The 72,089-nt window shown below is 37.0% G+C and overlaps 1 protein-coding gene across 3 annotated transcripts; it reads right to left on the bottom strand.

Annotated features, from left to right (window-relative positions):
- Positions 1 to 14,082: 14,082 nt before the first annotated feature.
- Positions 14,083 to 54,047, bottom strand: LOC105476964 (dermatan sulfate epimerase like). 3 transcript variants are annotated; one of them, XM_071085213.1, is made up of 3 exons: positions 53,630 to 54,047; positions 48,248 to 52,780; positions 14,083 to 15,438 (listed from the first exon to the last, which is right to left on the bottom strand). In XM_071085213.1, the coding sequence occupies exon 2, from the start codon at positions 51,923 to 51,925 to the stop codon at positions 48,257 to 48,259; it is 3,669 nt and encodes a 1,222-aa protein (XP_070941314.1). In that variant the 5' UTR covers positions 51,926 to 52,780; positions 53,630 to 54,047; the 3' UTR covers positions 14,083 to 15,438; positions 48,248 to 48,256. The 3 variants fall into 3 exon arrangements, with proteins under 3 accessions (XP_070941314.1, XP_070941313.1, XP_011731564.2); XM_071085212.1 differs by lacking the exon at positions 14,083 to 15,438 and adding an exon at positions 43,033 to 44,040; XM_011733262.3 differs by lacking the exon at positions 14,083 to 15,438 and having other exon boundaries at positions 43,033 to 52,780.
- Between the last annotated feature and the right edge of the window lie 18,042 nt (positions 54,048 to 72,089).

Here is a 72,089-nt window from a genome sequence, read left to right as displayed (position 1 = left end):
TGCTTTTTCTTCTTCTTTTTTTTTGGATGGAGTCTCACTCTGTCACCAAGGCTAAAGTGCAGTGGCATGATCTCGGCTCTCTGCAACCTCCGCCTCCCAGGCTCAAGTGATTCTCCTACCTCAGCCTCCTGAGTAGCTGGGGCTACAGGTGCCTGCCACCATGCCCAGCTAATTTTTATATTTTTAGTAGAGATAAGGTTTCACCATGTTGACCAGGCTGGTCTCGAACTCTTCAATTCAAGAGATCCACTCACCTTGGCCTCCGAAAGTGCTGGAATTACAGGCAGGAATCACCATGACTGAACTCTACATTTCTTTCTTCTGCTTAGTGAAGTCCGTTGATAGAGGTTTCACTTGTATTTTGAAAATCTTTGAGTTTTTCAACTTCAGAAGCTCTGATTGAGTTATTTTTAACGTGTTTATATCTTCCTTCATTTCTTGGACTGATTAAGAAGTTTCTACGTAATGATTTTCAACCTTGTCTTGGCTTTCAGTGAGCTTCCTGGCTATCTATTCTTTGAATTCTTTGTCTGTCATTTTTGAGTTTCCATTTGGTTAAGGACGTTTGCTGGAGAGGGAGTGCAATCCTTTGGTGGTGTCACTACATTCAGATTTTTTATGGTGCCAGATTTCATGCACTGGTTTCTTCTCATCTACCGACATTGGAACTTCTAATTTTTGTAATCATTTTTTTGTAGGTAGAACTTTTGTTTTTCTTTCTTTCCATGTAATATTATATATTTTTTCTTTTCTTTTGCCTTCTTTTCCTTTCTTAGGGAGTGTGACTGAAGAAAATATTGGGTAGGGTCTTTTGGCTTTGCTTCTCCATAGTCCTATGCACTTCTTTTCGTTATTTTTTATCAGGCTGTGCGGTTTGACCTACAAGCCAGTAGACGGCGCTTGTAGTAAAGGTGTTTGTGGCCAGTGTGGTGGGTATATACTTGATCTTTGCTTACTGGAAAGAGCTCTCTGTTGCCTCAGGCAGTGGGCTTATCTTTGAGGTGCACAGTGGTCTGAGCTCCCTGCTTAGTCCTAGGGGTGTGGTGGAAAGATGGACAGGGCTGGACTGGGTAGGCCTACCTACAGGCACTGTGATGGCAGGCACAAACATTACTGCCAAGGGAGCTCAGGCTGCTGATCCAGGGGTGTGGTGGAAAGATGGACAGGGCTGGACTGGTAGGCCTACTTACAGGTACTGTGATAGCAGGCACAAACACTACTGCCAAGGGAGCTCAGGTTGCTGATCCAGGCAAGTGGGTGCTCCAAATGGCTGAAGACCTGTTTAGGTGGGAAGTGGAGAGGGCCTCCTGTACCACAGTCTCTGCACAGGAAGGGTGGGACAGTTCGGGCTGCTGGGCCAGGCAAGCAGGCACTCTGAATGCCTGGATTTCTGACTGGAGGCTCAGCAGAGAGGATTCCACTGCACCACAATCTCAGGGAGCTGGCTGGAGCATCTAGCAAGGACACACACATGCTGGTTCCACATAGCCACATTGGCCCTGGCTGCAAGTCTCATCAACCAGGATAAACCACAGCTGTTGCATCTCTCTTCCCACCCCACGCCTGTGATGGGGGAGAGCACAATTCTGCTGGGGCGTTGTCCACAATTTTTGTTGTGGAAGCCTCTATCCTGCTTCTGAGAAGGCATTCCAATCTTCAACCTGAGACTAAATGTCTGAGGAACCATGCTGCAAGGTCACCAAATAATGACTTTGTATGCACCCTTATCAAAAATAGCATCCTACTTACTCATGGGTCTGGGAAAATGCCCGTAGCTTTTCCTGACGTCTTTCCCTCTGGGTGCCTCCAATCTTCTCCCCAAATTAGCTCCAGGGTTTGGGGGAAACAAAGGGTTCTCCCCTGGCTTAGGCTGCTCAGATCCCCAGTGAAAAAGTGAGTCACAGAGGGAGGCTGTCTGTCTCTCTCACGCTGGGGCTTCACTCACTTTTGTCAGCCAAATACCATCACAAGGGCTGTTTGCCTGCATTCTCCTCCTCAGGATCTGGTGTGTCCCTCATGATTTAGGTGGGTTCCTGTTTTCCTTCTGGAATTAAAGCTCGCAGAGTTAATCTTTATGCACTATCTTGCTGTTTCCAAGTGGCTGAGGTACACTGAAAGCCTCTAAACCACCATCTTTGGGGACGGCGGGTGGTGGTGGGGACACAAAGAAACAACAACAAAAACAAACAAAAACCCTCTAGTTTATATTTTGTGTTGTGTTTCATGGATCCAAGTGCAGACTAGACTTTGGCTGCTACAACAAGTTACGTGAATATGGTAGACAGCCCTAAAAACCTGGTGTAAAATAGGACGAAGTGGGAAAGGAGGTAAAAGTCTAATATTCTACCAATTTGGAAAACAAAAAGGCCCAGAAAAGCAAGATAGAAATAAATAATAATAAGAGTTAACAAATATTGAGTACTTACATTAGGCTAAGAAATCCTCTAAGAATATTGATATATTAACTTGTTTAATCCTCAGAACCATCCCATGAAGTGGGGGGTACGAAACTGAATTCTCATCTTACGCCACACACAAGAGTCAGTCAGTTGTAAAGGCCTACATCTAAAGATAAAACTCTAAAACTTTTGAAAACCTATACGGAAGAATAGCTTACTGAACAACTTTTTACACAAAACCCAAAATGTACAACAAAGACTGAGAAATTCAGCTGAACTGAAATTAAGAATTTAATATTTGTGAAATGTTAGCATAAAAAGTATGAAAAGTCTAACTACGGTTATTTTCAATCCTTAAACTGACAAAAGATTCATATATAAAATTATTATTCATACATCAATAATAATCAGACAAACAAGGGAATGTAAGAACTGGCCAAAGTCTTAAAAGGAACTTTTGACAAAATAGTAAACCCAAACAACCTAAATATATGAAAAGACACTTAAACATCACCATCGAGAGAAACAAAATTAAATACACAGCAAAATGCTTTTTAAACCCTTTCTAATACCAGTCTAATAAAATATCTGATAATAGCAAGCATTATAAAGAAATGGAACATGGCATTTTCTCATGTATTCCTTGTAAAACTATAAATTGCAGCACGCAATTTGGGAAAACAGTTTGGTATTCGTTGGTACAGTTGAATATGTTTGCATATTCTAAAGTCCAACCTATTACACACCTATGTATAAGTGCTAGAGAAACTCTATCAAGTATACAGTAGACACGTTAAATAACAGTAATAAAGCATCAATTTCAACAAAACCATAAATAACACTTGTGCTTCTGCATGTAGAAGTTAATTTTAAGTGTATCATAAAATTCAATTAGTCTTCAAAATAATCTTATGAAATAGGAAATGATATATTTACCATTATTAATAAGCACATATGCATAGCTGAAAAAATGCAAAAATAAAATAAAAGTAAAATTTGGGCCGGACATAGCGGCTCACGCCTGTAATCCCAACACTTTGGGAGGCTAAGGCAGGAGGATAGCTTGAGGCTAGGAGTTTGAGACCAGCCTGGGTCACTTAGGGAGATATCATCACTATAAGCAATTAAAAAAATTATCCGACCATGGTGACTCATACCTGTAGCCACAGCTACTCAGGGGGCTGAGGTGGGAGGATCACTTGAGCCTGGAAGGTTAAGGCTGCAGTGAGCCATGATCACACTGCTGCACTCCAGCCTAGGTGACAGAGAGAGACCCTGTCTCAAAAAAATAAAAATAAAAATAAAAAATAGAAGGAAAGTTTAACACAAGTCAAGATAAGGGTTCCATCTTCATGGCTGGTATGAGGGCGCAGGGGAGTCGTGGTGTAATGGGGTTTCTAACGTGCTGCATTGCTCTATTCTATTCCTTATTCTGGGCAGCAAATACTTGTATTCACATTGAAAAATGTGTAATATATTCATTTTATACATGTTGAACCAATAAATTTACTTCTTTGTATATTCTCAGGGACACATGGAGACACCTTCGGCTGAAAGGCAGGCATAAGTTACATAAGTAAGTATCACATGCTGAGAAGGCATGTGCAATTTGTTTTCACAGCACAATGGAGAGGGCGAACAGCACTGCCAAGAGAAAATCAGGAATCAGAAATGCTTCATGCAGAAGATTGCAGTTACTCTGTGACTCCAGGGATAATTAGGAAATCTCCAGGTGGTAAAAGAGGGGAAAAAGCACTCGGGCATCTTTAAAAATAAATAAATAAGTAAATAAAAATTCAAGAAGAAAATGCAGGCAAGCAAGCAACCTGAAAATAGTTGGTACAACTTAAAGGTAGAATGGGATAAATTTAAGTAAATTAGGACATTAGAAATATGACTATATGTTTAACTTTGGCTACAGTCTAAAGTCAATCAACTTCTCTCTCTTTCTCTCTGTCTCTCTCTTTCTGTCTCTCTCCCTTTCACACACACACACAGCAACAGAGTGATTTTGACAGCGAAGGAAATGGAATAGGAACATTTATGGTTCAATAATTCATATGGAAGGGCTTAAAATATGCAAGACGAATGAAAAGAGATGCCAAAAGTTTCACGTTCACACTGTGTTTATTCAACAAACATACTTTCAAAAACAATTTTAGTGTGTCTTGAAGTAGGGGTGGGTACTAGGGCAAACATCTTTGGCTTGCTAATCAGATATCTTTTCCTAATCCTTTTCCTCTTGCCTACCTCCCGAAAGAAACAGAAATGTTAAATTCGCATATTTATGTACACTCTCAAAGCTAAAGGTGGTCACGTATTACAGTTTCACCTAATGAGACATAATGATTTTTCTACTAGAATTATCTGGGGAAGATTCTCTTTTCCTGGTAAAGAGATTTAAGCATCTGTTGCCATCACCTATTCCTTCAATCTTGACAGAGGATGTAATGTGTTAATACTGACAGTTATTTTGTTACCATGAGAATGTCAGAGCATCCACCTCTGATATCAGCAAACCACTGAACCAATACTAGCAGCTTCCTTCCTCGAGACTTTTTATGGTCTCAGGGAGAAAAAAAACAAAAAAAAACAAACAAAAACAAAAACAAAAACAAAAATTGTATTTGTTAAAATTATTGCTTGAGATTTCTATTACCTGAGGCTAGAAGTATTTCTGGCTGCTAGAAAGTTTATTTCTCGCTGAGAAAGCAAAGCTGAAATATTCCAAGTTATTCCTTTGGTTCTGCCATTGGTTATGGGAATAAGAATTGGCATGGGCTAAGAAAATTTATGAAATAATCAGTATGAATTTAAAAGAAACATTTTACATAAAATGAAGAGAAATGTCCTTTTGATTTTCCTATGTATGCATATAACAATGGTGATTCTGAATATCAGAATCATCTAAATTCTGGAGCATTGAACATTTAGGTCACAATAAGTGAAATTATTAAAATTTAATTCGTTTATGATGAAGATATTTCTAAAACATAGCAAATATTTTGCAAGTTCTATTTAATGTCGAAACCTTAAAATGTTAGAAACATGAAAACAAAAACCCCTAAGTGCTCATCAGCTTGGATCCTAAGCAAACTAATTGCAAGTTTATCTTAAATTTGTTTTTATTGATGATTGCCTAAAACAACTGTGAGGGCCTGTGCTATTCTTCCATTCTTAGGTGTCACTGGGAGTCCCAAACAGGGGGGATTTACAGAGAGATGCTTTCCAATGCATCCTAAACCTCCAGCGTTTTCTGAACTCAAGAGCTGCTCTCCCTGTTTACCTTGGCAATTCTCCATTGCCATTCTCATCAGTTTATTACCCCATGAGCCTCATAGGCCAAAAGCCCTCTGCTGAAGTCCAACATGTTGTTATTTTGTCCTTCTTTAATTTTTAAAGCCCATTGGTGAACGTGCTTGTTTTTCCACCATTGTCTCTAATTGTCATTGATGTTTTGCTCAAACTCCCAGCCTGCATATTTCAGGTATTTCGTTCCTTTTCAAGTTAATAGGAAACGTTTTCCCTTTCTCATACTCAACTATTCTATGGAGAAAAACCCATACTAGAAATGTTGGGCCTTAAAGATGCAGTTGTTAATAGCCCTTTTAAATCTTAAAACTGGGAAGGTAACCATAGACAGCTTGGAAAAAGTAAGTTTTATTATAGTTTTAGTTTTATAAATTATTCTTATAACCACCGTTTCTTCCTTCCTGTATCAGACACACCATAACCATGATGATTCTCCTTTTGGGGCCCCATTATCTTCTTGTAATGTACCTTCCATCAGCAACTTTGTCTCTTCACTAACCCCACCCCATGCTTAGGTGTTGAAACATGCCTGCCATGTTGCTGCCCTAGTTGTGAAGAGTGTTAAACCTGTATTTCATGACCTACTGGGAGTCCATTCCTCATTTTCGTTAGATATTAGAGAAATATCACTAACCTCTGCCTAGAAGTATATCCAGTTCTTAGATCTGACCCAGTATTTAGAGCCATTTTACATATTTATCTTTTTACAGTTTCAAAGGTAAATATAATTGTTATTTCCATTTTAGGATAATGAAATGAGATTCATGAAAGTTAGGTGGCTAGACCAATATCACATAACTAAACTAATAGCAAGTCTCATGCCTAGCTTTCTGGCTAGAATCCTTGCTACATGGTCCTATTCTCTCTCTCTCTTTCTATGTTTCCCTCTCCATATAAATAAACTGGCATCAAGCTATTACCAATAAGAACTCAACATCTCTAGAACATATGCAGATGCACAGCTATGCAACCCTTCAACTCGAGAAATTCCATTGCCTTAGAGTCTCAAGAATATACTTTAACTAAAAGTCTAATCTTTCATTCATAATAAATTTTTAGGGCTGGGCATGGTGGCTCACGCATGCAATCCCAGCACTTGGGAGGCCAAGGTGAGCGGATCAGGAGGTCAGGAATTCAAGACCAGCCTGACCAACGTGGTGAAACCCCATCTCCACTAAAAGTACAAAAATTAGCCAGGAGTGGTGGCATGCACCTGTAATCCCAGCTACTCAAGAGGCTGAGGCAGGAGAATCGCTTGAACCCAGGAGGCAGAGGTTGCAGTGAGCCGAGATCGCACTATTGTACTCCGGCCTGGGTGACAGAGCGAGACTCCGTATCAAAGAAAAAAATAAAATAAAATTAATAAATAGTTACTAATACATTTGAATTTATCTCAGTTGCTCAACCAAAAATGTGCAAAAACTAAGAATTAACCTGGACAAATGATAGCTAAAAGTTCAAGAGAAATATTATAACCATTTTGGCGGTTACTTGATATAAGTTAAATAAAGAGAATTGAAATATATTTATTTCATTGTTACGAAGGCTATCACATTAAAATATAGTTACATACTGGATAATTATGTATGTGACTGACTGTGCCAAAGAGCATTTTAATTACACTAAAAAATTCCATTAGCTGAGACTTAGCTTCTTCAGAATGTGATACAATACAATCCCTAATAAGCCAAAATTTAACTTACTGCCACCAATAAATAAGAGGCACTTACTGAGTTAGTAAAACCTATTAAGAATTTTTAAGAACTATTCAAATTCAACATTTAGGACATACAATTTTAACATAAGCAAACACTGATTATACTGGTGATGTAAAATCCTCATTACAGAACTTCATCAGACATCAAAATTGCTTAACCTAGTTCAAATTACTGCTAAGATTATCACTTTTCCCTTCACAATATTCCTTCAGACATCAGAGGAAAGCAGGTGTGAATATGTGGGGATGAGGGGCATGCATCCTTGCATGTGCTCTGTGTACTTCGATCTCACTGTTGTGTGGTACCACATGGTGCTACTCTATTGAGAAAAGAAACTTTTGGAGGACATGCACAACTACTGAGTGGATTAAGCTGGAAAAAATGAACTGTAGATTCCTCTAAAGCACATTTGCATAAAGACAATTGGCCTGAGAGAAGTGATTTTCTGTGTTTCTGTCAGAACCACCCTGCTCTTGATAAAAGGAGATTTTGGAGGACCCAAGAAAACCACAAGGTTTTCATCCAGGATCATAGTTATCCTTGATGAAAATTTCATGCTTTTGAAGACCTGCCTTGGACAAAGAAAACACATAAAAAAAACCCACCAGTACCTTATAGTACCTTGATGTGTAACATGCATTTGATTGAGAACTAGAATACTAGCTACACTAAAGTTTTAAAAGTTCAGAAAAGGAAAGGACTAATGAAAGTATCAGAGAAATATTTACAGAAGAGAGAGACAGAATAGGTTTATTGGGTGTGAGAAAGTGACTTGGTCATAGAATAGACACTGAATTTTTCAAAGTTTTAAGTATTTGAGAGTAATATCATTAAGCTTAATTTACATATTTCTATTTTTAACTTTCTAAGTAATTTAGATTGGCATTGTTCAATAATTTCTCCAAATACATGTATAGGAATCCTGTCATTTTAAGAAAATCTGTCATTGTAAGAAAACCTGTCATTGTAAAAAAAGTAGTATTGATGAAATTATTTTCAATGTGTATATTAATAGCTATTGCTTTATTAAACTATACATTAAAGTGCATATAGAAAAAGAAATAATTTATTAGTGAACTTCATTGAAATAAATTGTAAATAATTTTTCCAACACATTGAAAAGCACTATTTAATGTATTCTTTGTATCAGCCATATTTATAATAAAAATACAAGATAGATATTAGTATTGCCATTTTACAGATGAAGAAACTATGACTCAGAATGGTTAAGTTACTTGTCCCAAGTCACACTACAAATAGGCCCAACTGTGGGTCTTAGGAGTCAGATATTTCTAAATTTTAATACTGTGTATTTCCTCTACACAGTTCTCTAAAATTACCTATAGTAACACAAATTGCACAGCTCTTCCATGTTAATCACAATCTTTCTGCTCTCATATATATTATTGTATAATAACTCCCAGTTTACCCACAACACTTCCCACCAGACTATGAATCCCTTGGGTCTTCCCTGAAATCTATGCCTGGTATATAGAATTTCAATAAATATTGTAATGATGGTTATTTAAAAAAATAAGGCCCCATATTGTAGTGAATAGAAACTTGACTGTGGTATGAGATCAGCTTGAGCCTGCCACTCACCAGCTTTATGACTTAGTGTAAGTTATTTAGATTTTCTGAGGCACTGTCCTAATTTTTGAAAACAGAATGCCTCGCTGAATTTAGGAAGTTTAAATCATTTAATGTAAGCAAGACGTTATTCACATAAACGTTCCATGAACATGACTTTAGTGCCATGAGACCTGCACAGCCAGAAAAAGACCTGAAACAGGCAGAACCATTCAGATTGTGTAAAAATATCTACATGAATTTTTGTCTGGCTAGATCCAAATAATATTCTATTAATATACAATTCAATTATAATAAGGAGATTAGAGAAGCAAGTTACCCGCAGTGTGTGTGTTTGTGTGTGTGTCTGTGCATGTGCACACACCAGGGACAGAAGGGTGTGGAAATTCTCCAACCCATGGAGAGAAAATAATTGAATAAAAGTACAACTTGAACCTGTTAAGTTTATGGTAGATAATACAGACGTACACCATAGTGTACTTTATAAATTTTGTAAGTATAGTTTTAACTTACAGTCTCATATTCACACTCACTTATTAGACAGCAGTTTATCTATAATGCAAATCAAATCACCCTGAATACACTGCTGTCAGGTTTAACCTTCTAGCCTTAAGTTCTGACATATAACTGTCTTCAACTTGCTAGAGACGATAAAAATTATTTACTGAACTTGTCTTTCAACCCTAGAAAGATTTATAATTAAGGAAAAAGATAACAGAAGCAAATAAACTCACTGATTTAATTATCTGATGATAAAGTAAGGGATATGGTTTTAAACACTAGAGCAATCTGCATCTATTTGGCACTGAAAGGCCAACAATGTTTAATAAACGTTATCATTGTAGAGATTTTGGAAGATCAGACTTAAGATTTCAATTTTAAAATGTCTAATTAAGTAAATGACCTTAAGTTGAGCTTCCTGGCACATCAGGGAGAGAAAAGATGGGAATAAGTTTTCTATGAGGAGACAGCAGGCTGGGGCCAATGAAAGAGTCCTATATTCAATTTTAAATTGTTACCTGCACCATTCTAAAATTCTCCTGAAATTCACTCAGAGACTTAGGAAAAGATCATATCCCGTCACAATATGGTTTTAAACACTAGAACAATCTGCATCTATTTGACATTGAAAGGCCAACAATATTTAATAAATGTTTTCATTGTAGAGATTTTGAAAGATCAGACTTAAGATTTCTATTTTAAAATGTCTAATTAAGTAAATGACCTTAAGCTGTGGCAGCAATTTGGCATCACAGCAACTTGACAAAATTTTAATGATTGTTGGAATGTTTAAATGAACTAATAAGACTTACTATACTTAGTTTTTTATAATTTAAACTATTTAAAAATAAAATTGATTATATTTGAAAGTACAATTTAAAATGTATGAAGGCATATAATTATTAAGTTACAAGTAAAATAAATAGACTAATGATATTTTTAGTTGAGTTTAAACATAAATTGAGGCATTTTTATGATGTGTCAAAAAACAATGGTAGTTTCACTCTCATCTCTACATAGTCTTTTCTGTACATAAACATTTCTTTCAGATTAAAAAAAATTCACCCTTGTAAAATACCATTTGATAAATCTTAGTTTTCTTCAATCTATTTGTCATACTACACTATCAAGATTTGGCTATCTCATATTAAAATGGCTTCATATTATTCTGCAACTATATAGATAAATCGTCAAGAACTACAAAAATCCATATACAATAAAAATATAAATTTTAAAATTAATTTTTGAGAGGGAAGAGTCTGTCTATCATGATTATGCTTATGGTTTCAATAGCAAATTGAATTTACGACATTAATAATTATTTTCTTTACTGATATATGGTGAAAAGTGGTAGTTTTGAGGTTACCTAATTTTGCTCCCTGTTTGGCAAGCAAAAGAAACCAGAATGTTGAGCTTCCTGGCACATCAGGGAGAGAAAAGATGGGAATAAGTTTTCTGTGAGGAGACAGCAGGATGGGGCCAACAATTCAATTTTAAATTGTTACCTGTAGCATTCTAAAATTCTCCTGAAATACACTCGGAGACTTAGGAAAAGATTATATCCCATCATGATCTTTTATTAATGGTTCTTTGGAGAACTGAGAGAAGATTTTGTCCAAGTTTGAAACAAATCATGCAGAGGGAAAGTATCAGGATGCAATGTACAAGAAAAATTAGCAATAGCGATAAAGTGAAGGCAGGCGACAGGCCACATTGCAACCTGAAAAACAGATAAGAATCCCAGTGGAAACCTGTGAGAATCCTAGAAAATCAAAGAAATTCTGAAATCTCAGGTGTTATAGGGCATCAGAAATCAAATTATGTGTCTGCATTTTAAAAATGTATAACCCCAAAGTGCTGGATATCATAAGAATTTCAATATAGAAACCTCTTCCTGCATGCCCGAACATCTAGCTCTAAAATTGGAATGTTTGAATCCCATGAATATATATCATGAAGACAATTTTGGCATATTAAATACAGAACCAGAATAATCAGAATACTGGGCTGAAGTCCTGGATTTTTCTAATCCTGTGACATGAGACAAGTCTCTGAGTCTCCATTTCTTTTACTATGAACACTTATTATAATAGCTTATAATCTGCCAGCTGCTATTCCATGGGCTTTACAAATTAAACTTAACTTTTATAACAACCCTATGGAAGGTTCTGTTATTAGAATCCTTTTACATCTTGAAGGGAATGAAGCGCAAAAATACTAAGTAACTACCTGAAGTCATGCAGTGTTAGTACATTGTAGTGGCAGGATTTGAACATAGGAAGTTTGGCTCCAACCAACTGGAAATAATTTCCTGCTTATCTTTCTTTACCTCAACAAACCTTTGCAGAACTCCCAAGGAATGCATGGTGATATATTTTACAATGGTTAGCACAGTTCCATCCCTGATGTCGAAGTGTACATAATTCTAAAGTAAATTCTAAAGTAAAAAGGCTCTCTAAAACTCACCTTAAACATAGATAACATGTTTCTGTGGAAACATACTTAGCAATCTATAGATCTTAGTATAAAGAAAAATGATGCTATTAACATATTTATATTCAGATAATTATTTTTATTCTTCCCTTAAGCATTTTGCATAGTTTAAAACAAGATTTTATTTATTCCAAAATACGTAAGGCATCTTGTATGAAAATAAATAGTTTGAAATTTAAATTTGAAGAAATGGTGGGTCAGATTATTTGGATCATTACTTCCTACAATTCAATTTACTGGCGTATGCTCCATCTATTTCCTAACATACTTTGAAATGTTTCCAACTCATTGCTATGGTTTCCATGAGGAGGGATTTTTATTTTGAGACAGCTAAACTACTGTATAATGTTACCAGGTCTTATAATTGACTTTAATAAACTTCTAAAAATTTGTATTTTTTCAAAGATAAATATTTTGTCTATCCTATCCACAGCTGGTTTTGGTATTTTTAATAAATTGGCTGATTTGGATGTTTATTAAAATGACTAGTCTGTTGGACAGCAGAGAGGAATGTTTCCAACTCACTGCTGTGGTTTCCTTGAGGAGGGGTTTTTACTTGTTCTCCTCTTACCTCTTTCCACAGGGGCAAAGTTACCTGCTGATAAATCTAGAGGCGAACTGCCAAAGAGTCTAGACTCCAGTCCTGATGTTTCTTGGGAATCAGCCTGACCTGAGAGTGAGATTAAGTGTTCTAATCCATGCCTCCAGGTTAAGAGTACTGTAAGGACAGATTTCCATGTGCGGTTTCCAGCACCACCTGGGGCTGGGTGGGAAACTTTGCTGAAACCCAGTCTTAAGTATTAGGGAGTTCATCTTTGTCACATTCTTCCAGCCTGGGCTTTCTCACTAATAGAGCTTACAGTTCAATCTCTGATCCTTTGTTACCTCGACAGGATCATAATGTAAGTAGGGAAGTAGAAGTGCAATCCTGCCCTCCTCAAAACTGTGACACAATCTAAACTCTCCCACAGAGATGGGGCAATCAATGTGAGGACTTAGCAAAAGAATTCAGAAAGAAACACAGACCTAACAACACCTTTATTTTAGCCTAATGATACCCATTCAGACTTGTGATTTCCATAAATGTAAAATAATAAATTTCTGTTGTTATCAGCTACTGTTTGTGGTAACTTGATAACCTTTTACATACATGGATGATCAGAATTTTACAAAAGCATAGAAGGGAGAGCTCTGCTTTGATGCAGGTGAACACTGGCCTGAATTGAAGTTATTCATGAGTAGAAATTTTCTATCATTTTTAGGTATGATTTTATCGAGAGTTCTACAAATATAAGCCTCATTGCACATCATATGTTGAAGGATTTAGATTCAAGTGGCAATAATGTATGTATATTTTTATGTATTTTTGAAACAGTGTCTCACTATGTTACCCAGGTTGGAGTGCCGTGACAGGATCACAGCTCACTGCAGCCTCGACCTCGTGGGATCAAACAATCTTCCCACCTCAACCTCCTGAGTATTTGGGACCACAGGCATGCACCACCACATTTGGCTCAGTTTCTTTCTCTTTCTCTTTTTCTTTTTTTTTTTTTTTGTAAAGATAGGGTCTCGCTATCTTTCCCAGGCTAGTCTCGAACTCCTGGCCTCAAGTAATCCTCCTGTCTTGGCCCCTCAAAGTGCTGGGATTACAGGTGTGAGCCATCGCATCCAACCAACAATTTATATATGGGTAATGTGTGTAAATCATGTATCTTCTGGTCTTTAGTGGCACATAATGTTATGATTAAACTACAAGGACATAAAAGCAATTTGGGTACATCTTTTAAAACATGCTTAAACAAACATTATGATTTAACAAACTCTGCCAAGAACTGTCACAAGAAGCAAGAAATGAACACTTTTTAATACCAGATGTAAAGTGGTTTCTCCTAGCGTAAAGTCAAATTGCATTAGTGACTCAGTCCTGTGACAGCTTGCACCCTGGAGATTATCTCTTCAAAGTGCAGAGACAGACTGAAAAACATTAATGATATGTTTGTTTGAGAATCAGCTTAAATGTCTGCATACGAAATACTGAAATAATGTTTCTTAGCAGAGTCATATTTTTGCATTTGTTAAGACAATATAGTAGGGAATACTAATTTTATTTTGAATCTCTCATTAGTATTTCCATCTTTCAGGGCACCACATACAGTTTTGACAGGAAAGTAGGAGCAGAAATTCAGCCTGAGGTCCACTTACTAATCTGGGACTGGCATGGGGCTATACCTGCCCCATATGGAGGAAAGAGTGTTAACTTGTCAAGTCAGGCACTTTGCAGGGCTTTATCCATCCAGAAAGGACATCTTTTCCTCGATTGCACAAAGGTTTTCTATGGACCAGTGACAGATCAGCATGTGACAGAACTGACCACTATTCAAAACATAAAACCAAATATAACATCTTTGGCTAAAATAGTATCTAAATATCATAAGTTTACAATCATTCCTTTGCATGGTTTGAAGTCGTGGTACTAATGGTGATCACATTTTGGATTTATTGATAACGTAGAAATTTGCCTGAAATGTGTTGACAGGTATTATCTTACTTTGCTTATATAAGTACACAGGCCAAGTTAATATGAGTAAATGTCTATCAATGTCCAAGATTTGTAACTTCTATCTTAGTATAATTATGCAATTCAAAAATGTTTTTCTATGTTCTGTACCTACTGAAAGCTATGACTTGCTACAATCCTTTCTCGGTAAGCTATGAAGGGGAAACTGAGTGAATAGTAGTTATTTAGTACCAAGGACTTGAAGAATAAAAACTACTTCTGCATATTTAAATACTGAAGTAGATATTTTAGTATCAGAAGAAGATGTTCATTATACATTGTTATGTGAAATACATAGATTACAAAAAATAATTTTATATAACCTAATGCATAGTCTTTTGTGGGGAGGTATGGTAATTACTCAGATAAAATTCTAGAAGTACACAGGCCAAGATGTTACAGTGTTTATCTCCATTTCAGTAATAATATATTTTTAAGTTATTCATTTGTGCAGACATGTTTTCTAATGTTTCAATGACGCTAAAGTTTATTTTTTTAATTGTCAAAAGAAAACCACCTTCTTAGGATAGTTTTTGCTACTAGGGAAGAGGGGAAAACAAAAAAATGACATATATATGCTATCACTCGCATTCAGATCAGCACTATTTCCTGCTAGTAATATTCCAGTGGATACCTACAGGATCTATCAATCCAAAATCTCTGTATTAGTCAGGAACATTCAGAGAAACAGAATCAACAGTACGTGTGTATATACAAAATTTGCTCACATGATTGTGGAGGCTGCAAAGTCCCAATATCTGCATTCGGCATGCTGGAGACCCATCGGAGCTGATGATCATGCAATTCCAGTCTAAGTCCAAAGTTCTGAGAACCAGGGAAGTCCATGGTGAACATTCGAGTCCAAAAGCTGGCAGGGCAAAAACCCAAGAGCCGATGTTTTAGTTCATGTCCCAAAGCAGGAAAAGATCAAAGTCCCAGCTCAAACCAGTCAGACAGTGGCAGTTCCTGCTTACTCAGATTTTTTGTTCTGTTCAGGCCTTCAACTGATTGGATGAGGGCCATTCATATTATGGAGGACAATCTGTGTTATTCCATCTACCAATTCAAATATTAATCTTACCCAAAACCCTTCACAGACACATCTGTAATAATGTTTGACCAAATATCTGGGCACCCAGTCAAGCAGATAAAATTAATCATTGCACATGCCTTGTTTTTATACATGCTGCTGCTGTATTTATTCATTTGATTCATATTTGACTATGTCTTTACCCATATTAGAAACCTTAAATCATTTACCTTTTATATAGACTAAAAACCAAACTCCACAATTTGGCAGAAGTACAGCAATCTGGTCCTAATCTCCCATCAACCCCCACATGTACCCTACACTCAAGCTACATTGCTCAGTGTGTTTCCTCAAAAGAATAAGTTGTTTTCTTTGTCTTTTTTTCTGTAACAAACATAGTTTTCTGAGTATTAAAGACTCTTGCTCACTTTTTCTACTAGGCAATAACTTATTCATCTTTTTGATCTAGTTCCAAATAAATGATTTTTCATTTACGAAATCTCAGATTAGCCATTTAAATCCATCTCTCCATTGTGGTCCCATAGCTTTTATTCTCATTGCCTTTACGAGATACTATATTATGTTATACTGTGTTATCATAGCAGATAATTTCATTTCTTGAATTATCCTCAATTGAAGTATTTCTATTAGAACCACAGAACATTCACCCTTCTTTATTCAATGCATCTCATCGTGTCTTGAAAATAGTATACCCAGAAAAAATATCAAGAACAAAGGAGAAATAAAGATTTTATGAGAAAAATACACCTTAAGAAAAATCATTTCAAACCTATCTATAGTACACACACGATAATGGAGGAAATAAAATTTATAGTGTTTGGAAGGAAAGAAGTGCATTTCACTATTCACAGGTGACATAATTAGCTATGTAGAAATTTCCACAAAATCCACAAAAAGGCACTGTAACTAAAATTGATTTTAGCAAAATCACATGATACAAGGCTACTACAAATATTCAACTCCATTTTTACATAACAGCAAAGCCGATTAAAAATTTATATTAGGCCAGACGTGGTGGCTCACGCCTGTAATCCTAGCACTTTGGGAGGCCGAGGTGGGCAGATCACGAGGTCAGAAGATCGAGACCATCCTGGCTAACATGGTGAAACCCCGTCTTTACCAAAAATCCAAAAAAAAAAAAAAAAAAAAATTAGCCGGGTGTGGTGGCAGGCACCTGTGGTCCCAGCTACTAAGGAGGCTGAAGCCAGGGAATGGTGTGAGCTTGCAGTAAGCCCAGATCGTGCCACTGCAATCCAGCCTGGGCAACAAAGCGAGACACCGTCTCAAAAAAAAAAAATTATATTAAAAGTACCATTTACAATATCAAACATCATTAAGTTATTAAGTATAAATCTAAAAGAAATGTAGAGAGTCAGAATGCTGAAAATTATAAAACACTAATGAAAGATATCAGAGAACACCTAAGTAAATGGAGTTATTTCCGTTTACAGTGGAATGTTATTGTCATTTCTCCCTAAATTGATCTGAAAATATGACGCAATTTTAACTAAATCACAACAGGACTTTTTAAATCACAACAGGACTTTTTGGAGAAATTCACATGAACTTTAAAATTCATTTGGAAAGGCAAAGAAACTAAATCTCAAAAAAGTAAAAATTTGAAGGATTAAAACTATATAATTTTAATACTAACTCTAAAGCTACGATAATCAAGACAGTGTTGCATCAATGAAAGCAGAAATGTAAATCAATATAACAGAATAGAGAGTGCAGAAATAAGCCCATATGCTTATGGTGAATCATTTCTGACAAAGTGCAAAGTTAATTCAATGGAGAAAAAACAATCTCCAACACACAGTATTGGAATATGAGACACTCATATATATATACACACACATATACACGTATACCTCAATCCAAACCTCATATCATATACAGAACTTAACACAAAACAGAACATATACCTAAATGTAAAACCTTAAACAGAAAAAAAAACAGAGAAATTATATATTATCTAAACTAAGAACCTCTACTTTTTTAAAGACAAAAGAGAATAGAAAGTAAAGCCACAGTCTAGAACACAGTATTCTCAAAACACATATTTGAGCACAGAATTATAACCATAATACTTAAAGAACTATCAAAACTTTAAGAAATCAGCTAAACAAAAGCAAAATATTTCAAACAACATTTGCCAAAGAAGATACATAAACGGCAAATCACACATGAATCTATGCTCAAGATCATTAGTTATTAGAGAAATGCAAATACAATCCTCAATAAGATTCCATTATACAGGTATTAGAATGGCAATACTAAAATTAAAAATAAAACTGGCAATACTAAGTGTTGACAAGGATAGAGAGCAACAGAGATGCTCATACACTGGTAGTGGGAAAACAAAACTGTACATTTCCTTTGAAGAATATTTTCACAATTATTAAACATACATTTATCATATGATCAAGAAATCTCAGTTCCAGGTATTTATACAAGAAAAATGAACTTTCTTAATCACAGGAAGTTCTGTGGATGAAGGTTTATAATTTTCAATTCACAATCACTAAACCCAAAAACAATCCAAGTGTCCTACAACCAGTAAAATGGTGGTTCTTCCATACCATGGAGTATTAGTGAGCTGTAAAAAGAAGTATTGATGCAAACAACATGAATGAATTTCAAATCATTATGGTAAGTGAGAAAAGCAAATTCAAAAGGCTATATACTGAATTGTTCAATTTACATGGATTTCTGAAAAAGACAATATTATAGGCTTGGAAAACACATCAGTATTTGCTGGCACCTGAGAAATGGAGGGGTAGGGACATTGACTACAAAAGAAAAAAAAGGAAATTCTGAAGGACAATGAAATTGTTCTATATGTGGACAGTAAAACTATTTACAAAATTGTATGAATTTAAGACTTATAGAACTAGACACTATAAAGTGCAAGTTTAAGAGTATGTTATATTTCAATAATACTGACTGCAAATAATAAAGTAAATAATTGATAAAATGTATAGTAAATTAAAATCCAACAGTAACAAATACTCAGTTTTGACATGTGAGCACTAGTGGTTTGCTTCCACCTTATAATCTAGCACCTTAGGTTACTAAAACAAACATATATGTGTATTAATAGTATACTTTTTTTCTTGCAGTATATAAGAAACAAAATAAGTAGATTAAATACAAATGGCCAAAGACATCAGAGCTCACTCTACTCAGGAAATGGAGATAATACTAAAGACCAGCTCATAGTACATACACATTTAGCTAAGTAGTTTTTCTTGGAACTTCACAAATGCAGTTTTTGTATTAGGTATTAGTTATTAGTTATTGCTAATAATGCCACTATTTGCTTACATGTTGTTATGTGAAAATGATGTTATAAAGAAATAATTTGTGTGTACAGCTTCATTACTGTGAAAAATACAACTAGCTCTAAATTGTATAAAACTATGAAAGTTTGTGTTTTCATCACGAAGTCTGTATTTGTGTTTTGAATTTTAAATTTTTTAGGAATGTGTTCTGATGGCATGATTTTAAAGACAAGAAAACATTCTGGAAATGTTACACAGATAAAGAAGTTTGTATCATATCAGATTGTTAATCACTGCTTCACTCATCAGAAACACATACTACGAATGAAAAAATAAAATCAGTTGAACTAAACAATTTATTTGGTGACATTGTAAAACTTCGATACTACATAAAAAGTAATATGTATTATTCTTCCTATATTATTCTCATTATGTTTTAATATGGAAGTTCTTCATAAACAACTCTTATGGTATGCTGAAATGCAGTATATATTCTAGTTTTAAAATAAGTTCTATTGACAATGTTTGAATTCCTGAATGAACCACTCTGCAAGAACTTTCTGTAATATAAAAAACTGATTTGATCCTAACTTAAAAATACATAAAATAAACAGGAAGTCTAATGTCTTTAGTAAATTATTTTAATACTTTCATGCCTGGAAGACAGACACACACACACACACAAACACACACATGCACATACACACACACACTACAATGGATCTTGATATTATACATCTGTGAAAAATTATCATGACACCTCCAAATTTAACAGAATATTTTTAATTTTATTTTCTTATCAAAGATCAACAACAGAAAAACATGAAATCCATTCTTTCTATTAAAATATAACTGAAATATAATTAAATTTATAAAGTTAATGATTAAAAGTAGCTATTGATGTAGAATTGAAGAGAAATTTTAAAAATACAAAATCACTTGCTTTATAAAAATAGATAAAAGTGAATTCCGTCAGCTTACTGTAATCATTGCAAATTCTTTTCTTCCAGTCTAGCACCACGCCTCTCTGAGACTGGCTTCTCCACTGAGTGTTATGAAATCAACACACTAACATTTAAGATCAACACTATCCCCTATGAGTGGCATTGTCATTTATCCAACCTAGATTATATAAATTAACAACCAAAATGCAAACTTATCACATTAAAAACTTCATTGGCATACACGTGATTGATTCATAATGCACACATAGCAGTTTAGTGTTGGAACTGCTACTTCACTTGTAACCTTTGTTTGGCCATAGTTGAGAAACAACAGAAAGTTGCAACTGTAATAGTATTTTTATATAAAGTACCTATGTAAATGATTTTAATAAAAAAGTGTGCATTTTTTGCAACCCTATCTTATTGCACATTGATCTGAGTATTGGAATAATATTTGATCTGGTAAATCTAATAATAAAATCATTCTTATTTCATTTCTCTTTTATTTTTATGTTTGTTTTTAATTGTATTTTACAAAAGCATAGGTCTCTGACAATTAGAAATTAAAAAGCAAAACTGTACCTCACAATAAATGGTATGAGAAATAGTGCTATAAAATTTATCTCATAATAAGGAAAAATAGAATGATTAATAGTTTTTCACAGAAAATTGGGTTATATTGTAGTGAGGAGCCCAAAGAATGTTAATAAACATCAAACTGCAAAGTGCTGTAGTCTTTACTAAAGCCCTATAGTGGGCTGGCTTTTAGCCCTGTCTTGTTAAAATTTTAATTAATAACCAGGAGGAAAAGAGATAAAGGACATGTTTTTAAGATTTGTAGATGGCAGCAAGCTAGGAGTGATAACTAACTCAACAGACACAAAATCAAGAGAAAAAGTGGTTTTGACCATCTGTCATACTGCATAGAAACTCAGACAACATTTTATGGAACTCAAGCAAAAGTCTGGTACTTTACAAAACTCAGTGGTATACTTTCAAAAAAAAAGGAAAGCTTTTTGGAGTAGTTCCTTAAAAAGAAAAATTCAGAAAGTTTGATTGCATGTGCAAATACTTTATGATTAGTGGGATGAGGCTCCTGAAAATTCTAACACAGAAAGACACTTTGTTTGCAAAAGACAAGTTAACATGGGTGAAGTATCCCATTATTCTCCAGGCTCAAAAGTCAATTTCAAACTGGATTTTTATTTCTGCCTTTGTCAAGTATAAAGAATTTTTCTTCTGATCATGATCATCTCTCCATTGTTCAAATCCTAAATCAAATGACCTGAGGCTTTTTGTGTCCTGGACCTTCAGTGGTACAATCAAGAAGAGCCATGGGATTCAAAGCGGAAGTGTCAGAGCTGGGCAAAAGGTTTTTGGCACAGTTGTGAGTGTTTCTCTGCAAGCATGAAGCTCAGTGGGCAACAGGACAGGCTGATTCTGGGTACTGGCAGCTGTTCAAGCAAGAGGAGAGCGAGAGTGACAGCTCTGGGCCAAGTTGGTTTCCCCTACTCTCCCTGGTGTTGGGATTGAAGTCTGTCTGTCTTTACTCCTGAGAAGCTAAGTCCCCCCATTCTTTTCTCTGGATTTTTTTTTCCCTTTTCTCTTTTCCTTTTGCCTTCCCTTTTCTTTGAAGAAACAAAACAAAGCAAAACAAAACCCTTTCCACGTAGGTAGGCAGCAGTTTGAGTCTATGTTTGAAAGGGAAAGCGGGCAGCATAGAAAGCCACACAAGAAGCAGCCTTCATTTTTCAGCCTCTCAAGTTTAACTAAAAATGTTTGAGGAGAAATTGTATAATGACAATGTTCATATTAATCATAATAGCTTACTATTAAAATGCAGCTGTCTATATTATGGAATAGTGTATGACGTTTACTTCATTTTACAATGAGGTTTTAAAGAAATTTGGAGTATGTAGTAGGCACCTCCAAGTAATGTGCCTCATGCCTCCATTTCCAGATTTCTAAAATGAAAATAACAGTAATATTGCACTCCATTTTATATCCATATTATTGGCTTTATTTGGATATGGTGGCCAAAGTGCCCTAAATTAGTCCCAGTAAATTCCTCAAATTCCTGACGGTGGTTTCATGTGTTCTCCTTACTCATCCCTCACCCCCTTCCTCGCCTGCGTCTTCACCAGAATGCCTCAGTGTTGCATCCCCTGCTGACCACTTTAGGAACATTGCCGATGTGCTAGGGACACTGTCTGCGGCATGCTGACCACTGAGATGCCCCTGCTTCATCTTCAGGCAGAGCACACAACTACTCCATCTGGAACAGGGGCAGGCCCCCTTCGTTCCTCAAAGCGCAATGGTACCCTGGACAGAACTTTAACAAGACTATACTGAAGGTCTGTGGGAAAAGAAAGGGAAACCAGCCTCAGTATCTTAAAGCTGAGACCTTTCTCAGAGCCAGCTGCTTAAGGAATGTGCAGACATCTTCAGAAGCACTCCACGGCCCAACAGGCCTAGGAAGTATTTTCTATAACCCTTTGAGAGGCAGGATTCGCCTTCTTCCAGGTTGATTAAAAATGTAAACAAGCATTCCCTCAAGTAGAGAGCCTCAGAGTGACACACTTTCATAACAGAGAGGACCAAGCCCCTGACACACAGCCACCAAATATTCTGACAACACTTATCTGTCACAAAGGCCAGTAAAATCCTTCGGTATGCCCTTTCCTGGAGACCTAAAGTCCACATTGCCTCCAAAGAAGAGTTGCATGAAAACAAAGAGAAGTATGTAGAGACAACGGTGTTCAAACGAAGTTTTAGAAAAAGAAATTTCTCAATAGGAAATAATTCACAGTGTGATCATTCTGTTGAAAAAAATAAATGCTGGTCATGTTATAAAGAGAAGACAGAATCACAATTAGAAGTTTATTTTTTAGGGCTATTTTCCTTCACTTAAGTCTATCCTCAAATTTATGCATAGGTATTTGTTTGTTCGATTTTATTTTTAAATAAGAAAATATAGAAAATGAAATATTTATGAAATATTTGATATTAAATAAGACATCAATGTGTGAAATGTTTATAAAATATATACATACTGTTGTATTGAATGAGTTGGATCTTCAGAGTAAATTCCTAGAATTTGGACTATAAATGAAAAGGTTAACATATATCTAGGTTTTTTTTTTTTTGAGGTATTTCCAAATTCCCTCATGAAGGATTTTACCAGTTTGCATTCCTACTAAATATGTAAGAAAGTTATTGTTTCTACATACTCTTGCAAGGAGAGTATATTATATACTCTTGTTAGCAGAGTATATTATTATGCATCTTAATTTTTGCCATTCTGATAATTCTGATAATATGATGGCTTTTATGTGCGTCTCTTGATTATCAGAGAGGCTAAACATCTTTCCATATGCTCAGAGATTTTACATACGTTTTCGATAGATTGTTTTTTTAATCCATTGTCATGAGCCTTTGTGACTTTTTCTCTCATAATTATGAGTTTCTTATTATTAAGGTATCAGTCCTTGATCAGTGATACAGTGGTATATATTCTCCCATTTTCCATTTGCCTCTTGACTTCGTTTTGGTGTCTTTTTCCTATTCAATTACTCTCTTCTTAAAGGTTTATGCAGTCAAATGTGTCAAGATTTCTTTTATTGGGTTTTTCTCCAATTGCAATTATGGTCTTAAGTAGCAGGCCAAATCTTAGTTGAGTTATTCTATCCTTATGTTGCCTATTAAGACTCTTGTCTTTAGCATTTGTGGTCAGCCTGACAGCCAGGCAGAGTAAATGCAGATAATTTGTGCCTCCAGTCCCAGGTACTCTCCTTTTCTTGTTTCTTCTTTCACTTCCCAGTGAAGATTTAATATTTTTTAAAATTTTTATGTATTTTTGCTTCCATGTGTGGTGCAGACAAGGGCTGGCCTCAGGCTAGAAGCAATGAAAATGAGAAAATCACTCCTGCAATTCCTTTTTGCCAATGGTGGTTTACTTGCCAGTTTCTGCTACATTTTGATCATTCCTCAGTGACTTCCAGTGGCTGTTCATTTTTGTATTTTCTCTAGAGTTTATAGCTACTATCTGTGGGAAGTTGATTCAATGGAAGCTAACTTGTCCCTTACTAGGAGTGAAACACAAGCATGTAAATTTTGTCAAAGTTAGAAAGCCTTATCCTATACCCATGTTGAGGACAAGTTTCCAAAGTAATTAGATAATTCTAACTAGAAAAGGTTTACCCTAATGAGTTCTCAAATATTCATTTTTCCAAAAATTCTTAACTTTTAGTACAAAATCAATTTTATTTCATAAGAAAAAGCGAGTATTTTTGCCACTTGTTGCAAAAGGTCAATCTGGTTTTAATAGTCTCTTATATCGCTATCTGAAAAGTAAACTGCATAACTACCATGCCTTATAAAAATGATTGTTTCAGTGACCATAAGAGATATTAAAATCACCAATAGCAAGTAACCAAGCTTTATTTACATGGACAATTCAAACAAAATATGATTTGATCAACAATGACCTATGCTGAGGAGCAAATGCACACATCATGAAGCCTCTGGTACTCAGTTTGAGCATTACCTTTTATATTTCTATGAAAGATAAAAAAGAACGAGAAAACAAGGGCAAAGTTAATGATGAGAACTGCAATCCATCCTCCTCTTTTACATTAAGTGTTCCAGTTATTTACTGATAGTGACAATAATTTCAAGGATGCTTGTTTAACTGGAGTCTGAATGGGTATGAGTCTCTATGCTGAATGGTCTCTAAAAGCTGTGAATAGTTACATTAGCATATCAAAAGCCTTCCAAAGTGTCTTTGGGAGTTTTTATTTTCTTTTATCTGCAGGTTTTCTCTGTTTGGAAGCAGTTGGTAAGAAGTGTATCTTGGGATCTGAGTTTTATTTCAAGGTTATTGAAGTATCACAGGAGTACAGTCAAATGAAAAACTGATGAATAATATCCAGGGGGCACTGCTAGTAAGACAACCCCGTCGTTTCAAGAAACTTGAGAAAAAATGATAAAGAAACATTTTTTCGAGTCTGTTGCTAGTGAGAATAAATTTTGACAGAATAGTCAACTGCTTTTTCTACGTTTGACTATAAATTGTACATTTCCAATATTTCACTTCACAATGAATGCCTATCATTTTGCAGTACTAAGCTCTTATGTTCAAGAAATACCTAAACTTTAAACACAAAATTGTTGTCTAAAATAGAATAATGTAATATAAAATAAATCCAAGACCATTTAAGATATTCATGTCTTTGTTTAACAGTAAGCTTTGGAGTAACTTTCAGGAGATTTTCCCATACTAATTTTGTCATTAACAATGTACCAATAAGAAAGGTCACTTATGTTATCTAGGTATAATATTCTGCATATCCAGACTAGGTGATGACAAAAGTTCTTTCTTCTTGAAGATTGTCTGCTATCTACTATTGTCTAATAAATTAAAAAGTCCTTAGTGTAAACATATACAAATAAATACACACAAAAAATATAAATGGAAAATCAACACTCAGAGAGTGTGTCCTCATCATGTGACTTAAGAAATATTTTATCTTTGAAAACTTTTGTGGGCTTCTCAGCAAGTTGGCTTAACATGGAGCAGGTAAAATAGTCAGAAACCTGTAATCTTACTCTCTTAAAGAATGAGAAGACAGATGTCAGGACTACCACTGAAGTTACAAAATTCAAAAAGTGGGGAAAGCATAGAAAAAAGAAAACCATACAAGGGCAGCCATACAAATTCTGCATATAAACTCTGACTCAATCTCTGGCAGATCCAGGAACTGGACTTGCATGCAACAGATTCCAAGCACTACTTACAAAGCTAAAAGATCTGAAAACATCTCAGCTGCTGTCAACAATAGGGGACTCCGTTTGCAGTTTGTGTTTAGCCATGCTAAACTTCTAAAACAAAAGGTTAAACATCATATAAATACCATTCTAGAAGAAGAGGAGGGAATATATGGAGCAGAAATATATTTGAAGAATTAATGGACAAAAATTTCCCCAAGTTGATGAAAGGCATAAGTTTACAAATTTAAGATCATCAATCTTAATTAGTGTAACTGATACTATATTATAAAAATCATAAGGTGTTTAACTTTTCTTTGTCTTTTTCTTCCTCCATGCATGATTGATTGCATGTAATTATCTCAGGAGACAATAGTCACTAATAATTGATTAACTTCATATTCTAACCCACCGGGGGTTGCCTGAAAGATTAATAAACTTGTTTTTCTTTTAAAGAACAATAATCCTTAGGTCATACAGAGCTCTTTGATGGCATCTAGAAGTTCAATCTGAGGAGGCAGGCAAACAACTTTGATCATGGAAGGTTCTTACTTCACACACACCTTTCTTATTCATGAAATCACCCAGTTAGGTTCAAAAGTAGGTGGAACTTCAGAGTTTGTCTCTCCCACTCTAACGCTTTGGCCAAATCAAATAAATCTTTCTCTGCTCCTATGCACTGATGTGACATTGTTTGGCTTACTCCGCACTGAATATTCAAACCCAAATTTGGGGGTTCTAACAACAGCAGAATAAATACAAAGAAAATCACACCTAGACACATCATAATCAAATCGTTGATTCAAACCTTAAAAGAAAGTCTTCAAAGTAGAAATACAAAAAGAACACTTTACATACATGGGAGGAATAATATTAATGTCTGCTGACTTTCATCAGAAACAATAAAAACCAGAAGACAATGTAATAATATTTCAAAAGCTTAGAACATTTTCAACTTAAGATTTCCATTTCCAGTGAAAACATCTTTCAAAAATTTAAAGTAAAATGAAAATATTTTCCAATGAGAGAGTGTGTCTATTAGTGTGAGAGGGAAATAATGTCTTAGCAGATCTGTACTACAGAAATTTTAAAGAAAATCTTCTAGTTGAAGGAAAATTAATAATGATATACACATTGTCAACTAGCTTGACTTAATCGAAAATTATAAAGTGCTACACATAAAAATATCAGTATATGCATTCTAAATGCTTCCTAGAGAGTGCATCTATTTGTGTGAGAGGGAAATAATGTCTTGTCAGCAGACCTGCACTACAGAAATTTTAAAGAAAATTTATTAGTTGAAGGAAAATTAATAACGATATACACATTGTCACCTGGCTTGCCTAAATGAAAATTATAAAGTGCTACACACAAAAATATCAGTATATACATTCTTTCTAAGTGTTTGTGTACATTTATCATGGTATAGTACATTTATAGACCATATTCTGTGCACCAAAGAATGCTCAGTAATTGAAATCACACAAAGCATCTTCTTAGCCATGATAAACTAAAAAATTAATAGAAGGATAGGAGATAAAACTCGAAATGTTTTAAAACAACATGCAGTTGCACATATCCTATGGTTGAATAATATATCATAAGGTAGATACAAATATATATTCAATTGAATGAAATAAAAATGAGATACATAAAAATTTGTGAGGTAAAGCCAAGTCAGTACTTAAAAACAAATTTAATGTGAAAATTCCTGTATTCGCAAAGTATGATTGCCATCAATTACCAGGAAGGATTTGGAGAAACTAGAACTCTCATACACTGCTGGTAGAAATGTAAAATTGTATAAAAACTTTTGAAAACTGCTTTTCAGTTTCTTAAGAAGTTAAACATACGACATAGATGGAAATAAAACCTGCCGAGATTTTTCACTGTTTCTGTGAAAAGCCCTCTCCTCCTAGAAATATTTTCACAAACCATTAGAGATCTTAAGTAGATCTGTAGCCATTTGTCTTCTTAATTGTTCTGACCCAATGAGATAGTCAAACTTCTCTGTAAAATGGTTACAGTTGTACTAGGTTCTGGGTTAAGACTCCAAGGTGCAAGAAAATATAATAGCAGCTACTTTCCTAGGTATTTACATATCAAAGGCGAATCAGCTCCAGGAACCTGGACATATCTCCATAAAAACTGGGTCACAAGGGGATAGCTGGCTGTGAGAGAGATTTCATATACATGCATGCTGAAAGGCTGGAGTAAGGAGTCCCTTTCAAGAAGGGTTGGATACGACTGCCTCCTCTCCCTTTATAAGCAGAGAAAAATTATTTTTTTCTTTATTCTAGCTATTGGGCTGTGCAGACACTTGTATAGGACAATTGGCCTACTTCTTATCACATTGTTCGAAGGGTAAGGACTAAGGCAAAGGGAGGAGCATACTTATTACCTACAGTGACATATATGATAAGATCTACCTCTAATTAACAACACCGTCATGTGCGCTTTTAGGTTTAAATTAATGAAGATGGATGTTAAAAATCCAACACACACGTAACACACAACCCTGACATTCTACTCATAGGTATTTACCCTATATGAATGAGAGAAGTAAATTTAATAGCAGATATATACATAGAACAAAAATTGATAAAACTAGGAAATAGACAAAGCCATCTTAGATTTTAAAGCATCTCTCAGAGTTAGAAAAAAGTGTGTGTGTGCACACTCACACATGTCTTGTTGACGACTTACACAATTTAAACAATGTCACCTATTAGTGGACATATAGAAAACACTATGCCCAAACATTTCAGAATGTACTTTGTTTTCAAGGACACATTAATAATTTCCAATTATTGACCATATGCAGAACCACAAAGTGAGTTTCAAAAAATCTCCAAGTATTAAAATAATACACAATATTTTATCAATGTGCTATCAAATAAACATAACTACTAATCTCTATTATCTGGAAATTAAGAGTGATAAATTTAAAGCATGCATAAAAATAACAATAAAAATAGAAAATAATCTGAACAGTGAAAATATCATATATTAAAACTTACAGGATGCAATTAAAGCATTGCTTCTCTTCAGTCACCTTTTTAAACTTCTGACTTCCCCTTAAATATATATATCTTATTTATAATTTTTTCCATGCTACCTATTCTTCTTGAGTGATAGCATTCCAGTACTAGTTTAACCCATCAGCTACATACTAATGATTTCCTAATACTATTTCTATTTCTGACCATAAAACACTTGGATTTTCTAATGAGGCTGATTTACTAACAACCCAGAAGCTGGCTGAGAATGTGTCCATTTTATTCTTTCTCTCTTTACCCTTTCTTTAATTTAGAGGTAAATGGAAGTGTAAAATGAAGAAAACAAGGAATGCGTTGTGAAACAACTACTTTTGGATTTTTTCTTGGTTCCTCACTTTATGACCTCAGGCAGATCTATTAGAAAGTTAAGGAAACTTTCTTAGGGTTTTGAAATCCAAATCCTAAACACCATCACTTCTACTGAGCCAGCTTTAAAGTAAACATCACAATGAGAATGTCCCTCTTCTGGTGAACTATTCAAGGAACTAGGCATGTGGGCCTGCTTTAGCTCCTGAAGAAAACAGAAAATGTAAGAGGCTGAGAGCGGTCGGCACTAGCCATGTGTAGGTCTGTCACAGTGTACCCTTGTTAAAAGCATCTAAAACAGAGCACTCAGAAGTAAACAGGATATACTTGAAGAGTATTCACTCCCATCATTTTCATGGTCATTGCCATCATCCTAAATGGAAAGCTAGGATAGTAGAATAATTCTATCCAAAACATAAAATATGAAATCAAGAATGACAATAGCTGATAACCTACATTTTGATATACTACACTTTTTCATTCATAATACCTTAAAAACAAACATAGAAACAAACAACAGTGCTTTTTCTAAGTTTGACGTTAAGTGCTTATTTTTGACTTTTAGTTTGGCCAGGCGCTAGGTCTAGCTATTCTCTGGCCATGTTACTTCTCCCCTACTGTCTAAAGCAAGAGACAAATAAAAGAAACACAGCTTTAATGTAACCTTAGTTTTAACATAAGTTGGTGCCTTTTGGTTTTAGACAAGAAATGTTTTGAGGGTTGAGAAAAATGAATCTCTCATTTATGGCTTGAGATGCCAAGCTGGTCACTGTAATGACCACTGATCACTGAAGGAGCCCAGGCCATTTTTGAAACTGAAGTGACTTTTAACCAATCCCCCTCCACCTTTTTTTTTTCTCAAAAGTTGAATGTAGAGAGGCCTTGAAAGTTGGAAAGCATGACCTCAAAGCAATTCAGTGTGTAGGAAAGAACAGGAAAATGCCTGAAATAAAATTATCTTGAGAGGAAATTTGAGGCTGGTAATTTAAGTTCAATAGAAGTTCCTAATGGTTTTTAAGGGGTTAGGGGTATGGGACGATGGCTGATTTCTGTGTAATGTATACCTAATGTAGGCAGCTCTTCTAGATCTAGTAACAGTGATCCAGTAGGTTCCCTTTTAAAAAACAACAAACTAAGCAAAAAGATGAACTAAAATGAACTGGCCTTTTGGCAGGACCACCAATGTCAACTGCACAAAATGGTATAAGCATGCAATTTTGGCCCTCACACAATTGTCATTTGTTTAGGTAAGCAGAACCTGTCCTCTATAGTGATACTTTATACCAGTGAGAAGCAGTGAAAGTTTTGGCCACATGGGATTTTAGGCTGTTTTTCATTTTGTGTTTGGAATTCATCCTGAAAACTTTTGATTAAATTCCAAGAAATTTTAGACTTTTTTTTTCCTGTATGTCTTTCTCCCCCATTTACGTCATAGCATGAGGAAGACCTTAAGTAGAAATAATTATAAAATGGAAGATAAGTAACAGTACACATACCTGAACTGGTAAAACATATTGTTTTAAATATATTTTATCACTTTGATTTCTCTCTTTTTAGGTTGAAAAGTATCTTTTTTACTTAAAGATATATAAACCTTTTTCTATGTTAAAAATATTAAATCTTTTTTTTTTTTTTTCAGGCGGAGTCTCCCTCCGTCGCCCAGGCTAGAGTGCAGTGGCTCGATCTCGGCTCACTACAAGCTCTGCCTTCAGGGTTCACGCCATTCTCCTGCCTCAGCCTCCCCAGTAGCTGGGACTTTAGGCTCCTGCCACCAAGTGTGGCCAATTTTTTTTTATTTTTAGTAGAGATGGGGTTTCACCATGTTAGCCAGGATGGTCTCAATCTCCTGACCTTGTGATCCGCCCACCTTGGCCTCCCAAAGTGCTGGGATTACAGGTGTGAGCCACTGCGCCCAGCCGAAAATATTAAATCTTTACCAGTTTATGGTACAATCGTGTTTTCTAATTTGGTGCTCTTTTTTTAATGTCATTACTATTATTGTTTTTGTTTTTCGGATATAGGGAAGACATAAAAATATGTATATAAACATTTCAATATTTTCTTACATGGTTCCTGGCTTTGGTCTAATGATTAGTTAGTCCTACCTCTTTTACCCTCAATATCATACAAGCAATTATTTCCTCATAGTAATTTGAAATGTCTGTGATTACATTTATGCCATAAATCCACTTGAAATATATTTTAGGGTATGTGAGAAAAATAAGATTAGTTCTTAATGTGTATGTTTCACTCATTAATTATTGCATTGGAGATACTATAAGGTATTTTAGAAAGCTATTAAGAATAAACTTGAAATATATCCAAGTAAATTAGAAATTAGCTCAATAGTTGTGAGAATTAATATTATTGGATCTACATTTACCTTATTATTGAAAAGTAGATTATACTTTTAATCTCAATTCAGATCACTTATCTATTCACGTACCTTTCTAAACCTAAAGGTGAAAGAACATTAAGAAAAATGCTGGTAGATATTTCTCAGAGAGGGCTTTTGGGGTGCCCCTCATATTTCTCTGTATTTTTAAAGACATTCTTCAAAACATACCTTTTTTAATACAAAAAAAGGACTTTTCTAAACTTTCTCCTTCCACAATACTGTACTATAATGAGAACAAAGAATATCACTTTAAAAAATGCTGAAAATGAGTAAAAGGGTAAGATTAAAACAAAACTTTTTGCAAATGGTTGAAAGAGACAGAAAAATTCTTGTTGTTAAAGTGGGACAGAGAGAGCACAAGTGCACAGAAATGCACCCGTGGGAGCTGTTGTGGGAGCTGTTGTTCAAGCAGAGATCTCTGAAAAACCAGAGCTACATATGGAAAGCAAAGAACTTCAGAAGCAGTTGATCCTCATTGTGTGCAGATTTGCATTTGTAAGTTTGTCTTCTTGCTACAATGTATGTTACTTCAAAAATCAATAATCACTGTCAATGGTCATTTGCAGATATATGCAGAGTGGCAAAAAATTTGTTACCTGGAGAGAGAGCACATTCCCAGCTGAGGTTGAACAAGGTAGTGCTTTTCCTGTTTGTTTCCACTTTCATGCTATAAACAAGTGCACTTTTAACGGTTTATTTAATGCCACATTTTTCACACTTTTTTGTGTGATTTTTTTGGTGAGTTTGCCGTTTGAATTGGCCCCAAAGTGTAGTGTTGCAGGGCTGTCTAGCGTTCCTAGGCTAAAGAAGGCTATGATATGCCTTACAAAGAAAATACAAGTGTTAGATAAGCTTCATTCAGGTATGAGTTACAGTGCTGTAGGCTGTGAGTTCAATGTCAAAAATCAATCAACAATATTTATTATATAAGGTGTCTTTAAACAGAAACACTCATGAACCAAGCTTATTGACTGATTGATAAAAATTTAGTGATCAAAGGCTTCCAGGACCCTAACCCTGTACTTCCCCAGGAGCAATGTTCACTAATTCAGTGTTTGCAACAATATGACATAAGTACTGCAGAAAACAAGAAACAACTGCGATTGGACTACTACCTGCATAATGTAGTGGATTCCCCTCCACTACACAGTGGAATCCCCTGGATTGAGCATTTAAAAAATGCAGATGCTGGTTACCCATTTTACCCCCGCCACCCCCAAGCCACGGAAATCTGAATCTGTGGAGGTCTCTGCTTTGATGGTTTTGAAATCTCAAGTAATTCCAGAAATTTTTCTTTTCTACAAAATTATACCTCAAGAAAATGGAAGTTGTTGATTGAAAGGCTCTTTTCAGAAGAGAACATCATCTGGGATGTTGCTCTTCTCTCCTTCCTTCCAGCTTCCTGGAATGCAGCAGTGATGATTTCAGCTCTACTAGCCTTCCTTGCTCATGAGGCAATCTTGAAAATGACAAAAACTAGTTTATTTAATTTATCTTACCAGCTAGTACCTCAATTCCAACAATGTTGGATGCCACGATGTAAAATCCCTTTTACAGTGTTTCCTAAGCCTCATATTCTCATAGCCACTTTACCCTCTATAATCAGTCCCTTGCATGCAACCTTATCTTTTTTTTTTTTTTCTTCTGTCATCTCACTCACTCCTAGGGAAAACACAATCTGGCTAATCTAGCTTTCCGTTTTTCTACACTTGCATGTGTGCAGCTGAACAGAGCTGGGGTAAAGCAGTTTTCTTACATTAAGTGAACAGCCATTACTTTCAAGAAGGCCATTAGAACTGTCTGACAATGGTACAAAATTTCCCCTCTCCATACCTTTTACTCTCTTACTCTCCTAGATGACTATACCTCGTTTTCTCTTCTCTAGCCTCCAAGACCTCTTCCCCCATCTTTTTTCTCATCTATTGATTCTGCTTCCTATTTCATTGAGGAAACAGAAGTAGTAAAAAGAGATAAGTAGAATAATATATTCAAAATGCTGTAAACCTTGGACTGTAGGTACAGCCAACTTACCTTGCAAGAATGAATGTCGTAAAAAGACACATTTTAGGCCAACAAAAATTGAGAAAATATTAAAGATGCATTTAAGGCAGAAAAAAATGAGCACAGAATAAAGGCTTGAGCAGTATGATGGTACAGAAAGAAAAACATAAACATACGAATAAATATACAAATACTGGATATATAAAAGAGTAATAATCACTTTTCATTTTTCTATAATAAGCCCTGAAATAATAGATACAGGATGCATTGCTTTTAATAAAAGGAAGGGAGGCATTAATCATCTCAAAATAATTCAAAAAAGAAGTAAACTGAAAAAGAATATATTAATAGTTAAAAGAAGTATAGACAGAAAGTGCATACTAATTATAAATAAATCCATGCATATCAATAAACACTCCAGATAAAAGACAATGATTAGAATGTCAGTAAAAATCCAGCTATCTTCTATTTACAGTATGTATATTAAAAACATCAGGCCACAAAATGTTTGATAATATCAAAATGAAAAATTACATCTCAAACCAATACTAAACAAAGTCCCAACATACTGAAGATAAAAAGTAATAACAAGAGATAAATAGTACTATATAAATTTAAGAATAACTCAACCATGAGTTTCACTGGAATTCAGAAAACACTTAGAAGGTTTAATGGAGAAACTACATATCAAAATGTGTGGAAGATAAGCAATATGATTTAAAAGGTAAATTAATAGCCTTAAATTTGTATAGTAAAAAATAATAATAATTTTAAAATGAGAATAAAAAAAAATAGCTCCTGACATTGAGGAGCTGGCCTGTTACCATCAGCCAGGCCCCAATATCCTCTTGTTAAACATGAACATTTCACAGAACAAAGCCACTCTGTCACCACAGTGATCAAGACAAAAACAAAACTACGCCATAATCATGTTTGAATACAGAAAAAGTATAAACATTTTCTAAACCACAAAATAGTGCACATTCCTGTCTCCCGGTTAATATAAGCAATGGCTACTTTTTCATCAATTACAGCTTTAGCCTCTCTGTACTCATGTCTCCTTCCACATAAGATTTATTCATATACCCAATCATAGTACTACCCCCACTTCCTGAGAGTAGCTAATCCAGAGAAACGCCACACTTCTTAAATATCTCTCACTACAAGAAGCAATAAATCCAGCTTATTCCTGGTGGGTTTTCACAGGAGGACACTGACAAAAAAAAAAAAAAGGATCATATATCTAATTATCTAACTAAAGAAGATACAAAACACAACATCAAAAGCAAATTAGAAAAAAATAAAATAGAATGAAATAGGTAAAATCAGACGTCAGAGTTAATGCAACAGCAAATGTACACAAAAACAGAAGCCAAAGTTAATGCAACAGCAAATGTACACAAAATAGAAGTTAGAAACAAAGTAAAACTAAAAGTTAACTTCGAAAATACTTATATTATTAAAGGGAAACTCCAATTAAATAATAAAAGGAAATAAGGCACACATGTTCAATATTAAGGATAGAAAAAAATATGTAGGGGTGAATAGAGAGGCAACAAATATGCATTTTGAGTAAATTTAGGTCAATAAATGTGGAAAAGGACAGACTGGTAAATAGAGTAAGACCCCATCTCTACAAAAATAATTTAAAAAAAAAATCTAGCCAGGTGTGGTGGTGTTCAGCAGTAGTTCCAGTTATTTGGGAGGGTGAAGTGGGGGAACACTTGCGCCCAGGAGGTCAAGGTCACCCCACGCAATGTAGCCTATGTAACAGAATGAGACCAAAAAGACAAATTCTTAAAACTACAACTTGCCAAAACAGACTTACAAAATAACTATGTGAGCTAAATAGAATAAGCCTATAAGCACAAAATACAATTTTACACTTTGTTAAAAAGCTTCCCACAAACAAAATACAATGGTCAGACGGCTTTACAGATAGGTTCTAACGAACATTCTAGTATTAAATCATTTCAATCTTATGCAAACTCTTCTAAAGAATATAAAAATGAAAGATTTCCAACTTATTTTATGTGACAAATATCATGTTGACTTCAAAATTAGGCAAGTACAATATGAGAAAAGACAATTACAGGCAAATCACAATTACAATTGTGGCTATAAACATCTTAAACTAATCATTAACAAAGAATATTCAGCAAACTATACAAATATAATGAATCACTCCCAGGCTCATTTTATCATAGCAAACAAAGTTGGATTTAATCTCAAATAACAAAAGATTTTCACATAATGCATTACATTAACAGATAAAGGCAAGAAACCCATGAGAATCTTCAGAAGATGGAGGGAAAACATTCAATAAATTCATCATGCATTCATAAGATGTCACTTATCAAACTAGGAATAGAAGGGAATATCACATCCTGATAAGATGAACCTATGAAATACACACAATATCCATTTTGGAAAGTAGTGAAATATTAGAAGCACTCCATTAACATTATAAATAGCACAATACCCATTACAGCTATTACTGTATCTATTCAGTATTTCACAGGGGGTCCTAACAAATGCAGTAAGAATATTAAAAAGTTATAAAATTAGAAAGAAAATATAACTCTCAGTAATTACATGTTACCAAACCGTATACATAAATATCTCCAAAGAGTTTACAGGCAAATTGTTGAATTAGTAAGATTTAATAAGGTCCCCGATAAATATAAATACACAAAAATAAACTGCATTTTCTACATACTAGCAAGAGTTAGAACATATAATTAACAATAAATATAATCCACAGTAGTAACAATATATAAAGTGCTCTGACTTAAATCTACCAAAGGATTACCAAGTATTAAATAAAAGGAGACGAATACCATGCCCATGAATAGTGACTAATCACTGTAAAGAGGTCAACTCTCCCAAAACTGATATAATGAATTTAAAATTAAAATGCATTGTTCTTTGTTTGTTTTGAGTAAATGTGCAAACTAATTCTAAAATGCATATGTAAGAAGAAAGGCTTAAGAAAATCCAAGACAACAATGAGAAGGAAAATAAAGATTCATCTTGCCAGATTTCAAGGCTAACAATAAGACTGTAATAATAAAGAAGTGTGGTATTGTCATCGACGTAAACAAATTTGCCAGTGGGATAGAAGAGAAAGTCCAAAGTAGACTCCTACAAAATACAGAGACTTGATATTTGGTAGAGATGGCATTGAAGGTTAGTGGGGGGAAAAACGATTATTCAATCTTTTTAGTTTAGGGCAACAGGTTATTCTTACCAAAAAAAAAAGTCAGAATAGACACAACAATTAATATAAAGTAGATTAAATACTTATAAATGAAAGACAAAATATGTGGCAGACGGACTGTAATATGCCCCCCAAATTATCCCCATCTCCTGGTACTTATGCCCTTGTGTAGCCCCCTCCTTCTGAGTACAGATGGGACCTATGACTTTCTTTCAACCATTAGAATGCAGCAACTATGATGGTTGCCACTTTCATAATTTATGCTACATTGTTGGCAGAGTTTCTCTATTGATTCTCTTCCTAGCTTTAATGAAGCAAGCTCCTATATGGAGAGGTCCACATGGAAGCTACTAAAGGTGGACCCCAGGCAACAATCAGAAAAGTACTGAAGCTTTAGGTCCAACAATCTACAAGGTACTGGATCCTGCCAACAATCAGTGAGCTTGGAAGCATATGCTTCCCCAGTTGAGTCTCAGATGAGATTGCAGCCCTAGCCAGCAACTTAATTGCAGCCTTGTGAAAGACCCTAAAGCAGAGTACTCAACTAAGTCATGAGTTGACCTACAGAAACTGTGGGATAATCAATGTACATTGTTTCAAGCCACTAGGTTTCTGGTAATATTGTTAGGCAGCAATACATAATTTTTAAAAATGCTTACGAGAAAACATAGGAGAACATTTTTAGGGCCAAATCTCTTGAGGAAAAATTTTTAGTAAGATATGGTAACAGTATACATAATAAAGGAAAACACTGACATATTTGATTACTTTCAAATTATATCTAAAGCTATCACAATGGTCACTATACAAAAATCAAGAAAATATAAGCCAAAAAGTTATTGACAATACATATAACCAAAATAGGATTAGTATTCATAATATATAGTAAACTTCAGCAAGTTAATAAAAAATAACTGAATAGAAAAAGGGGTAAAAGAAATGACCTCAATTTCACTCCAGAGAAGAAACACACATGGTAAAAGTAAAGACTATATGTGCGAATTTGGGTGGGTGTGTGGGTTTGGATGGGTGGGTGTATATGTGTACATGTGCACACACACTTGTGTGTATGTTCTAAGTCATTACTGATCAGAGGAATGTAAATGAAAACCATAATGTAACATTCTTTTATCCCACTAGACAGGAAAATATTAAAAATTCTGTAAATGTCAAGTGCAGAAGAGAATCTAGCACAGAAACTAGAGTGTTAATTTATACAGACAATCTAAAAAATAATTTGGCATTGTCTATAATAGTTGAGGATGTACATATCATATTAATCCAGAACCTTTCAGCTCTAGATATATATGCTGAAAAGGAACATTGGGTGTGGGAGGGAAGGTTCTTAGCACAAACAAACAAAAATACTAAATTCCTGTGCATGTACATTATGGAACATACTTAAGAATTTTAACAAAAAATTACTTGAATTTGCAAAAATTAGAAATATACCTAAAATCTATCAAGCAGCTAAAAGATAAATAAGGTATGGCATGTTCCCACAATGGCATATTCATGTAATGAATCACTACCATGGTGAAAATATGTGATCTCCACCTACAAACATCACATGTATTAGACAAAATTTTGAGCAAAAAATAAAAGCAAGTTGGATACTAAAAGGTACAGTGTGTTACTGTGATGGTTAGTATTAGGTGTCAACTTGACTAGACTGAGGGATTCCTAGACGGCTGATGAAGCATTTTTCCTGGGTGTGTCTGTGAAGGTGCTGCTAGAGGAGATTGGCATTTGAGGCAGTGGACTGGGAGAGGAAAACCCACCTTCAGTGTGGGGGTGGACACCATCTAATAGGCTGCCAGCAAGGCTAGAACAAAGCAGGCAGAAGAACTGGGATAGACAGGTTGCTAGCTGAGTTGGCTTGCTCTCTTTCTTTCCCTGCCATGTCACATACTCAGCTTCCTCTCCTCCTGGCCTTGGATATCAGACTCCAGGTTCTTCAGCATTTGGACTTGAACCAGCAGCATGTCAAGGGTTCTCAGGCCTTCAGTCTCAGACTGAGTGCGGCACTGTTGACTTCCGTGGTTTCGAGGCTTTTGGAATTGGACTGAGCAATGCTACCAGCTTCTCTTTCCCCAGCTGGCAGATGACCTACTGTGGAACTTCCCCTTGTAATCCTATAAGCCAATTCTCCCTAACAAACTTGTCTTATTGGTTTTGTCCCTCTGGAGAACCCTGACGAATAGAGTTAGTATTAAAATAAAGTTTACAAACATGCAAAATCATACAGTATGTTGATGAAGATAGAGCTACATATGGTGGAGCTATAAAGAAGAACAAGGAAATGATAAATACAAAATCCAGGACAGAAGTTACCTCTGGGATGGTTGGTGGGAGCAGACGATGTGAAAATGGCAAGTCAGATGGAGGGCTTAACTACTAATATTAACTATGTATTTCTTAGAGTGGTTGGTGTGTATACTCATGTTCATTTTACTACTATCTTTCATATTACATATGTTTCATAACATTTTGTAGAATGTGTGAGTATATGAATTCTAAATCTAAATCCCAGTTCTGGCCACAACAACGTATCAATATCATAAGGGAGGGCTTCCAAATTCCCAGCTAGGGTCAATGCATTTTTTTCATTGTCAATATATTAGTGCAATCTATTTTGCATATCCAAATGCCTACAGTTCAACAGAGAGGGGCAATAAATCTCATATATAAAAGAATCAACACAATAGTGGTATATAACTGCCTAGAGACAAGTAATGCAAGGATGTGGCAGCAATATCCAATAATAAACAATCACACACAAGGACTGACTCTCTATTGAGGGTATGTGCCCCATTAGCATAGTACTATGACACTCAGCCCTACTTCAGAGGTGCACTCTCCCACTCTCCTCACTGAAAGGTTGAGTTTCTGACTGGAGGCTCTGGAATTTGCTCCTTGGTCCCAACGTACAAGCCACGAAAAAGCAAGCATTCAAACTTACAAAGCACCAACCAAAAGATGAGATACTGTAGAATTTTACCGCAACCCCAAAAATAAGTGTGACTAGCCTGTGACTTAACAGAAAAGTTCATTCTACGTAGATGTAATAGTTTTATATTGATACAATCCTCTGTTATGTATGGTGTTAAAGTAATATATACATATACACTGATATGTCATTTGAATATACTTCCTCCAACTGGTTTCAGTTTATTCTATCACAGTCAGTGGAGTAAATGTAATGTTCTAAAACATGTTGAGCTTTATGTATACTTAAGTGGAAAAAATTGAAATGGAAAAATACAATAATGCAGACAATCACAAATACATGTCTATCAAAAGAAGGTATGAATGCAGTTATGCTTAATGTTATGCAAATGGCACCTATGGCCGGGCAGGGTGGCTCATGCCTATAATCCCAGCACTTTGGAAGGATGAGGGGGTGGTTTACCTGAATTCAGGAGTTTGAGACCAGCCTGGCCAACAGGCAAAACCCCATCTCTACTAATACAAAAAAATTAGCTGGATGTGGTGGTGGCTGCCTGTAATCCCAGCTACTCCAGAGGCTGAGGCACAAGAATCGCTTGAACCTGGGAGGTGGAGGTTGCAGTGAGCTGATATCACGCCACTGCACTCCTCCAGCCTGGGTGACAGAGCGGGACTCTGTCTTTGAAAAAAAAAAAGACTTGTGACGTGGAATAAAACTGAATGACAGCATCAGACTTGAATTCAGAAATGTTTATATCTCAATATATCTCAGAAGTAAATATACTTTGGAAAAAGACAAAATAAGGCTCTGAAAATGAAGACATTGAAGGTGAAGTGAAAGGCTGAATAAAATTGTTTACTGAAATATGAACATTAAAAAGACAGTATTTCTAAATCAACATATTGAGTAATTTTTATTTTACAAGTTTATGCAACTCAATTAATACAGTAATTATCAAAATAGGTGCCTGATTAGTATAGATATCTACATATCTTAACTATATATGCCCAAATTATTTGAAAATATTTTTAATATTTTCTCACTTAAAAACAGATGCATCACATTTTATATTGTTTCTTCTCTTTGGGCATATACTATAAGAGAATAAAAGTAAATATACCTCTACTGCCTCTCTCTCTCTCTCATCAGTAAGACAAGAATATTGGAGATGGTCACAAAGAGGAAATAATTACTATAATTAATTTACATACTTTTTGAAAATTCTTGCTTCAACTTTGAGGGAGTTTACTGCTAGAAAAATGAAGATTTAAAATTAAAAAACATGCCTAACACCTCAGAGTTAGTAGGGTATTTGTACTTATTTCTAATTCCAAAGATCACATTAAATATAAACTTGTATATATTACATTTTCAATGGTAATGTCCCCCTTCAAATTAGGATGGAAATGGGGGAAAGATAAAAACAAAGCTTGTGAAAAACCCACCAGTACAACCTGCTGATTGTAAAGAGAAAACCTTATGCCTCTTAAGGTAATGAAATTTTAAGTTTGTGTGTGTGTATACAAGTATGTATCTTTTTATTCATGTGTTCAACAACAGGATATTTTAGATGGTTTTATAATTACTGTTAGGAAAAGGTCAAAATAACAACTGGATATGTGTACATTTCAGTTTACTTCGGTAAATCTAGAGAGATAATCAGAAGTTAGTTGGTGTACATAAGCCAACTGTAAGCATATTATGCTCCAGTTAGCATTGAACTAGCCAGGGTGCTCAAACTAATGCTTAAAAAAACAGTAAAAACTTTACATTTTGTTGATGTGGGGTTAACTTTTATTAGCTATATCCTTTATATGAACTTATATTTTAATGAGTATTTCCTCAAAGCAATTTCATCATTTCTTGGTTGTATTGTGTTTTTATACATATAAATCTCCCTTCAATGTTAAGTGAAATATTGCATTGAAGCATCAAATTTAAATGGTTCATAAAGTTAAAATAACCATATTTTAAAGCTGCAAGCAATGTAAACAAATCTAGAGAAAACCTAATCTTTTGGAACAGAGTGCAGGAATGAACATACCATTAAAACAACAAACAAACAAACAAAAAACAACAAACAAAAATCAATAAAACTTGGCAGTAATTTTTCAGTATAGTACAAGGGTTTGGAGCATTATTCACATCATGCAATGAACAAGGTAAAAATACTTATTGTTCATTGAGGGGTGTCAGATTTTAATGCAAGGATTGAATAGTTTATGTTTCTCATTTAGCAAATGAGAAAAGTGACAGTAATAGGGGCCAAACTGACTTCCAAAAAGAGAAACAAGGAGTATTAAAGATGTTGCATGACCATGAATATTTCCCTTTTTAAACTGTAAAGAATAATGTATGTATCCCGAGGTCAAAAATAGAGCAGAACACAATGTATTAGAGGACACTGGCTTATCTAGGACATCTGAAAACCTGAGACATTAGGTGAAATTCAACATCAGTGTTAATACAGTTGAAAGAAAAATTACATTCAAGAGTCAGCAATACAGAAATCATTTAAAGAAATAGTATAAAATAGAAAGAGCAATTGCCATGTACTGTGAAACAGTATCGGCTTAGATTATAACTTGTCTTTCTGTTCTACCAAGTATCATCTTCCCTAATATTTCAGTCTTTTAAATAGTTTATACAATAATTAACACACCATTGTTATTGGAATGATTCTCCTTGAGTACTTTATTTTCTGTGTTCAGATTTAGGGTTTCTCCTTTCTTCCCATTTCACGCCTTCCCTCCCTCCTTTGTTTCCTTTCTTCTGTGATTATTTACAAGACAGGGAAAAGAATAACAGATTGTTGTTTTTTCCCTAAAACAAACTCTATTTGAATATATTTGATCAACTGTTAGTCACAAAATTCACAGCATTCACTTCTACTTGGTGTGGGCTCCTTTATGCTGGGAAATTTGTGAAAAGTGGAAAAGGAATGTTTCTTTTTAGTTCCCTCTTAACTGTCAGCTCCATGGAGGTACAGCCCATGTATACTTTGTTCACCACTGCATTCCCAGGATTCAGAACTGTGCCTGGCACTGTGGATCTGGAGGTTCTTAGGGAGGGGGAGAGAAGGAAAAGAAAAGCCTGACAGAGCCTGAGTCAAATACACTGAGTTGTCCATCTTACCGTCATTACTAGCAATGGTCTATACACAGGCCAGTCAGACCACACTCAGGCTTTCTCTTTCTCTCTCTTTCTCTCTCTCTCTCCACGGCATTCCTTGATATTCAAATACAGACCAAACTTGGGGTAGTTGAGTGAGTGGAAGTTGCAAGAGTGAGTTTCAGTGGTTTTATTCTATTTGCACTTATGGATAACACAGAATCTCTTTTAGAAGATTGATGGGATGTGCCATGAGAAGTATATACTCAAAACCTAGTGGTGATCTCTACTCAAATTTACCTATCATAATTCCCCCTAATTAATTGATATCTTAGAATGTTAGGGAATCTTACCTCTGGAAGTAGTGTTATATTCCCTTCTATTAAAAAAAAAAAAAAAATCTTCAACGTGCTAACCTTGTGCATCACTTTAGTGACGTATACCTCAAGCAACTTGCAAGAAGTTTCTTCTTTTTCCTTATAACCACGCTGTTTCAGAAATAAATAAGCCATGTCTATTATAGAACAGGTACCACTTCCTGGGGTTTTTCCTTGGGTGGTAATCACTACCTTGCATACCCCTCCTCTCGCTCCTTCTCTTTCTGATGAATTCCTAAGACTTTCAAAGTCTCTAGAGAGACTGCCAGTTCCTCAATGAGCAGATTCATAGTCAATTGACTTTTATGTTCTTCCTTTATGCTAATCAGTACCTTGACAGTAGATACACTGATTGGTCCTTTTATTCAAAAGTATCCATTCATTCAAAAGTAACAAAAGTATGGTGAACAGTCAAATTAATAATGAATTATAAATCCATCCAAAATTCCTTCAAAAAACTTTTGAATTGAAAAAACATATGCCTAAATCTTAGTCAAACCACTTAACAGCTGATTTACTTTGGACAAATCACTTGACATGAGTTTCAAACATATATGTAAAACAACTACTTGAGAGAGTTGTTGTGAGGATTGTAATGATACACAAAAACCTTATGATTCAATATGCAGCACATATTAAGTGATCAATTCATGATAGATCCTTATCCAGAGTAAACCAATTATTGACAATTCAGTCAACATTTAAACAGGCAGTTAACAGTCCACATGTTAACTGTCTTGATATCTTAGAATGTTAGGGAACCTTACCTCTGGAAGTAGTGTTAAATCTCTTCTATTTAAAAAAAAAAAAAAAAAGGCATCTTCAATGTGCTAACCTTGTGCATCACTTTAGTGATGTATACCTCAAGTAACTTGCAAGAAGTTTCTTCTTTTAGTGATATCATGCCTGAATGAAGATCTTACCAGTGGCAGGAGGGGCAGATGTAGAATACAGATGCTTGATAAAGGTACATCATTACCATTTAGAAAGTTGCAGTCAGGGCCTGGAATTAAGTTAGGGGAACAGAGACACAAGAGTCAGGGGTTGGGGAGGTGGAGAACGACCAAGTTCAGTTGCTAAAATTGTGGATTTGGGTATCAGTATTCAGTCTGCCCTGCATTTTCCAACTGCTGGTTCCTCAGCTCCATACAAAATCTTAACAGCGTTACTCAAAGACCTAAGGAAAAGGGTTATGATAAAATTATCCCAATCATAGACAAGTTGCTTTTAGCTTTTTATTTTTGTATTAACAGGAGTCTTATTATACATAGGTCTGATAAAACCGGTTTACGATCTTCACTCTGTTTCCAGTGCTGCATAACTGGATAATGTGTGAAGGAAAAACAACGACGAACAAAAAAACTAATTGCTTGGAAGACTTAGCTGAATCTATCCATGAAAACAGAATCAATTAAACATGTGTGCGTTACTTGGACTACATACAAATAACCCATATAAATGGTAGCTCAAACATCTCAAGTGTTTCAGAGAATGTTAGAATCTATTGTTTAAAGTGTCTATCGTCGTCTATGCAAAAATCCAAAGTCATCTGGATCTTTAAAAATTACATGGATAATTTTTCTTCCAAAATGAAGTGAAATCATGATTAATCAGAAATATTAGACAATTTGGTCGACATTTAAATAAGCGGCTAATAGCCCACATATTAAGTGTCTTGATATCTTAGAATGTCAGGTACCCTTGCCAGGCGTGGTGGCTCACACCTGTAATCCCAGCACTTTGGGAGGCCCCGGGGGGCAGATCACGAGGTCAGGAGTTCGAGACCAGCCTGACCAATGTGGTGAAACCCTGTCTCTACTGAAAATATAAAAATGAGCCAAGCATGGTGGCATGCACCTGTAATCCCAGCTATTCAGGAGTTTGAAGTAGGAGAATCGCTTGAACCCGGAAGGCAGAGGTTGCAGTGAGCCGAGATCGCACCACTGCACTCCAGCCTGGGCGACAGAGTAAGACTCCGTCTCCCAAAAAAAAAAAAAAAAAGTTCGGTGCCCTTACCTTTGGAAGTGGTGTTATACTGCCTTCTGTTTATGTTTTTTCCTAAATTAATACATGAAAACTTTTTTTATTTCTGATCAAAGTTAATCAAGCCAAATGAAGCAATTCAAAAATTATCATTAATATTTACTCACTTATAATTGTGATATACTTTGTATACCAAGAATGCCTAGGATATTTGGTGATGTACAGAAATCACTGCTGAACAATGATGCCAACCAAAAGTAAGTGGTGGAGGAGGTTCTTCTTTGAATACATTTGCAGAGGGCAATATAGCAAGACCTGGGAATTCTGATACAAGGAAGGATTGTCCCATTCTTGTCAGGCATTTATTAGTTATGTTTACACCTAAACATACATATTCTTGCATCATCTCTTTGTTAAAATTTAAATTTTAAATTAAATTCTACAAATTAAATTTATGCAGATTTAGCTGCTTTCTCCTGAGCAGATTTTCCTATTTCCTATTCCCTCTGAATTTTCATTAGAGTAAATTAAACTCTGAATATGAAACTTTTCATTTCATCCTGAGTAAATCTATGTTGTCTGAAAATTTAAAAAGCCAATTACCATTATATTTGTTATTATTGTCAGCAAAATTATTAAGTCCTTTCAAAATTTTAAAATGTCAATCCTATTATTTTAATAAAAGCATTTATCCCAATTAGGCCTATGTATGGGGAAGTTAATGTAGAAAAAGATGGATTTTACAGATGAGAAATTTTATAATTATTTCTTTCAGAAGTGTCAGATAGTGATAATCCCTCTTTTAATTACTTTAAAGATAAGAACAAAAATAAGAGTAGAAGCTACTTAAAATTTTCCTAGATCACCCTAAGAGTGCAGGACCTGGGAATGTGCTGGGAGAGTCAATCCCCTGGGGAATTCAGTTTCTAAGGCAGGGATCTCAGGCACCATCACATGCATACATATCCAAAGGATGTGTCACCCGCTCACCCATACATAACATTCCTTACAGGACAATCTGTGAGTAGACGCTTTCTCCAGCAAACTTTCTATTTTAGAATTAACTAAATAGTAGGGTTCATGTCTAAAATTTTCCCTTGGGGTGGGAGTAGGTGAATACAGAAACAGGCAAATACAACTGCATTGCCACGTGGGAGTGAAAGCTAGGATACATTGTAAAGATCGTTTTGGTAAGCCTGTACCTTTATTTTGCTCTCAATGGCATGTTCCCATATTCATTCTCAATGTAACTCATTTTTTTTCATTTTTTGTTACTCTTCTTCCCCTATTACTCTACATACTCCATTTGGCCTTCTCCTGCCTACAGGTACACTTTTGTATTGTCTGTACAATGTTAAAATAAAGGAAGCAGTAGTTTCTGCTTTCTTGTTTGCTACCTGCACACAATTGTAATTCCTACCTTGATCAGATCTAATACTGCTAACAATCCAGACTTTTTATATGTGATCTGATTCAAGATCACATATCCTAGGAATTGAATGTAAACACTGAGACTCTGACCAATAATGAAAATAGTGTTATCACCCATGTAGCATGCAGTATTCATGTAGATATCATCCAAGTAGCATTTTATATGCTTGCTGGTAACTCTCAGATAGAAAGAATAACCTTTCTTGAGAATAATAGTGTAGATTCAGGTCTTCGGTGCCCTCTCAACCTACATTCACATGAATTTCACTCATTTTGACATTACAGAGGGATGATCATGAGAGATATGGGAAGGAAGATGTGGGGGAGGGGGGGCAGTCTCCATTCACACTATAATGGAAGAAAAATGACAGCCCAGTTAGGTTTAGCTGGAATGTAACATATCCACAGCTTTATCACTCTGGAGGCACATTTTGCCATAATAACAAACTACTGAGGAAGAACCACTTTTATCTAGGTCAGAATGACACACTCCCAAGTGTTAGAGAGCTTGAGGGAACTACGGTTTGAAACATCAGGAAGAAGACTGCAATCTGTACAGAGATTTTCATCAAGTCTCGACACTGCCTTATGTTTTCATCCAATACATTGTAATTACTCCACTGGCTTATAATGGCAAAGCATTTTGATTTCAGATCCTACCAAAATAAAATAAACCACACTTTATGACGACTACATTTATAATAAGATGCAGATGGTAAAGGAAACAGATGCCTCTGACATCATCTCCCATTTGCTTTCAACTTTTGCAGACACTGGCAGTCTGTAAACTCATTCAAAGGGATGCAAGATAAGTCAGGCAGTTTTCCAATTCTGTTTCCAGTTTAAAAAGACACTGCGGTGGCAACACTTTGAGTCACAGAGTGTTAATTCCAGAAAAATAAATTTGATTCTAAGTCTGTGTCAGTCTTTACTGCAAAATTAATCATCTGGGAGGAAAATGCCCCACAATATTGGGAGTTTAGCAATTAGTAACTACTGATTGTTTTGCTTGACAGTGACAGAAAGGATAGGGTAGGAGAGATGTGATGGTGAACAGCTGTAGCTTCAGGGAGGACAAAAAGTGAAAGAAGAGTTTTAAACATACAACCATGTCTAAAATGATCTACCAGCCCTTGGCACCCAGATTTTTCCTTATTATTTCTAAGTAAAAAACTTTAAGGAGGCTTTTAAAGTCAGTTTCTGACCTCAGAAAAACATATTCATTCTGTATTTCCATCTGTATTTCCCAGAAGAAATCCTACAGTTCTGATAGGAGCTTTCACCATTTCCTCAGTGATATCACTGCACATTATACACAGTAAAAGAAATTCTTTTCTTTTTGTGCAAGGTAAGTGTGTCAGAAGACCTTTTCAAAAGGATAAGGAACTTTTGTAGTCCATCTTGAAAGCAAGAGATGCGTGGTAAAGCAGCAATTGCAAGGCCTTTAGCAGTGTTGAGGTCTCTAGATATATTAGCACAGTTACAGATGAAGGAGAGTTAGACAAAAACCTTTAAAATGTTCCCCATCTCCCCTGATCCCCATGATATAACTTCATCTACCACTCTGTAGCAGAAACTTTTTAGCAGACAAAATTTTCAGAAACAAAGGCAAGGGAGGTGATGGCATAAAAATAAATCCTGCTAGGCCAAATATGGTGCCATTTTTTAAAACAATCTCTCTGTGCAAATAACACTGAACACACACACACGCATACACACACAAGAATAAACAAACTCTTCTGATTCATATCCACAAAGTGGGTTGGGAAGTATTATTAGTGCAAATTTCTGCTGACCTGCAGCATTTAGTCCATAAACTTTGGATATCCTAGGCGATCCATTAGTGTCCAGCAGATGTTTTCAATTAGTTTAATTTCATCTCTAGGCAAGTTCTGTTTCCAAACATTAGTATTAGTTGGTGATATTTCCCCTTCATAGGGAAGGTAAAAAAGGTTTGTAGAGGTGGCAAACAATATTTGGTTTAAACTAGCAGGAGACAAAGGAATTCCAAGAAAGGCAAAAATCCTTTCAGTAGTTTTCTGAGGAAAATGCACAATATCTTCAAACTTGACCAGCTGGTAGCTAGTAGGCAGCAAATCTGTATTTATTCTCAAGGCTGCTGCTGTATTTGCCAGCCACAAGTGAGACAACAGGGACACTGCATTTGATTTGGATTTTGATAATTCTTTCCTCAATGGTTCATACTCGAAAGCATAACCCGAATTTAAGTTACATTTGCCTTTACCTCCCTCTATTTTAAACAATTTTGCTAAATGCTCTGGTACATTCTTCAAAGAATAAAGACTTGGTTTACTATTGTATAACATTGAATAAATCCATGCCCGAGGGTCTCTTACTATGTACAATGCCCTCATCGAAGCTCCTAAAACTTCTTGAAAAAAATGAAGCTTTAACGTCCAGCTCCCACTGCTTAAACTGAGCACAGGACGTGCACTTGGGTAGTAAACCAGGTGTCTCCTCAAAGCCCTAATATATTCAGCATCTCTATCAAAGGCGCCTTTCATTTGACTTCTTTGTTCTGGCAAAGACTCTCTCCTTTTAAATTTTCTTTTTTTGTCCTTATTCATTGCAATATATTGGGCCAGTTTACCCCTATTGGGTTCATGCAGATGGATGTTTTGCAAATGTAATTTTGTGTCCTGGACTAAAGACTGCAACCAGCCTCGGAGTAAACGAAAATGCCCACTGCGGATATCTGACACCTTCCATTCACAAGCATCTACAAATGAGTCGATTTCAAACTCAGTTTCAGGAATATCAATGTAGGCCGTAGGAACCCTGATGTAGAGAAAATCACTACTGTTGAAAAAAAGCTGTTTGAGAATTTCAGCTCCTGAACCAGGAAGTGAGGTAATGACAACATCAGGAAGATCCACGTGGTGCCCTTCAGAAGACAAAGACTTCTTGCTTCCCTCGGCCTCTGTCCTTGTCCATTTTGCACAAATGGGCTGACTACAAGTGCTCCACACATCCAGAAGCTCAATAAACCACAAGGCAATAACCAGAATTAGTATCCATCTCATTAGTTTTCTAAAAGAAAGGTAAAAACGCCATTGGAAAGTTAAAATCACCAAGCTAATGCACAAAATTAATCCAACTGCTATATTAAATTTAAATCCAAAGGGGAAAATAATCCTATCATGTCTTACAGGCTTTACTATTGCTTGAGTGCCCACACCAAATCGGGTTATTTGGCCTTGATCAGCCACACTGGCAAAGCCACCGAATCCCAGATAATTGAATCTTGTCTTCAGGTTATGGTAATCAGTTACAATAGAAACAACATGTTCGGTATTATTGACATTGAGAGAAATCTGAAGTCCAGAATCGGAACTCTCAATAAATCTGCAGCTGGAAACATTGATATATGGCCCATAAAAGACATATGCAATTCTTGTGATTGTGGATTCCATCTGAAAAGTAACATTAACAAATTGAGTCCACCGTTTTTTAAATTCAGCGGCTTGCTCTGCTTCCTGTATACTGGCCATGGGACTATTGCCATGATGATCAAACCAAAACATTTTGTAGTGTGCATCCCACACATCCATCATGGCACCATTATACCTATTCATAAACTTATATGGGATATATTTAAAATCAATATCCAAATTATGAAAGAAGGCACTGACAGAATTTATTGGGGAATCTTCTTGCCTCTCAATATGATCAACAACTAGCAGAGTTTGGGAATTTAAGAGGAGCAAAGCACGATATACACTTTTCAGTCTCATCGCTGAAGAATAAGCAGACACGGCTTCCCCACTCACAAATATCATTTCCCCATGTTGAGAGGCAGTGATAATTTCCCCAGCTGCATCACCAACCTCCTCACCAGTCCACTTAAGCCACTGTGCACATTCTCCCAGTTGACCTTCCCAGGGCTTATTACACTGGCTTGAGGGTGATGGAGCAAACACCAATACATTGTTAAGGTGGCTCAACTTGGGTCCATAGAGAGCTTCAGAAACAAATACTTGTCCATTGGGGGCAAAAGTAAATGAGTTCTGATCTGGATGCTCATGTCCTGGGTTAAAGCTTCTCCACCCATCAATCCAGGAATATGGCTGAAAATGAACTATGTCATACACAGCTCGTCCTCCCAACTTCCCAGATTTAAAAGACACAAAGGTATTGGTCTGTGTGTTTGGCAACCCAGCCCCATAAGTAACCACACCCCAGTTAGGAAATGTGTGTATTTTTGCAGTACCATATTCAGCAGGCGGCTGTGGTGTGAGCTGGGGATCATACCAGATGTATTCGGTGTGAAGAGTACTCCACCTTTGGGCAGTTGAAGGAACCATCGGTCCATCTTTAGGTCGGTGCTTTCTAATTTGCTGAGCTAACCAATTTCCAGCTCCATTCTTTAAGATGAACTTGTCCAAGAAAACTAGCTGGCTCTCTGGACCATAAAACCAATTATAATTGGAATCTGCTATACCCACAGTTCTTTGGAAGCCAGGTAAAAGGGTGGCATAATAGAACCAAAAGTGCATCTTTAACCAGTTATTATCCAAGTTGTTGATATTAAAATGGCGCTGGGCCAGAAAAACATACTGTGTGATGGATTTAGCTGTGTAGCTTCCATAGGCCACACCTTCATCCAAAGAACCATCAACAATATGATTTAATAGAAACATTGTCTTTTCCATTACATCCACTACAGCCTGTTTCCATATATTTGCTTTAGATCCTTTATCTACTCCAGTTACCAAGGCCCCTGTGAGTAATGCTATCATATTAGTGGCTTGGTGGTTATGGAGAAGCTGTTTGCCCCATGAGCGGACCTTGGAATATTCATACATTTCCTCAGTAATAACCCATATTTTTTCCAGGTATTTTTGTCTTCGATGATTATCTAATAAGTTACATAAAAAGTCAAAGGCAGTGGCAAAACCTGTTAAGGAATGGCCAATTGGAACCTCATCTCCTGGTGCATTCTCTACTAGCCAGTCTTTGTAGCCAACCATCCTGTCCATATATTCTAAGACAAATTCAAAGGCAACTTTGTCTTCTGGGCATAACAAACAGTACAATGCTAAAGGAGGAAGATTGTTACCATAAATTTCATTCCACTTGGCAGCAAAATCAGCATGCTTTGGTGGAGGTAGGTAGTACGTTGGGTTGGACAGCATAACTGTCACTGCACTTCTGATAGCTCTAAAAAGATGCAAATGGCTTGTGCGAGACTTTTGTCTCATTGCTTGGATTTCTCCAGCATCAAAATATAAACTTGGATGAAGCATACTTTTCTTCAGCTTTTGGTTGGGTCTGAAATCTTGCACTTTCTGTGTTTTAAACTGATCTATATCATCTGCGAAAACTGCCCATTCAGAGTAATTGCTCACAGATTCCTCAAAAGTAGATAAAGCAAACATCAATAATACTAAGAATAGTAAATGTCCTGTAAACATTAACGCCATGATCCATGGGGGAGCTCCTCCCTTAGGCATACATGTCAGATATGATGCTGAATGTGTTTCCCATCTGGTTAGTATAAAACATACAGTAAAGGCCTTGATAAAACAAAGACTGTAAATTTGATATGCTGTGAAATCCAGCTGACATTCAGTACATTCTAAGCAAGTGCAGTGGCCAGAAAGAGAAAACTTAAATTGTGTATCTCTGTCCCTGGCACAGTTTTGCTTCCAGTAAAACTTCGAAGAACGTTAAAATTTCTAATTTTTCCATAATACACAGGGAAGTGGTACAGTTAAAAAACACTATGAATTTAGCATTTACTTCCTTTACTTAAATCTATTTAACACAAAGACTTGGAACACACATCGTTAAAAAAAGAGAAAAAGCACTCCAAAATTCAAATTAAGAGTCATTTCTAACATAGAAAACCATCACTGGTGATAAGTTCACCACACATATATGATGCATTTGTGTATGTTTGCCCAAAGAAGATGATAAAGTACTGACATTCTTCGAGTGAGTGGACTCAGTTGTCATTCCTCTCAACGTTTTATACTTCTTGTCTTGTGAATGTTTTTCTTCCATTTATGAGAAAGAAACATCCTCAACAAGTGATCAAAGTCTTAGTTGGTTTTAAAAAATTCAAAATTCCTGCCTTCATTTCAAATATTTTTCAGGCTTACTTACTCATCAGCCTATTATGACAAAGAGAAACCATGTTCATATCTTCTTTTATCAGCTTCATGTGTATAACCATAAAAATGCAATCTCTTCAGCCACCTAGATACTTCTCGTCCAATCATGAAGTAACAGCCAACTGGGAAAGAAAATTCCCCTTTCAGCAACAGTGAGGTCTCTCTTCGGTTCTTTTTTCATGACACTCTTTTCTGGGGGTGGGGGACAAAACAAAAATTCTCTGAGGCTCCAGGTATGCTGAGAGTGAACATAAACTGAGAGCTTAAACATTCTGCAATCACTTGATAGAAATTTTAGAATCACAGTGAAATCTCATATTATCTGCAACCTAAGCTAGGGCAAGGGATTTTTTTCTTATCCATTTAAATGCACTTATTTGAAACCCAATGACCATCAGCACACGACAAGCAACTAATAATACAAAATATACAAGATTGAATTCTCTCGACAATATCTATAGTTTAACGCCACTAAAGTGTCTTTAGTCACTTAAATGTTTCTATTCAAATGCAGTTTACAGAAAGATGAGTCCTACTATCCTTGTTATTCCTTGTTCCCAAGGACCGAGGGACAAAAAACTAAAAGTTGAAAAGACCTTTATTTTAAATTCCGGGGGAAGGTTTAGCTTTCATGGGATCATAAGGTATCTTCCTAATGAGTACTACTCGGACCAGTCACTTTTCTCGGTGGGGGAACCGCGAATCGTGACCAGGCGCCAGGCCTAGGGGCGGTAGCTCCGTGCCTGGCGCTCACCTGTGGCCGCGTCCCTGTCCTCAGGCGGAGCCGCCAGAGGGAGCTCGGACCCCGGTGTCGGAAGACGCCTCTCCGTGCCCGTCCGCGGCTGGAAGAATCTAAGCAAGTTTCAGTCTTGGACAAGTCTCCCCTCTGTAGGAAACATTCAGGCTAGGAGTTTCCTGATCCGCCCCGCCTGTTGCATTTTTTCACTGGCGTCCTCCGACCCCGCCGCCCCCATGCTCCGCTCCCCGCTCTGGGGCTGAGGCAGGAGGGCCTGAGACCCCTGAGCCACCAAGTCCGCTTACCTCAGGCAGATCCGGACGGGGGCTCAGCGCCGCACTGGGCCCCAAGGGAGGCGGAGGCGGAGAGTTCCAGAAAACTGCTCTGCACGGAGGGCCAGGCTCCCGCGGGGCTCCGCGAGACCCCCGCGCCGTCCCCCGGGCTCCGACAGGCGCTGCCCCAGCTCGGTCTCCTCAGCCGCGCTCGGTCCCCGCGCCCCGCACCGCCCGGACACTCCCGCCCTCAGGAAACGCTGGACGCTCGTGGGGGCAACCCCGGATTGCAGGACAGAGACCAGCGGGCGGCGGGCGCTCTCGGTGGCGCCGTATCCAGCGCAGCGCCCGCGTCCCCAGGCGGTGGTGTCGCCGCGGCAGCCGATGCTCTGTGCCAGCTCCGGCCGCGCGGCCCGGGGAGGGCGAGAAACGGCGACGCGGGCCGGCAGGCGGGGGCGGGGCGGAGACAGGACGGGGCGGGGATGAAGGCGGGGCCTCAGGGAAGGCGAGAGACAGAGACGCGGGCTGGCGGGCGGGGGGCGGGACGGAGACAAGACGGGGCGGGGTCAGAGGCGGGGCTTCAGGGAGGACGGGAGAAGCAGTGAGCAGGGCGGTGGCGGGCGGGGCGGGGCCCACAGCAGGTGAGGCGGGGCCAAGCGCCGCGGGTTTCTAAGCGGAGGAATCTCTGGGCGTTTGCGTTCTGGTCTTGCAGCGGTGGCCGCGCGCTCCCTGAGGAGTCGAACTGGAGGAGGGGACAGTTTAGGAGTGCGAGAGTCTAAAGACGCTGCCAGGTTGGCATTAAAACCTTTTGGTTATCGGAAGAGGACAGCTGTATAATAGAGCCATAGTGGGGGCTGTGGGATTGACTCAAATGATGGGAGGAGCTGGAGTGGGAGGGGATAAGCCCTGGGACGACAGAAATTATCCTTTTGGAAAGAGCAAGGGCTGGGGAGGGAGGGAACGAGCAGTCCCTTGGAACTGAGAGGCAGCTTGGCTGAGCTTGCTGTCCTTTGGAAAAGCAAAACCAAAATACTCAGATTAATATGGGAGAACAACTTCTGTAGCCCAGATGCTAACAAAGATCAAGGGAAAACAGAAAAGACTAATCAGGTTTACTGATGGAAAACAATTCCTCAGGCAGTATAAATAAGGGAAGCATGGAACAAACAAGTAGAAGGAGCCTCTTTTAAAAATGGGACCTGGTATTCGGTAAAGACCTACATGCAGACAGGAGAAGGCAGTGTGCCCCGGTTACTGCGACATGTGAGTGCAGTGCCAGGGCGTGGAAATCCTAGAGCAGGCTGGGACTCCTGTTGTACTCCACATATGGAACTTCTCACAGATAGCTGAGATGACACTTTGGCATAAACCAACCCAAGGTCTGACCTCAAATGTCAAAAATAATAGCTTAGTAGTAATAAAAATACAGGGAAATATCAAGCTTCACAAATGAACAATTTCATTCCCAGTTGGGGATTAGTAACTCGTTCAGTCTCTTCATTTCCCATACTATTTTGGTAATATTTAATAGATCTATTTTAACATTTTAAAAATAAATGTCTTGCTTGGATCCTTTACTGGTGAAAATCAAACAGTAGACGACTGTTAGCAGAATAAATTTCAAATCATTTAACTTTGAGGTGAAATGTGGCCTCTAACTCCTCATCACTCTTCTACTTTGGCCCGTAGTAACCCTAACCCAGTCCGAATGGCCACGCTTGCTTTTGCTTGGGCGCTTCAGTAACTATGCTTATTCCATTCCTTCCCTCACAGTGTCCTTTACCCAACCACCCCACTTACTACTTACAATTTTTCTGACTCTTGAAATTATCTGATCATCCTGGCCTCAATTCAGATGTTTACATTCTTCTGTAAATAACTCCTGAGTTTCCCTAGCCAGAATGTATTGCTCCAGAACTATATCATTTGTACCAATATTCAGCCCTTTAGGTTGTATATTTTATGCTTTCTGTTTCAACTGGTTGACTCCTGTACCCTATTCAAAACTCCTTCGAGTCATGAGTAGCACTCAAGTCCCCTTTGTAAGTACTATATCTCCTTTGAAATGAGTTGAACCTTTAACAATTGGGCTGATACAGAGCCTCGTCTCCTCCACTGAGGTTCATTCCCAAACAAGGATCCTCTTCAGACACAACTTCCTGTAAAATCTGGATTGTGCCTCTACGTGGTCCCTGATAGAGGAAGAGGACCCATGGCCTCCAACCTCATTTATGAGAGAGTAGAGTTGGGGGAGAGGGGGAGCTGACTCCAGAGATTCCTATCTATTTGCAGAGGGGACCCTAGAATTTACGGTTAGTAAACACAGCTAGTAGATGTATAGAACATTTCTCAGAACAAAGTGTGTGGGTAGGGTTATTTCTATGGATCCAAAGTATATCATGATGCAAGGGCAAGGTGAGTCAGAGAGAATTAATGCACGAACATCTGCCAGGCAAATATTCTTCCAATATTGTTTTCAGATTTTGAAATATCAATATGATCATTTTCACTTTACAGAAGAATGAATTCAGGTACAGACATTGTGGCCTTTCAGCTCTGCCCCATGCATCTGTGCTGAAGCAGTGGGGATGCAGCTAGCCTCCCAGCGTTCTCAGATGAACTTTCAGACAAATTCATTTTGAACAGACATCTTTTCATAGTGGTAAAATATGAATGCATTAAAATAAAACAAGAGCCACAGCTGAACAATTCAAATCATTGGCAGAAAGGGTGGTAGGTAAATGGCACTATTAAAAATGAAGAGAGTCTTGTTTCCTGTGAACTAAAAATGGATAGCTGCAATTATTGCTCCTTCCACACATGAAGATGGTACAAAGTTAGTTAATTATAAATAATGCATCCGACCATAGAAGGGATGAGCTATATGCTATGTTATTGTACATTAAAAACCTTTATGAGTGTGGCAAGAGACACACGTACCAACAGCTGCTAAATTCAGAATCCTAGAGCAGTATCTTATTTTAATGTAAGTGAAGAACAGTGCAGTCTATTGCTCTGGGGATTTCTTTCTATATAAAAGGATCTTAAATCTACATGAGTTTTTACTCCGTGATTTCAAAGTACTTATGAGAATCTGTTTTCTTTATTTGCCTATCTTTCAACCTACCCGCAACCACCTATCTTACAACAGAAACAGTGCTTTCTAGAACAGATTCTCCAGAATAGAAGCCTTTCTCGTGCTCCTTCCCCTCCTTTCTTCCTTCCTTTCTCTCTCTCTTTTTTTTTTTTTTTTTTAAATTCTTCTTTTTAAAATTTTACTTATCCAACATCTATCCCAGAGCCTGGCACTTTTTATTAAATGTTTGGTGAATGTTAAACATGAATTATCGTCCCCATTTTATGACAGAAGAGAAAAAGTCATGAAGGTCTAAAGTAGGTTACTACATTCTAAGCAGAGTCACACACTCTTTCTCCCAACTGTGCTGAGAAGCCTCTTACCGCACAACCCATAATTGGAGCTATGCCTTGAGGTGACTTAGTTCAAGTGAAACATGAAACTGGAAAGTCATACATTTTCAAGAGAATTTCTGCATTAATTGTGTATGTCAAGATAGGCAAATTCAAGCTCTGGGCCTGAGAACGATAAAGTACAAGCCATAAAACAAGCCTAGACACTACATAAAGTCCCTGATCTAAAATCACATTTGTCCATGATCTGTTATTCTGGTGGTTTTTAAATAAATGGGGCCAAGACATTCAAGAACTAGTTGCTGTGCATTCAGCAACTCATATGCGCAGGTCTCCAATACCTGGGCTTTCACGCAGTATAGCCATTTGAATATGGAGATGGCTTTGTTATTCTTCTCATGGCATAACCCTTCTTTGCTATGGCTTTGGCCATGAAAGCTCAGATGCAGATTTCTCGAACCACTTACCAGGGCCAGATGTATATTATATCGATCCACTAGCAATATTAGAACTAGTGTCTGCCCCAGAGGTTAGGGATATAGCAGCTGTGACTGTTTAGAAACAGATACCAAAGTTAAGCTGCGAATTTTATTGCCCAATTGGCCAGCAGTAATAGGCCACACCAATAATAAAGACAAAACCACAAATTTAAAGCAGGCAGTAGAGTCTGGAAATACGCTTTTTTTTTTTTTTTTCTTTTTTCCCCGCAATTGCTTTGAATACAAAACATCTCAAAATGACAGGGATTTTGCCTGCAGAGTTGCTAATGAAGATGTGGCTGAGAGTGTTTCTTGAGTTTGTTTATCCAGCTGCACAAGAGTCAGTATGACAGTAACTAGATTTATTAAAACTTAAAAATACCAAAGCCAAATTCGGGGGAAAAAAGTTTCCCCATAAGTCTACTAAAGTCTTGAATTCATAAATGAGAAGCTTTATTGCTACCATATTTGCTTACATACAGTTTAGCTTTTGATATGAAAGAACATTTTAAACAAAGTAAAACTTGCAAAGGGATCATACGATGGTTTCTCCAGGGCTCTTCCACCCTCCGTTTCTCCTGGCCTGATGTCCTTACTCCAGTGTTTCTCAACAGGACGTTTGGCAATATCTGGAGAAATTTCAATATTGGTCTTGGATAGTGGGAGGGACTGCTGGAATCTAGTGAATAGACATCAGGATGCTACTAAATATCCTGCAATGCACAGGACAACTTCCCCTCCCCTCTTGTCTCACAAAACAAAGAATTATCCAGCCCAGAAAGTCAGTTGCTGAGAATGAGAAACTCTGACCCATCCCACTGGCTCTAAAAATTGATTATGTGCAAATTGTTGGTAGTTCAAATCAATTTCTAAATTGTCCACCTGACTTGCCAATTACCTATTTGCAGTTTGTTCTAGAGCCAGCCGTTATGACTGAAATGTACGTGTCCCTCCAAAATTTATATGTTGGAACCAATGTGGTAGTATTAAGAGGTGGAGCCATTTGGGAAGTCCTTTTCTCATGAATGACATTAGTGCCTTATAAAAGAGGTTGAAGATAGTGCTTTGGTCTCTTTTTGGCCTTTTGGTCTCAGTCCATTTTGTGCTCCCGTAACAATACCTGACCCTGGGTAATTTATAATGAATGGAAATTTATTTCCTCAAAGTTTTGGAGGCTGGGAAGGCCAAGGTCAAGGTGCTGGCAGATTAGGGCCCAGTCTCTCTGCTGCAAAGATGGCACCTGAATGCGGCAGCCTCCAGAGAGGAAGGACATTATATCTTCACATGGCAGAAAACCCACTCTCAAAAGCCCTTTTTATGGAGCATTAATCCATTCTTCGTGAGCTAAACAGCTTTGTCATTTGGCCACACCTCCCAACACTGTTGCATTGGGGATACGTTTCCAGCACTTGGACTTTGGGGAACACGTTGAGACCACCGCACCCTCCATCTCTTCCTCCACATGAGGACACAGTGTTCATTTCTTTATTTCCTCTTCCACTGTGTGAGGATGCAGCAAGAGATATCATCTTGGAAGCAGAGAGTAAGCCCTCCCCAGACACAGCATCTGCTGGCACCTTGATCCTGGAATTTCCTGCCTTGAGAACTCTGAGAAATAAATTTCTGCTCTGTATAAATTACTTTATCTATGGTATTTTGTGATAGCAGCAAGGACAGACTAAGATACTAGCTCTTACTAATTTATTCACAGATGACTTTTTGTTGTTTACCGGGTACTGGGTCCATTTTTCTTCATTTGACCTAAGACACTTCTAAACCCAGCTGTCTCACCTCTTATAAAAACTTGAGCTGTGCCTACAGGCATAATTGGCAGTAAACTAATTACTACCAAATAATATTTGGAATGATGTGTTTTTTTGGGTTATCAGAAATGCCCTTCTGATGTTGATGTTAATAAGAGAATGTCCCTTTACCCCAAATCCCTGTACATATCATGCACCCCAATTACCTTTACTATCTGATTTATTTCCACTGGAACAGTGTTTTTCAAATTACAATTCTTAGACTACCAGTATCAGAAAGTTCATGGTGCCATTAAAAATGTCAATTATCAAATCTGTCTCAGCCTTATGAATTAAGAATCTTAGTGTGTAACCTGGTATTCTGTACCTTAAAATGTTCCTCAAGTGCCTAACACATTTTAAGAGTCACTGTTCGAACATAATTCTCATTCTTTTCTCCTTACCACACACACCTGTGTCTGAGGGCTTGTTTGGCTACGTAACAGAAACATTCTCAGGCTGGCAGAAGCGTAAGGACTGACTAGGGTTAGGAACTGGTGTTGCAGAATAACTCAGAAACATGTATGTAGCTATTTTGTAGCTAGTTTAATAGTCTTATGTTTAAATTATTTATTAACGTGTGAGGAAGTGAGATATTAAGAGTCAAGCAATAAAGGCAAATAAGATGTATAAAACAGAAAAGAGAAAAAAATGAATACAACCTAGAAACAATGAAAGTTGCATTTTTGGGGGCTAGTTGATTAAATGGCAGTTAGCAGAGGAGATTATTGCCCAGAAAACAGTGAGACTTTAGCTGTAGAGCAGAAGTGGCAGGTTCCTCTGTAGAGTGTTGACCACTAACCCTCCATCAGCACCCGTATCTTACTCAGATCTAGCCAGTATCATATTTCCTGAGTAGGCTTCCTTTTTGGAAAGCCACTAAAAGATTCCTCTTTCCATCCATCCATCCGAGGCAGGGAGACTTCTCCGTCTGCTCCTGAGCATTTGCTTCCTTCTCTTTTTCTGAGAATCAATTTCACCTGCTCCTTCCTGGTGATACAACATGGCTATCCTTCAGCACAAGTTTATATCGCTTTGACTCTACCATCAGGCAGAAATTAATTGTCCTTTTTGAACCTCAAATCCAAATTCTCAGAAAAGATGTTTTCATAGCAGAGTCGAGAGTTTCATCGTGACTCCAGCAGCAATGGAAAGCAGTTCAGGGTCGTACAGTTCAAATATTGCTACACGGGCTGACATTCGTGGGGTCGGGATATCAATCATCTTAGGGAGAGAGAGCTGGCTTATACCTTATATCTGTTATAAAGTGACACAAACCAGAGAGCCGTGCACCCCCGGGGAAGCGTATAAAAGCAGTGTATTTGGTGGTGAGTAGTTGAGGTGTTGGAGGTTGAGGTATGGTGGGATAGTGAAAGGTTTGGTGGAAGGAAAGGTTCAAAAATGCCCGCACTTGATGTAAACAGGCTGACTCCTCTTTCTTATCCCCTGAAAATTATTCCTTTTGTAGAATGTATTAAATTTACCTAATTAGAAGAATCACCTAGAATTACTTGTTAAAAGTACGAAATATGAGATCCAAAACCCTACTGGAAGGTAGAGTGAGGAAGGAAATATAAGAAGCCTGTATTTTAAAAATTCCATGATGGTCCTGCAGAATTAACAAATCACCATTAGATAACCTTTTAAAATATTACCAGCTACCAACATCTCCCTCCCTAAACCTGCTGCCCCCACCAACACCCGAGCCCCTGATCACCACCACATTCTAGTTGTATGAGACCAATTTTTAAAATATCCACATGTGAGTGAGTTCATGCAGTATCTGTCTTTCTGTACCTGGCTTATTTCACTTAACATAATGTCCTCCAAATTCATAGATATTGTTGCAAATGGCTAAATAATATTCCACTGTGTATATGCACCACATTTTCTTTATCCACTCATCTACTGATGGACACTTAGGTTGAGTCCATAGCTTGGCTATTGTGAATAGAGCTGTAATGAACATGGCAGTGCAGAGACATATATCAGTGTCTCTTTGACATGATATCATCACAAAAATAATAACTATATGTGATGCATAGGTTAATTAGATTTAGTCAAACTGTAATCTACATATACTTCAAAACATGGTATTTTACATGATGCTTACAATTTTACCTGTCAATTTATTTTATTTTATTTTTCTATTTTATTTATTTATTTTTTTGAGACGGAGTCTCACACTGTTGCCTGGGCTGGAGAGCAATGGCGCGATCTCAGCTCACTGCAACCTCTGCCTCCCAGGTTCCAGTGATTCTCTGCCTCAGCTTCCCCAGTAGCTGGGACTATAGGTACATGCCACCACACTTGGCTAAGTTTTGTATTTTTAATAGAGACAGGATTTTGTCATGTTGGCCAGGCTGGTCTCAAACTCCTGACCTCAGGTAATCTGCCTGCCTCGGCCTCCCAAAGTTCTGGGATTACAGGTGTGAACCAGTGTGCCTGGCCTTACCTGTCAATTAAAATAACAATAATAACAATAATAATAATTGGCTACCTACTTAAAATAGAACATAATTTTGTTTCAGATTCAAAGAGTAAAGTTTGATAGAGGTGGGAGGTAGCACACACTTTCCCGCTAGGTAATTTATGTGGGTGAAGCCAGCCAGGTGCTTGTTGTCATGTGGAATGTAAGGAACCATGTCATGAGATAACCTGATCTTGCAAAGAAAGTAAGAAATCTGAACTTGTATGGGAAATTATCTGATTTTTATAATGGCTTAACTTGTTTTGAAAACTCTGTGAATGCCAAATAAAATGGATTCAAATCATAAACTGCAAAGTTTTGACTTCTGATTGTGAGCTGGATGCATGAAAATACATTTCCTGATTTTGCTTATGCTAGTTCAACACCCCAGGAATTCAACTTCCCATTTTAATGCTGGGAAAAAAAATACTGTCCTTTCTTTTAAGTTATCTACTACTATAACTCCTCTCAGTCTGGAGCAGTCAAAGACTGCTGATGTATTCAAGCAATCTTACTTATTCCTGCAGTTGTGTATTAAGTTTTATTTCCTTAATTCAATAAATATTCACTGAGTGCTCAATAATGCACTGTGCCAGACGCTGAAAAACCTCAAGGGGAAAAAATATTCTTCGCCAAATGGAACTTACAATCTTTGGATAGAAAAGGCACAAAAGGCATGAATTATTACTTAATTTTTTTCTGTATTTTAATCATTACTTCATCATATTTAAAGGGCTTTGAAGGTTCATCTATATACTGATTCCATTATTTTCAAGAGCACGTCTAATTTGATGAGGATGGAAGATTGGTAATGACTCAGAAGCTGGGAAAACAGGTAAAAACCCAAATGTTGTAAGAAATCACTAGGATGTTTGCATTTTGTCAGAGGTGCACTCTTTCTGTTCTAATACCTGGAGTCCAGCCAGGCACAAAGCAAGTTGGCTGACTGCTGCAGAAAGGAATGCTGGAACCTCTCTTGCTGACCTGTTTCCAGAGTTTCCAGCACAGCTAGCCAGAGACTTCCTATAGACAATGAGGAAATTCAAAAACAAAGAATGTAGTAGGTTGGCTATTTCTCTAGGAGCCCTTGGGGATGAGACTGAGCCATTTTCCTGCAGCTGGCTGCAAAGCAGGCCACTGAAAAGGATCAGTATGAAATAACAGGGCATACCATTGGTATATGCGTCAATGTGGGCCAAAGCTTTTTGTCATGGGATTCAATCAAACTCAAAATGCAAGATGAAAGTCATCTCTCTTTGATAACCATTTTAAGAATAATACATGGAAAAGAAGTGAACAGAACCATGTTTTCCAAAGTCCTGATGCTAAAAATCACAAAATCTTAGTAATTCCTGAGCTGGAAATGCAGACTGCTTGGCCTGGGATCAAGTCTAGAATTTGATGTTCTTAGCAGGTACATTGAGTAGTTAATATCAGCAGAGAAGCTTAGGAAATACTGAAGTTGAAGGATAAAGGATGATTCCCTCCCTGTAATGGCATTATTCTAAGTTACCTACTGTGTGTTGTCCTGGGCTTACTTCTGGTCAATTCTCATAGGTTTATGGTTACAGGCTGGATTTTGGGGTGAGATGATCCTGAGGTTGGATCCAAGCTCTGAGATTATGTTGTAAGTTTCTGGGAGGTATTGGGCCAGTTACTTACCTTTTCTGAATATAGATGCCCTCCTCTGTAAAATGGATTTACAATATAACTAACTGTATAGGGTAGTTGAGAAGCTTAAATGAGAATAGGTACGTTTCTCAGTACAGAGCTTTAAGGATTGTTACACTTTAAAAACAATTTTACATACTTTATTTCATTTAGTCTTTTTAGCAATCATGTGAATGATATGTGATTAACTCAATTTTGTGTACCAAAGAACTGAGAAAGAGAAATTTGGAATAGAAAATACCATAACTTAAGACAGTGTGACAAAAATAGTATTCCAATGTCTACCAACTTGCTTTGTGAACTTGTCTAATTTTAAAGACTGAGAATATTTGAAGGAAACATGTAGTGCAGTTCCTTCACTTTACTGGTGAAGAATCTGAGCTCGATGTGTGAGAGCGACAAAAGGCCTGCTGGACCAGAACACAGGTTTCTTTACTACTCATCTGCGGCCATGCCACTACATTGTAGATGATGCTATTTGTTTTTAAGCATATTCAGTGATATATTAAGTTGTTTCTTTAGATCTTTAAAAAAACCTCATAAAGTGGCTGGGCGTGGTGGCTCACGCCTGTAATCCCAGCACTTTGGGAGGCCAAGACGGGTGGATCACGAGGTCAGGAGATAGAGACCATCCTGGCTAACATGGTGAAACCCCGTCTCTACTAAAAAAACACACACAAAAATTAGCCGGGCATGGTGGCGGGCGCCTGTAGTCCCAGCTACTCGGGAGGCTGAGGCAGGAGAATGGCATGAATCCGAGAGGCAGAGGTTGCAGTGAGCCGGGATCGCACCACTGCACTCTAGCCTGGGCGACTGAGGGAGACTGTGTCTCCAAAAAACATACAAACAAATAAACAAACAAAAACCTCATAAAGTAACAATTCTATATGCAGCTTATATTAGAGCAGTTTTTCAAAGAATTTTCTAGGGCCCCAAATTTTTCTGGCAGCATTTTTAAAGGCCAAGTATCTATATATCCATTACAGATCCTTTCTGAAATAGAGTTTTGATCGGGGCACGAAAATTTGCATTTTTATCAGGTTTACCAATACAAGATTAAGAATGAACTAATTAAACCATTCTGTCCTTGGAGACAGAAATTGGGCACTGTCCTTCTTTTTTTCTTCCCATCAGTTCCAGCCAGAATTTTAGGGACATACTTTCCACTCAGTTAACTCATTGAATTGAACAGTGGTGAAATCAAATTAAGGTCAAATGTTTTAATTATATAAAAATCTATGAAGCACATGTATAGAGGAATCATTTTCAATGATATAATATTTATAATTTACTTTGAATTACAAGCATAATTATCCTGTCAGATATATCTGTCTGCCTGGCAAATATATGTATATATGATACTTGTGAAATTTGATACCTGCTTCACATATGTATTATACATAAAAGACAAAGAGAGATAGAGAGAGGAGAAAATCAGCTTTCAGGCCAATTTTGAAGAATGTTATCTTGGATACTAGTCATCTATTGCTGCATAGCAAATTATCACCAAACTTGCCAGCTGAAAAGAAACAAAAGTTTATTTTTTGACACAATTTCTGATCATTGACAATAAAAGCAGCTTAATTAACTGAATGGTTCTGATCTGGGTGGCTCAGAGGGTTATAGCCAAGATGTCTGTATTTTAACTGTATTACCTTGTGTGGGGTATGGCAAGGTCAGATGTAGATCGAAAAAGAGAAATGGCTGAGCATGATGGATCAGGCGTGAACACTTTGGAAGGCTGAGGTGGGAGGATTGTATGAGCCCAGGAGTTCAAGACCAGCCTGTGCAACGTAGTGAAACCTCATCCATAAGAAACATTTTTAAAAAATTATCTGGTCATGGTAGTGTGCACCTGTAGCGCCAGCTACTGAGGAAGCTGAGGTGGGGAGATGCCTTGAGCCCAGAAGTTGAGGCTATAGTTAGCTATGATCAGGTCAATGTACTCCAGCCTGGCCAACGGAGTGAGACAATCTCTAAAAATGATGATGATAATAATAATAATAATAATTTAGAAAGACAGAGGGAGAAACTGGAAGGAGTCCTACAGTTGTGCTATACTCACAGCTCACTGGGGAGAAATAGTAGGTCATGCAATACGGTTCACGGAAAGCACTGGGCATTGGTCATGAGGCAGAGGGAGAAAGGGGATTGGTGGGCAAAAGTCCTTATTGTTCTTTCTGCAGGAGGCAGCAGGCAAGGCAGGGTAAGCAGGCTTGCGATCAGCCGGCTTGAGTATGTTCAATGGGCTCTGGTCAGAGGGACTGTCCCTGATTTCCTGGTACTTGACCCTGAGTGATTAGGGTTGGGGTATAGTGGTTTCCTGGTACTTGGCCTTGAGTGATTAGGGTTGGGGTATAGTGGCCCAGATTGTGAGAGCCAAAGAAGGGAGTTGTTTGGGATTTGGACTTACTCTCTCAAGAACAACTGACAGGACACTAGCTAGGGTCTCAAAATGGTTCAGATAGCATTTTAAAAACTATATCACAGCTTGCCAGGCCTAGTTTTCTTAGGTCTTGAGTGGGGTTGAAGCAACTGCTTTCTATAGGGTTCAACCAGTGGCTGGAGGCATGAAGGCTCTGTTCTTCTTCACGTGGACCACCCCCTAAGGCGGCTTGAGTGTCCTCATGGTATGACCCCTGAAGTCCTCCAGAATTAGCCTTTTGAAAGAGAAAGCAAGGAGAAAGCTATATTCCTTCGCTGGCCTTGTCTCGGAAGTCACAACCTTTTACTTCCACATTACTCTGTTCCTCAGAAGCAAGACATTTAGTCCAGCACACATATGTTAAGCCACCCCAGCATGATGGGCACTATCCTCTCAAAAAAGAGTTGGCGAAGATATTTTCTTCCAGATTAGGATTCAGATAATGCTGATTGGAGGGAAGAAAAAAATATTCAATTTATTTTTTATTTATTTTGGTCATTACGGTTTCATTATTTTTTGATATTAAAAAGTCATGGTTGAAGAAAACAAAGGTCATTTCTTTTCATTAATTTCCTATGTGATCATTAGGTAAATTCTAGAATAACATAATCAATTATCACTATATAAAACCGGGCTGGGTGTAGTGGCTCACACCTGTAATCACCGCATTTTGGGAGGCCAAGAAAGGCAGATCATATGAGGTAAGGCATTTGAGGCCTGCCTGACCAACGTGGCAAAACCCTGTCTCTATTAAAAATACAAAAACTACCTGTGTGTGGGTGTGGTGGCATGTGCCTGTAATCCCAGCTACTTGGGAGGTTGAGGAAGGAGAATCACTTAAACCTGGGAAGCGGAGGTTGCAGTGAACTGAGATCATGCCACTGCACTCCAGCCTGGGCGATGGAGTGAGATTTCATCTGAAAATAAATAAATTAATTAATCAGCCATGTAATAAAACAATATGCAAAATTATGTAGTTAAACATATTTTTATATTTATTCATTCATTTATTCAACAGGTTTTATTACAGTTCCTAGTATGTGGCAATCTCAGTGGTAAGCAATGGGTATACAATAGTAAAAAGAAGAACAGGGTTGCAGCTCTCATTGAGTTTATGGCGTAGTGCAGGAAAAAGTTCCACTGACATATTGACACTAATATATATATAAATAAGAGCTGTGTTAAAATGAAAAAAAAATTATACTACTTTATAGTAGACAGGAAATGTGGAGGAATAGTTAGAGAAGGCTTGTTGGAGAAAGTGGCAATTGGTCCTTGAGCTAAACTGTGGGAAGGGGTTGAAAAAACTCAGACCTTCCGTAATCCATTGAACTTTATATCATATTTTCTAAAAGTTAAGCAATTTTAACTTACAAAGTGATTCTGAATGTTTTGCTACCTCAGGCAAATAATGTTATCCTTTTAAATATTGTTAATATTTTAATCCCCTGTCTCATTAATAGCCTTTTTTAAAAATGTGAATATTTTGCTGGACAAATATTGTGGCCTCTTTCAATATATGTTATCAGAAGTTCTATAAAATAATTAGTTTGACATTTACTAGCTTATAATCACAAGGTCCATTTCTCCCACCCTCAGTGAGTTTGTGGAATGACACTATTGCCTCCTGAGAGTCATGGGTTGCCACCTTCCCTACTGGACACAAGGAAAATATGGGAGAGAGTTCTGGTTGTACTCACATGTTGATGGAAATTTCTCTTTCTGTGGGTTGGGATACTTAGTGTGGTGGTCCAGACCTTGACCACCAATGGTTCCTAGTCCTAGTGTGCAACTATTCTACTTGAGACACTTTTGGTTTTTAAAAATTGAACCTGTGGTGTGTTTTCCCAGCAAGAGGTGGAGAGAAGTATAAGTTCATGTGGATGGAATAGGAAGGGCAAATGCCTGTAGTGGGAGGGAGGCAGGCTCAGAAGAAAAACAAAAATAATTGGTTATCTAGATAGAAGGAAGCTTAGGATAATGTGATGTGATGGAAGACTAAAGATGTTCAACCATGTAAGAACTAATACATAGGTTTATATAATATGGGGTTATATTAGCTTTCCCATTGTATCTAGATAGAAGCAGCTTAGGATAATGTGACATGATGGAAGACTTAAGATATTCAACCAAGTAAGATCTAATACATAGGTTTATAATCAATCCCATTTTGCCCAGGGTAGTATGGGGTTACATTAAGTTTCCCATCTTAAGTATTGGTAGTGCTTCCTGCCAATCTCAAACATTTCTTGGTGGGGATGATACATTTTATAATCATGTTATATATGTTAAAGATTTTGGTCTTTGTCTTAACAGTAAGAAGCTGATAAGGATTTTAAATATAAATTAACATGAATATCAGATTTGTGTTTTGCACATATCTCCCTGGCTATACTACGTAGAATAAATTACCAGGGCACTTCTAAAGAGACTAGTCTATTGCTGTAGTTCTGGCAAGATATGGTGCTTGAATCAGATTGATGGCAGTGAAGATGGATGGATGAGACCTAGCTGGAGAAATGGACTGTCAACTCTGCACTGTAGTCCTTCCATGAACCTCTCCGAAACTGATGTTACACTCTCCATGACTAGTAAATGCCCTTTACATTCTCTTAAAAGCTAGGACCCCACTTGCACATCCAGACATATTTCTACTTAATCTCTAGAGGAGAAATTGTTCTTTTTCCTTGAAAACTAAAATCAATAGACAGGAATTCCCTCATTGTCCAGCTATCAAGCCTGCAAGTCTACCTACATCTGCACAAAGCTTCTTTTCTTCTCAGATTACTATATGGGAGGTATCTCTCTTTTTACCTAAAGTCAATAAATCTACCTCTGATTTGGATCCTAGAAATTATCTTCTCATCTCTGCACAGCACTCGATTCCCAGATTTTATCACTTCTCACTATCCTTTTAACCCAAAGCATTCTGGTGTCTCTGCTCACCATTTCCTGAAAGGACTTCTTCTGAGGACATCAATGACATCTATGTCATTGAATTCAATAGGGCTATTCCAATTATCTTACTCGACCTCTCATCAGCACATGATATTGTTGTTCACTGTACATCTTTGAAACTGTTATTTACATTGGCCTCTGAAAAGTAACTTTCCTAATTTTCACCTCTACCTCCTTTGCAGTCCTTACCTGTTGGAGCCTCAAAGAGCCTCAAGGCTCCTGGACCGTCTTCCCTTCTCACTCTGTCTTCTCACTGTACAATCTTATATATGACCATGTCTTTAACAGCCAGCCATAGATAAATTTTTTACATTTATATCTCGAAATCCAGGTAATCAAATGTCTTTTTAGTAATACCAATGGAATGTCTCAAAAATCAACCCCAAAACTCAAATGGCCAAACTCAAATTTGCTAATTCCTCCTACTCTAAACCTGATCCATTTCCATTCCCTTGTATTTTGAGAAGTGTCACATACATCTAGTCACATAGCCAGAATGCCAGAATCTTTTATGCTTCCAGTATCTCATAGTTTATCTTTCGTGAAGTTCTGCTAGTCCTATTCTCTAAATATTTAAAAGAGTGGTATTTGCTGTACTCTCTGATTTTCTGCAGTAGCAATGAATTGTGTGGGTATAATCATGGAGAAAGCAGATTGTAAAGTCAATTCAAGATTAGGTTTCACCTTGGACACAGTACAAGGAGACTGTGGTATTTGCAGCAGTGCTACTGAAATGATGTTCCACGAATCTAGCTGTATTCAGAAGGAACTATGGATATGGCAAGCTTTTGTAATGAATTTCGGATGCGGCTGACAAATGGTCTTAGAGAAAGAGCTGTACAAGTAAGCTGCAGAAAGAGGAGGTGTTTTGAGAAAACAAGTGTATTAGTCCATTTTTATACTGCTATAAAGAACGGCCCGAGACTGAATAATTCATAAAGGAAAGAGATTTAATTGACTCACAGTTCGGCATGGCGGGGGAGGCATCAGGAAACTTACAATTATGGAAGAAGGCCAAGAGGAAACAAGGCACCTTCTTCAGATCTCATGAGAACTCACCTGTCATGAGAACAGCATGGGAGAAACCACACCATGATTCAGTCACCTCCACCTGGTCTCTCCCTTGACACATGGAGATTATGGGGATTACGGGGGTTAAATTCAATATGAGATCTCAGTGGGGACTCGAAGCCTAATCACGTCACGATTCTTTCTGTTTCTTATTTTTCTTGCATTCACATTTTTATATTTCTAGTCAGACTCAGTGCTAAAGATAGACCAGTGAACCAGAGCACTAAATCCCTTGATGCCCGGGAGGCTTACCTTCATGCACAGCTAATACCTACATACAATACATACAATACCTACACATACAAAAGTATAAGATTTTATAGCAACAAATAACAGAAAGATAATAAAGCAAATTAAGAACCAAAAGAGACACTGAAATGCTAATTTAGAGATCCTTCTTGGGGGGTGATATTTGAGCCAGGACCAAAAGAAATGTCAGAATAAGGCGAGAGAATTTCAATTGATACATCAGCTGAGACACAGGCCTGGAGAGAGAAGTGCTTGGTGAGACTGAGGAACAGCAAGAAAGCCAGTGCACCTGGAAAGCATTTGGAGGATGTGGGGTTGAGGATTTGGAGAAGTAACTAAGGACCAGATAATGCATAGCCTGCATCCCTTGGTAAGGATACTAAATTGTGTCCTCAGTGTGTTAGGAAGTTACTAGAGTGCTTTGAGCAGAGGACCAGCAAGATACGAATTATTTCAAAAATATTTCTCTGACAACTAAGTGAAGAATAAGCTATGGTGAAAAAAGAGTGGCATCAGGAAAACCTGAGCAGGATGTAGAAATTAGTAATTTTGCATGATGAAAAGGTCCAGAGCATGACCAGAGGTAGAGTAGAGGATAAATTCATTGGAATGTGGTGTTCAAGGAGCTGAGAGGCTGTGAAAGGTTCACCCACACAGAACTGTGCAGGAATTGGGTGGGAGTATTTCACCCGTAAGGAGGAATCATGGTGAGGTCCCTAATGAAAACCATGAGGGATAGAATGTGATAGAGTTGAATAGGTAATACCCCAAGAGCTCAAAAACAAAAATAGACAAATGGGAGTATGTTAAATGAAGAAGCTTCTGCACAGCAAAGGAAACAAGCAACAGAATGAGAAAACAACCTGTTGAATGAGAGAAACTATTTGCCAATTATTCATCTGAAAAGGGACTAATATCTAGAATGTACAAGAAACTCAAACAACTCAACAGTAAAAAATCAAATTACTCCATCAAAAAGGACATGGAAAGACATTTACTTAAAAAGACATAAAAATGTCCAACAGGTTTATGAAAAATGCTCCACATTGCTAATCATCAAGGAAATGCAAACCAAATGACAATGGATATTATCTTATCCTAGTTAGAATGACTATTATTAATAAGACAACACATCACAGATACTAGTGAAGATGTAAAGAAAACTCTTATACACTATTGGTGTGGATGTAAATTAGTACAACCACTATGGAAAACAGTATGGAGCCTTCTCAAAAAACCTAAAATAGAACTGCCACATGATCTAGCAATACCACTACTGAGTATTTATACAAAGGAAAAGAATTTAGTATATCAAAGGCATACCTTCATTGACATGTTTATTGTAGCATAATTCACAATCAAGCTAAGTGTTTATCATTGGACAAATGAATAAAGAAAACATGTACACACACAAGAGAATAGTATTCAGACATAAAAAAAGAATGAAATCCTGTCATCTGCAGCAGTGCAGATGGAATTGGAAGTCATTGAGTTCGGTGAAATAAGCCAGGCACAGAAAGACATATATCACATGTTCTCATTCACATGGGAGCTAAAAAAGTTGATCTCATAGTGGTGTGGTATAGAATGATAGATACCAGAGGGTGTGTGGTTGGGAAGTGGGCAAGAAGAAAGGTTGGTTAATTCGTACAAAACTACAGTTAGATAGAAGACATAAGTTCCAATGTTCATAGCAGAGTACAGTGACTGTAGTTAGCAATGATGTATTATATATTTCAAAGTGGCTAGAAGAGAGGACTTGAAATGTTCTTAGTTCACAGAAATGACATGTACTTCAGGTAATGGATACTCCAACTACCCTGATTTAATCATTAAACATTTTATGCATGTAATAAATACCCCATAAATGTAGAAAATATTACGTATTAATTTTAAAAGAAATCTTTGATAATAAGTGTGGCACATATTAATCATTAGA

This window comes from Macaca nemestrina, chromosome 19 (genome assembly GCF_043159975.1).
Source record: "Macaca nemestrina isolate mMacNem1 chromosome 19, mMacNem.hap1, whole genome shotgun sequence".
In the NCBI taxonomy this organism is placed as follows: domain Eukaryota; kingdom Metazoa; phylum Chordata; class Mammalia; order Primates; family Cercopithecidae; genus Macaca; species Macaca nemestrina.
Note: the sequence above shows the minus strand (reverse complement) of the source record. Positions and strands in the feature narration are given on the sequence as shown.

Coding starts and splice junctions, on each gene's coding strand:
- LOC105476964 (XM_071085213.1), bottom strand. CDS start 51,925: ATGCCTAAGGGAGGAGCTCCCCCATGGATCATGGCGTTAATGTTTACA.